A 72,089-nucleotide genomic window follows, 5' to 3' on the forward strand; every position below is an offset into this window, starting at 1 on the left:
TGCATCTTGGCTTAAGTTTTACACTGATGTTGGAAGGCTAAGAAGCACACTTCTGAGTATAAACACAAAATAAATCAAGAGTAAATCAAATTTGGCCCCTAGATCCAACCAGCCTGGAGGCAAGCTAATTGAGCCAGCACAGGGTGAACCAGTAACTACAAACAGACCTTGAAACATGGAATAAGAATCGTTAAGTGGAAATCAAAAGACAAAATGATTTAGAAATGATAGGACTGTCCCTGCAAAGCTCAAGAGAAGCAATTGAATAATTTTCAAAAGAATAATTTCTATTCATGAATAATATTGATTCTAAACATATATCTTAGTATTCCTATAGACCAGCAACAAAATAATTAGATAATAAGGGGAGAATAGTGAATATGTCAGCATTCACTAGAGCGACAAAGATAAAATGCTTGGACTTTCAATATCAGTATGTAAAATGAGTGAGGGCAAATGACCAGATGGAAAAATGTGCACACATGATTTTGAAGACTCACTGTGTGGATCCTTGCATTATCCTCTAGGTCATGTAACTGCGATGAAAGTGACAAAAACTTCTTGACAAATCTATGATACATGAACTTTTAAAATATATAAATACAGTCAGGTGCTCGTGGTTCATACCTGTAATTCTAGTTACTCAGGAGGCTGAGATCTAAGGATCACAGACCAAAACCAGCCTAAGCAGAAATACCTGTGACTCCTATCTACAGTATACTACTTAGAAAAAGCTAGAAGTGGCACTGTGATTCAAGATCACTAGCCTTGAGCACAAAGAGAACCAGGAACAGCACCCAGGCACTCAACACCAGGACTGGCAATAAATAAATAAATATGTGCATATATATGTGTGTATATACACAAGTACATATATATATATACCTACAACATATAGCACACACATAAAAGAAATCTAACACAAATAACATGTAAAGTATATATACACACACATATATACTTGTATATATACCATATCCCATGTTAGATTTCCTTCATATAGATATGTATATATATATAAAACTTTAATGAACATTCCATAATGCCATATTATTTTATATCTTATGTAACATACAGCATATTGAAACATTTATTTATGTAAGTTGAGTGGCAGGACAACAGAAAGAGGTCAGAGAGGAAAAGTAGTTGGTAGACCTTGTTTGAGCCTCAGTTTCTCATCTGGAAAGCAAAGGTAATCATAGGAGCTCCAGAAGGGGTAGTCAGGAAGATTTAATGAAAACATATTTAATGTACTCAGGACAGAGCCTAACAAACTGAAGATTTATGAAGAAAAACTCTCACCAGAAACAAGAAACAGCACCACTACTCTGACCTGTCCCTGGGAAGGAAGGAATTAGGCTCCAGAATAGATCATAGAAAGATGGCAGGAAACAGAGAGGAAGCCAAGTCTGCTAGAAACAGTTGACTTTCTCCATGGCCAATTTCTCTCATCCCCTCATGCAGTTACAGTCAAATGAGTTAAAATAAACATAAGACTAAAGTTGCAGTTTAATGAGAGGAAAGACAGTGAATGAATGTAATGGACATTGAACAGGAACATGATAAAAGGAAGAGACAGCTCACCTCTGTACGCATAACTTCAAATAGGAGATAAAACAAGAGAATAAGCAGAAAAAGTGATGAGTGAGATCACAATTATAAAAAATATCATCAAAGTAGGCAAAGAGCCAGATACCTGTGGCTTATGCCTGTAATTCTAGCTACTCGGGAGGCTGAGATTCGAGGAGCAAGGTTCAAAACCAGCCTGGGCAGAAAAGTCCATGAGACTCTTATTTCCAATTAACCCCCCAAAAGCTAGAAGTAGAGCTCTGGCTCAAGTAGTAGAGTGCCTTGAGTGCAAAAGCTCAGGGACAGTGCCTAGGTCCTGAGTTCAAACCCCAGGACAGGCACAAATGATAATAATAGTAATAAGAGTAATAAATAAGTTTTAAAAAATGATCTAGCTTCAAAGACAAACGTGTAGTTTCCAACCCTATTGACAAGAAATAATAGTTCAAGGCACCGGAAACATGGTTCAAATGGTAGCGTGCGAGCCCAGTGATCAGAGACCCTGAGTTCAAACCCCAGTACTACCAAAATAAACAAATAAATATCCAAAACTAGAAATAACAATCCAGTACAGGAGGAAACATTGGGCAGGCTTCAGTCTTTTAGCACCACAAAATTTAATGCCAGAAGGCTTGTCTCAAGCCTTCAATCTAAAATATCCTAAAAGAAAAAAAGGTATAAGTGCAATATATCTAGCAAGTTTAAAAGCAAATAAAGGACTCTACAATACGCTCATCTTAAGTCATTATGGAAGGCTAAACCTTTCTGGATGGTTTCTAAAAGCTTTTTGCCTAAATAAAACTAAGAGGAATTTATTAAGACCTAAGGTTTTATGCTGTGAAACATTAAGACCTAAGGTTTTGTGACTTCACCTTCTCTTTCTTCAGCTACATGAAAATTCATGTCTTTTATTAAAGGAGAACTTTGCCACTTAAGAGATGGTAGGATTACTAGTTGGATAGGGCTTTTTGCTTAGCAAATGAAGAAGCAAGCCATCACACACACACACACACACACACACACACACACACACACACACACACACACCATTGTTATAGCAAACCTGAGTGCTAGGAACTTACAGGACTGCACATGTTCCAGACTGCATACAATTAGATATTTTGTTTGGAAAAATAAACCAGAAAGCAATAACCCCCACTGGGTATTGTTTCAGGAGCCCCATTTGATACAAAGATCTGCAGATATCTAAGTTCTTTATATAAACACAGTACCATATTTACATATAACCTATGCTCATCCTACCATATGCTTCCAATTGTGTGTGTGTGTGTGTGTGTATACCAATCCTGGGGCTCAAATTCAAGAGTCCTGGGTCCTCTCCCCTAGCTTTATTTTAACTCAGGGTTAGCACTCTACCACTTGAGCCACAGCACTACTTCTGGCTTTTTCTGAGTAGTTTATTGGAGATAAGAGTCTCATGGACTTTCCTGATTGGGCTGGCTTTGAACCACAACCCCTCGATCTCAGCCTCCTGAGTAGTTAGGATTATAGGTGTGAGACCCTGATGCCTGCCTTCCAATCATCTCTTGATGACTGGAAATACCTAACACAATGTAAGTGCTAGGAAAATAACAATGAAAATTTTATGTAAATAATGGTTGCATTGTGTTGTTCAGGGAATAATAACAAGAGAAAATGTCTGCACATGTTAAGTACAGACAATCATTTTGATCCACGATGCATTGAATCTGCAGAGGCAAAACAGCCGAAATGGAGGTCAAACTCCAGCTCTGTCAATCTCTATCTTTCCTGTATTTTCCTATAGGTCTGTGGTTTGTGACAAAATGGTCTAATATAATAACTCAAAGAGATTTTTGTTTCATACCACAGAGGCCCCGACACACGTTTATTTCCAGTGTCTAATCACCAGGTCAGAGAAAAGTTTCCCTATGTGTCAGGTAGGATTTGAGTCTCCCTATGTCCCTCTATTACCACTACTTGTTACCAAGCTCTTGTTCCTGAATTTGAAGACACAGCACAGCACAGCACAGCAATATCCTTAAGAAGAAAGCAAGTTTGGGGAAACAAATAGGAATGGCCATGCTACATGCTCACTGAATAACCCAACCCCTGGTGACCACATTTAGCCATTCCATCTAATCTTGGGAGTGAGAGGAGGAGACTTGGGAGGACAAAGGGAAGGACTGCCTTTCTTCAGGCAGAAGGAGAGTTTTTCCAAAGGAACAGGGCTGTCAGCCATCTTTTAAAAGGCATCCATCTGGCATAGGAAAAGAAGACAGAAGCGTGTTGAATGGACCTGCAGCTGTTTGAAAAGGGACTTCCTTCTCCCTTTGGGGGCTTTCCAGTCATTTGTGCCTGAATTTGAAAGAAGAAAAATTTGTGCACCTTTCTAGACTGAAAAGCAAAAGGGTAGATGAGGTGGGGCAGTGGTTAAGATTCCGGCTGCCTAGATGAATTCACACACTACATTTGCTGTCTGTGTGCCCTTGAACAAGGTGCAAAATTCAGTGCCTCAGTCTCCCCTATGAACAAAGAGTACCATGACAATACATATCTCAGGGTTTTTGTCAGATGATTAGAGTAGTGTGCATCACATCCTAAGCATGTACAGGCTAACTGTTAATTTTCATACTAGCAAGAAAAGAACCTGGTACACATTTTAGACTATGCCTGGTGGGATCTAGAAAGTGAGTGTAAGATAAGTCATGATCAATCTTGTAGGAAGGTTTACAGCAGAGTTTCAGTCCTGCCTTTGGGCCACCAGAAGGGAAAACTCATTTCTGCCAGGTCCTCACCGGCCAGATCCAAGGTGGGTTGGAGGCAGTGGGATCCCTAATGACTGACAGCTTTGCTGCCTAATGATCAGCAGCATCAGACCTCACATGTAGCTTCATGATGCAGTTAGTACCCAGCATCCAGTCAGTCAGAAACAGCCCCAGCACCTTTACGAGGCCATGTTTCCTATATTCAAGCTATTAAGGGCTCTTATTACCAAAATAGAGATGTTAAAAGCCACAAAGAGATGACCCTCACCATTTGGATTATTATAGTAAGGGTATCTCACACAACAGGTGTTCCACACAGGGTACCAAGGCCTCTCTCTTCTGTGGTCCTGCAGCTGCTCTGATGACTGAGCTCAGTCCTCACCCTCCCACCTTCCCATCACAGCTGGACAGACCAGATGCCAGGAGCCTTTCCATGCCTTTGGTTGGTCTCTGAGGACAATCAACAGCAGTAGGTCAAATGATGTGAACAGAAAGGCTAATTATTCATTACTGACGCATGGGCATCCTCCACAGCCGGCTCCTAAATGATAAAACAACAGAAAGAACCTTCTCTCCACTGGATGAGCCCCCAGTAACCTTTGCCACTGAACTAAAAGCTTTCAAAGGATGAATAGAAGTGCCATAAATCTCAGAGGCGACGTTAAATATTTGTCACTGGAACACTTAAGTCTTGTTTCAAACCCATTCCTCTCTGAAAGTTCATAACAAATAACTGGGTGACTTAACCTTACTACAAATAGAAACAAATGGTCTATAAAGAGTGACCCCCCTTCTCCACTGATGGGCCATCTCGGCCACTGTGTGGTCTCCAGGCCCTGCCCACATGAGTGAGTAGCCCCTTTTGTTTAGATGAAATCGGCTCTTGCTTCTATGATGCGAGGGCCAAGAGGTTTTAACTAGACTTTCTTTTAAACTGCCCATTAATCTTTCTTCCCCTCACCCTGCTGAATGAAGGAGTGAAGTAAATTATTTACATTCTGGTGTTGTAAGGACTCTCCTTACATTAGGCATTGCTGGAGCCTCTAATGTATCTGTGGAGGGGTTTCCTCTTCCCTTGATTATAACTGTCTAACTTCTCCAGTCTGACCTACCTGGGTGTATCTCATCTCCTCTATCGAGAGAAGTTGATTGTCACCAAGTTTCAATGTCGTCAAGTTCTGAATATCTTGGTGCCCGGGCATCTCAGAGCTAGTTTACTGTGAAGTATTCCAGCAATCAATGTTTCATTTTCCTGGAGGAAAACCAAAGCCTATCCAACATTTTCCAAAGCCATTCATTGCTGTTTCTTGACATAGTGCTGAGGGAAGGCCTTTGAGGGGAAGAACAATGTTACTGTCGGTATCGGCCCCCTCTGGTCCAGATAAACAAGCAGCCACCTACATAGTTGGTAGCTGAGGAGGACAGATACCACATTTTAGTTCCCACTCAACCTTCAAACTCTACGGCCCACAATTTGGTTCTTTTATGGGAAAGCCAGAAATATATGCTTTTTTATCCAGTACTAAAATCAACCACAGGGCTTTACACATGCTGGACATGTACCCTACCAGGAAGCTACAACCTTAGCCTAAGAAATCTATTTCTGCAAGGCATTAAAAGTGAAGGAATCCATATAAGGCTTATTAAAATAGAGATTCCCAAAGCAACATCAAAGAAAAACAATTGCAAAGCCTTAAACATCACAGGAAAACCCTACTCCCTACAATCATAGTAACAATTTCTTAAAGTTTGAATTAACGTTCAGTTAGAGAATGAGAGAGTAATAGCTATTATGACAGAGTAAGCATCCCTTCTTCTCTCCTTTGTTTTGCAGGCTCATTAATTTCTAGGGGCCTAAATTTTTTTGGGCCATCCTTGCAAGCTCTTAGCCTCACCACACAAGCAATTGGTATTCAAATGCAATGCCTAGGTAAAGTCATAACTTGCTGGATTTTGCCCAAACTTTGCCAGTAAATGAAGACATTCAATCATCTCAACCATTAATTATTTCCATATGTTTTCAAGAATAGTGTAAATGTTGGCTTTGCATCTACATGGTGGCTGCCATGTTTTTCCTTTCAGATGTGACTAGTAATAACGACCTAAATCATCAGGGTGTCCTCTGTTAAAAGCAAAGTCAGTGGTAGCCCGTTTCCAAGACAAGACATTTGATCCTGAGTGGAAAATTACAGTGACTTGTGGGTATGATGAAATTCTTACATGGGAAAGGCCGAAAATAAGACTGGGACCAGATAGAAATGAGCTGGGCCCATTAGCAATGAAAAGAATTAACGATAATAAAATTAGAAAATGGGCAGAAATTGTGTATGTGTTAATACCCAAAAGTCTTCCTGCCACAAAAAACAAGGATGGGGGAGGTGGGTTGTGGAAACAGGCAAAAACCTCACTTCCAAAATTAAGAGGTGTAGGTATTGGAATTACCCAATTGAAAGCTATGTGACTTAGATTGTGTCTGAGAGAGAATGTGAACCCTATATTTCTAGGTCAGATGAGGAATTGAGGGGAAAAATTTCATATGCTAGGTCTGAAAATGATTCTTATAATCTCTAAGAGCCTGTCTAGCATCAGACAAACAATTGATTTGGAAGGCCAACCATTAAAATCCCACTCTTGACTCCAGGGAGAGCATGGACCAAAACAGATGGCAGTGACAGGAAGTTCAGAACCGCATGGCCGGGATCGAACGTGAGCGGCGGGGAAACCAAGCGGTGCAGAAGAGGAGAGCCAGGACCGCCACCATGACCTTTCACCACAGCCCAGCACTCCACCCACGAAGGACCAACAGCAGCGCGGGACACACACACAATCCAGGACCAGTGAGTTCCCCAATGCACCCTCACCCAATGGGAGACCAGATATCAGAGATGCAAACTCTACAAAGAAGCTAAATCTTCCTCCCTCCCCCTCCCCACCCCAAGGGAACAAAGAACCCCCGAATCAGGTGACAAGCTCCCATCAGGCTCTGGGAAGACACAGGAGTTAGCAGGGGAAGGGCTGAGCAGCACCAAGGCAGCTGAGGAGCATGAACCAACTGCACCGGCCCCGCCCCCTTCCCAACTGGGGCCCAGGGACGGAAGGCATTGCAAGCCCACCGAGGCGCCTGGGCCTCGTGGACTTTTTCAACTAAAGTCACAAGGGCTAGTGGGCAATACCAGCCCAGCAGGGACACCTGGGCCTGATCACCCACCACCCTCACAGCGAAGGTGCAGTCTGAGTGCACTAACCCGCGCCTTGTCACTTGATCCCTCTGGGGCCCACACATACTGCCCCCACAGCGGACATGCGGGAGGGCGCAAGTACACCCCAACAACCCGGGGCTCGCTCTGGTAGGCGTACCCCGCACAGGTGGGCAGGACCACAGCGGCAGCACTCACTATAGTGGACACACGTCTCACAGGTGGGAGAGACGCCCGGCGACAGTGCCTGCTCTGGTAGGCGCACCCACACAGGAGAGCACTCCAGCAGCCTTGCCCACTCAGTTTGGCACATTTTGCACAAGTGGGTGGGCCACCCCTCAACAACACCGGCCCCGGAATAGTCCACACAGGAGGACGAACCACCTGAGAGGTGAGCTCCTGTAACCAAGATACAGAGTGGAAAAAAGAACCAAAGAAGAGATAAGCCTCCACGCCACGCTGAATCAGCGACCAGCAAACCCCCATCAGGGGCATGCTAGGGTCAGCACAATACAGCAGCAGGACACTGTCCAGCAGAAAAAGACACAGAACCGACCACCAAGTGCAGTGAGGGTGACCACCTCAGCAACAACCAAGAGGGTCACGCTCACCCATTGGGCAGCAAGGTTCAACAGCCAAACCCAAACCCAGAGTCAGGACACCAGGACACAAGGCTCCCACTGACAGACCAGTGGAAACCAGCACAAAGTCAAACCAGGAAAGCCTGCCACAGATCTCCAGATGCGCAAATCACAAAGAAATATAACACAGTTCATCAAAGGGCAAGCCAACTTGCAAGCTCCAAAAAGCAGCACGACTGAAGAGGAGATGGAGAATAAAAAAACAACTGAGGCCATGTTAGCAAAAATGATGGAAAGCTTCAGAAACGAAGTCAGAAAACAATTCCAGGAGTTTAGAGTGGAAGTCTCGAAGGACATCCAGGAAGCCAAGAAAGAAATGGAAGCAAAAATGGATACAATGCAAACCTCCATTAAAGAAGACCTTAACATCCTGAGAAATGAAATACATGTAAAAATAGATTTAAAATAAAACTCTTTAAAGGAAGAAATCTCCACGATTAGAGCTGATCTAGTAACCAGAAATAGTTCCGCAACTCCGCAACTAAATCAACAGCACAAAGAATTGACCATATGGAATCCAGAATGTCTCTCTTGGATGATGATGCAGCCAATAAGAACAAGAAAATTACCACAATCCAACAAACGGTGAAGCTTCAGGGAAGACTAATCCAGGAGCTACTGGACAAAGACAAGAGATATAACCTGCACATAATTGGAATAGAAGAAGGAGCCAAATACCAGAGCAGAGGGCTTCAACATATTTTCAATAAGGTTATTGCAGAAAACTTCCCCAATCTCAAAAGGGACACCATCCAGGTAACCAAAGCCTATAGGACACCTGGCAGACCAGACCCAAGAAAAGCCATGCCAAGGCACATAATATTCAAGACTTCAGATCTCAAGAATAAAGAGCAAATTTTGAATGCAGACAAAGCAAAGAAAGAAATTTATTACAATGGGAAGAGGATCCAAATAACAGTAGACCTCTCCACACAAACGTACCACGTGCGAAAAGAATGGAAGAACACCATCCAAGTTCTACAGGCCAACAAGTGCCAACCTAGAATAAAATATCCAGTGAAGCTGGAGTTCATATTCGAGGGGAAAACCAGATCTTTCCATAGCAAAGAGGATCTAAAGGAGTATGTGAATAAAAAACCAGCCCTACAGCGAATTCGAAGAGGGGAATCCCACCCAACAGAAATCGTACAGGACACACAGACAGAAACAGAAAGAAACTACAATAGCCAGAGCCCAACAGAAAGAGCAGCTCACTAAGGACAAGAAAAAAAAAAAAGAAGAAAAACAGCCAAACAAGAAAATGGAAGGAGGGGCTGGGAATATGGCCTAGTGGCAAGAGTGCTTACCTCGTATACATGAGGCCCTGGGTTCGATTCCTCAGCACCACATATACAGAAAATGGCCAAAAGTGGCGCTGTGGCTCAAGTGGCAGAGTGCTAGCCTTGAGCAAAAAAAAAAAAAACCCAGGGACAGTGCTCAGGCCCTGAGTTCATGGCCCAGGACTGGCCAAAAAAAAAAAATGGAAGGAGAAAAAACACTCTTATCCTTGATCTCTTTGAATATAAATGGTATAACTCTCTGATGAAGAGGAGCAGACTGGCAGAATGGATCCGCAAACAAAAAGTTGCCATCTGTTGTCTACAAGAGACCCACCTTACAGCAATGGACAAAAAACAGGCTCTGAATGAAAGGATGGAGCAACATCTTGCAAGCAAATGCACCTACCAAAATGGCAGGTGTAGCCATCCTGATCTCAGACAGGCTGGACTTTTCATTAAAATCAACTCAAGAATACAAAGAAGGTCACTACATTTTACTACAAGGAAAAATCCAGAAACAAGACATCACGGTGATAATTGAATACTCACTGAAAAAAAGAGGCACTACATATGTCAAGCAAATTCTCACAGAACTACAGAACAAGCTAGACCCAAACACAATCATAGTGGGTGACTTTAATACCCCACTCTCTCCAAGAGACAGTTCCAACACCCAGAGGATTAGCATGGGAGCTGAGGACCTAAGTAACACCATATCCCAAATGGATCTGACAGATCTATACAGAATCTTCCACCCTACAGAGACCCAATACACCTTCTTCTCAGCAGCCCATGGATCATACTCCAAAATAGACCATGTCATCGCCCACACAAAGAACCTCAGCAAATACAATAGTATTGACGTCATCCCATGTATTATATCTGAACACAGTGGATTAAAGGTAACCCTCAATAACAACGGTGACCACAGATATTATACACATTCTTGGAGGCTAAACCCCACAATGTTATCTAACACTTGGGCCACAGACCAAATTAAAGATGAAATCAACGAATTCATAAGCCACAATGACAATGAAAACACATCACAAAGAAACCTATGGGACACAGCTAAGGCAGTACTGAGGGGCAAGATCATTGCCCTCAGCACTCACATTAAAAGAATGGAAATGGAAGCAGAGCAGGTGAATAACATCATGATGAAACTAAAACAACTGGAGAAACAAGAAATGATCGAACCTAAAATGACTAGGAGGAGAGAGATCACAAAGATTAAAGAAGAGATAAAACTGATTGAAAATAGAAAGACCATTCAACAAATTAGTAAGACTAAAAGCTGGTTCTTTGAGAAAATAAATAAAATTGACAGACCCCTCGCAAGACTTACAAAAAAAAGCAGAGAAGAGACTCATATACGTAAAATCAGGGACTCCGCCGAAAAAATTACAAGTACACACGATATTCAAACAATTATAAGGAACTATTTCCAGAATCTCTACTCACTAAAAAACAATAATTTTACAGAAATGGATCAATTCTTAGAGAACTATAAACTGCCCAAATTGAACCAAGAAGAAATAAATCAACTAAATAAACAATAACTTACAGTGAGATACAGGGGGTAATCAAGAACCTCCCAACAAAGAAAAGCCCAGGCCCAGATGGATTCACCAACGAATTCTGTAAAACCTTTAGTGAGGAGCTAATACCAATACTCCTCAAACTCTTCTGGGAAATAGAAACAGAGGGAGAAATCCCGAACTCATTCTATGAAGCTAATATCATATTCATTCCCAAACCAGACAAAGACCCAACAAAAATGAGAACTACCGACCAATATCACTAACGAACACAGACACAAAGCTCCTCGATAAAAAATTAGCTAACAGGATCCAGAAACTGATCAAGAAAATTGTACATCATGACCAAGTAGGCTTCATCCCACAGTCACAAGGATGGTTCAACATCCATAAATCAATCAACCACATAAACAAAACTAAAATCAAGAATCACGTTGTTATCTCAGTCGATACCCAAAAAGCCTCTGACAAAATACAACATCCATACTTATTAAAAGCTCTGGGGAGAACAGGAATAGATGGAACATTCCTCAAAACAATAAAAGCCATACACAACAGACCAACTGCTAACATCATATTAAATGGAGAGAAACTTAAATCATTCCCCCTAAACTCAGGAACAAGACAAGGATGCCCACTCTCCCCACTTCTTTTCAACATAGTGCTGGAATCCCTAGCCATAGCAATAAGGCAAGAGGAGGACATCAAAGGGATCCACATCGGCTAGGAAGAAATCAAGCTATCCCTATTCGCAGACAACATGATCTTATATCTGAAGGACCCAAAAACACAGTCCCCAAACTCCTACACCTTATAAACCATTTTGGCAAAGTAGCAGGATACAAAATCAATCCACAAAAGTCAGCAGCTTTTCTGTACACCAGCAATGTACAAACAGAAAAGGAAATTATGTAAACAATTCCATTTACAGTAGCCAGAAAAAGAATAAAGTACCTAGGGATCAACCTAACCAAGGACGTGACGGACCTATTTAATGAGAACTATAAAAATCTAATAAGGGATATCAAAGAAGACACATGGAGATGGAAAGACCTCCCATGCTCATGGGTAGGCAGAATCAATATAGTGAAAATGGCCATATTGCCCAAATTGTTATACAAATTCAATGCAATCCTTATCAAAATCCCAGTCACATTCTTCACTGAAATAGAGAAAGCAATCCATAAATTCATATGGAACAGCAAAAGACCTAGAATAGTCAAAGCATATCTAGGCCAAAAAAGCAATGTAGGAGGTATCACAATACCAGACTTCAAGCTCTACTATAGGGCCATCATAACAAAAACAGCCTGGTATTGGTATAAAAACAGACCAGAAGACCAATGGATTAGAATTGAAGATCCAGAAATAAAATTGCACTCTTACAGTCAGCTGATATTCGACAAAGGAGCTAAAGACATACAATGGAATAAACATAGCCTCTTCAACTACTGGTGCTGGGAGAACTGGGCAGCCATATGCAGAAAACTCAAAGTAGACCCAAGCCTATCACCATGCACCAAGATCAACTCAAAATGGATCATGGACCTCAATATCAGACCTGAATCCTTGAAACTACTGAAGGACAGAGTAGGAAAGACGCTAGAACTTACAGGCACAGGAAGGATCTTCCTGAATATAGTCCCAGGGGCACAACACTTACGGGAGAGACTCGACAACTGGGACTACTACAAATTAAAAAGTTTCTGCACAGATAAGGACATAGCTACCAAAACAGAAAGACAGCCAACCATATGGGAAAGGATCTTTACCAGGACAGCAACAGACAAAGGCCTAGTATCTGTCATCTACAGAGAACTCAAAACACTAAGCCCCTCCAAGCCCAATAAACCAATTAGGACATGGGCAAAGGAGCTAAAGAGAGACTTCACAAGAGAAGCGATAAAAATGGCAAAGAAACATATGAGGAAATGTTCAACATCCCTGGTAGTAAAGGAAATGCAAATAAAATCAACCCTGAGATACCACCTCACTCCAGTTAGAATGGACTATACTCTGAACTCAGGCAACAACAAATGCTGGAGGGGGTGCGGGGAAAGAGGAACCCTTCTCCATTGTCGGTGGGAGTGCAAATTAGTACAACCACTTTGGAGAACTGTATGGCAGTTTCTCAAAAAGATCAATATAGACCTACCCTATGACCCAGCCATACCACTCCTAGGCATCTATCCTGAACAGCAGGTCCCAAGATATCAAAAAGACATTTGCACTTCCATGTTTATCGCTGCACAATTCACAATAGCCAAAATATGGAAACAACACAGATGCCCCTCCACAGATGAATGAATCCAAAAAATATGGTACCTATACACAATGAAATACTACATAGCGATTAGGAATGGTGAAATATTGGTATTCGCAGGGAAATGGTCAGAACTTGAACAAATAATGTGGAGCAAGACAAGCCTAGAACACAGAAAACAACGGGGCATGATCTCCCTGATATGTAAGTGTTAAGAAGAGGTGACAGATAGACAGTAGAGACCAGGTCTGTGAAACCAAAAACTGCTTGTCAAATGGTATTTCCCACAGGATTGGGTCAGCGACCCAACATTATGTAACTAAAACCAAACAACTACTCAACATATAAAGGTCAAAAATTGACCTCTCCGTCGAGTACAATAGTTCTAAAACTATGTGTGTACGTTCATAATAAGACTACTGTCGACATATTGTCTGATATCGATATTACATTTAAAGCCCTAGGCCAATTTTCTTGGGCGTAGGCCACGTGGCTACTGTATATGTTCTTGGTACATTGTGTATTGTATGTATGTCTACCTGACCTAGGGAAGGGAAAGAAAAACACTGTGTAAGATATCACAAGAAATGTACACACTGCTCTACTATGTAACTGTACCCTTTTTGCACAACACCTTGTCAAAAAATTTGTGTTTAATTAATAAATAAATTGCAAAAAAAAACACCCATTCTTGCTGCAGTTTTTTTTTTCTCTGTGTACATCTGTCCAAGACTTAGGACAGGTGAGTGTGTTTCTCACATCCCTGAGCATCCATTGGCCTTTGCCAGGAACTGCCACCTCACAGGAGGCCCTGCACTTGATGCTCAATGCCCAGGACCGCTGTCCTCTGGTGTCCTTAGGATTGAAAAACTCCCCACCTGCTGGGCTAGATTTACCTCCCCTGGTGCGGGATGCTAAGCTTACTCCCTTATCAGTGCTCCCCTTTTCACCCTCTCCCCTGGGCACCTGACCAGCAGGCGGCCAAGGTGGAGTGAAGGGACACGGGCTAGCCTAAGGTGCACATGGCCAAACGAGATCCCCTTTTCCTCCCTCCTCACCCACTAAGGAAGCCAGGCGCAGACGGATCTCGGAGACGGTTCGGAGAGCAATCCAATTTAATCGGGAGCGACTCACAGTAATATAGTAGTGATGACGAGGATTGAGCATGAGCTGGCGATAGGCTGGCGAGCTTGTCCATCCAAGAGCAGCTCCCAAGGACCTCCCTCATGGGCTAACGTCACTTTCCATAGTACCGCCCTCTGGGCAAAGCTGGTGAAAGGGGAGAACATGTGCTCGCTGGCGCAAGGTGGGGGATGGTCTCAAAGCTACCCCTTCTGGTTCTGGACCCAGAAGGAGATAGGTGTGGCTCACTTCCACACTGCCCCAGGGCTGGGGGAAGGGCAGCATCTTGGGAGCGCTCTCCTCGCCTTTCCCCCCTTAAGGCCAAAATGAATCCCCAACACCCACCCTCACTCTGTTGGAAACAAACAGTTGTTAATATCTGACAATTACTTTTCAAACAATCTCTTTTCTCTTTACTGAAACATCTCCTCCTCACCACCTCCAGATAGCATCCAGGGTCAAGACAAAAATCCTGTGTAGAACTCACTTGTCTCTCCCTACCCTTGGCACCTGGGGCTGGTAAGAAACTAAGCTTGCCCTGTTAGTGCTTTATGCCAACCAGCTTCTAGTGGCCCCTTCTAGTGATTACACAAATGTGTGCATACTGCACCAGATTCCCCGAGGTTCAAGCTGCATCCACCCAATGTCCTCCATCCACTACCCCATCTCTAGGACCTTGATCATCTTCATGACTTCTGGGGAAATTTCTGAATCCTGACTGGTAGACCAAATGTCATCAGTGCCTCAAATGCTTGCTAGATATACAGATGTGGAGACTTAGTGCAAAAGCCTCATGAGGCCATCTCCTTGTTAAAACTGAAACAGCTTTTGCTATAAGTTCTTTCAAACAATTCCTTGAGACAACCAGGACTATATAAGGGTGCCAGTCTAATTATTTCAGGCATCTGAGTATTCCTTATGCTTCCTCATCCAATCCTGCAGCTTCTGGGATATCATTCCTGGCTTTCTCTGGCTTGATAATTGAGGCATAGTATGGCCTTTCTACACAGCTGCTGCTTCTAATTGACTCTCCCAAGCTGTGTCTGAGCCAAAGCCTCAGCTGATTGTTCAAACACTTGAGGAGCTGAGTGGCAGGGGAGCATGTGGGTAATCCAGATGTTGAGCATCTACCCAGAACCAGATTCAACATATCCAGGGCCAGACTGCCCAGAAATCTTTCTTTTTTAAAATCTTGTTTTGTAGAATGCTTCAGGAACCTCAGAAAAAAATTTATTTTTCTTTCCTTCTTTTTCTTTCTTTGTTTTTCTCCCTGCCAATCTGGAGTTTGGACATGCAACCAGGGCACTGTCCCTGAGCTACTTTACTCAAAGCTATTGCTATGCCACAGCTTGAGCCACATCCTCACTGCTGGCTTTTTGTTTGCTGTTTGGTTGGTGACTAGTTTGTAAAGAGAGTCTCTCAAATTTTGCTCTTAAACTTCCCTGTCCTGATGGGCTTTGAACTGCAATCTTCAGAGCTCAGCCTCTTGATAGCTAGGATTATAGGCATCAGTCACTGGCACCTAGTTTCCTCCTTTTTAAAAATAAGGAGTGGGTAGATGGGCCACTATGTGCTGGAAATACACATTAGCCAATCCTACTACCAAAAGATATATTTGTGATCATTCTCAAAATGCACTGCCTTTTAAATGTATTAGAAAACAAGGTAGATTAATAAATGACTAGTATGGCAGATAGAAGCTATAAAATGAAAGAAATCTACTCAAATGTTAACAGTAGGATAAGTAGTGTTCTAAGTAGTGTAATTCTTGAAATTCTTAGTACATAGGGAATTTTTAAAAATAAGATAAAGTATTCTAGGATTAAGTTATTTCTCAAAATGTCATATTATAGCACTGAAATATAATGAAACTCTCACTTAGTAATGAGTATAAAATGCTCTAAATGGTATATGTGCTGCTCTTAAAGTAACTTATTATCTCCATCCATGAACACATTTTGTTTCAATGGAAGTTTTTTTTAAAATTTAAATCTAGTCGTAGTGTTTTATTTTGATAAAGTATAAGATCTTTTTATCTTGGTGCCTTTCTATCATCTGAAAGATCATCCATGCAGTTTATTGTATGACAATTATACTTCAAGAGAAATTGTTACTTATGAAAAAGAATGCATATCGATCATCTCGATCATATAGGTTAATCTTTCATTTTTATTAAGCTAAAGAAGTCAGATTCAAAAGGCCACAATAGTCATCAGTTCCATTTATAGGCTATTCATGAAAAGATACAATTGTAGGAGTGGACAAGTGATCAGCAAGAGCCAGAATTGGAGGTTAAATGAGGCATTCATTATAAAGACAGCATAGAACATTGGAAGCAGTGTCCCCTACAGCACAGTGGTGTGTAGTGGTACATGACCCTCTGGAAGATGATTTGATTTTTTAAAATCTCCCCAAATTATAAACATTGATAACTTGTGATCTAAAGGCTCTATGTCTAAAAATTTATCTGAGATATCTCTAAATGAGAAAGAAGGACATTCATAGAGGCATTGCTTATAACAGTGAAGCATGTCAATTGGTTTGTATGTTGATCAATAGGAACCTGGGCAAATCAATGAAATCATGTTTATAAATGGATGCCATGAGCCCTTAAAAGAAAGGAATGACAGAGAGGTAAATTGAAAATACACAGAGGCTGCAGATCTGTGATCTGAGTTGATTGAGACCCAAATGTTTTGGAATCTTGAATTTTGAAAGGATTCTGTGACATTCACATGCACATTAAGAGGTAAGAGTGGGTGGGACTCATGTCTAAATACAATTTACTTGTGTTTTATATGCACTTTGTACACCTAGCCTGAAGGCCATGCTAATAGTTTTAGTGCATCTGAGTTTTTACTGTGATCTAGCATAAAAAGTCAAGTGAAGAACTTTCCACTCCCAAGTCCTGTTGACACCAAGGATCCATGTTTTCCCTTATGTATGGAAGCTAGATTTGGCTTATAAACTCAAAAATACATTGGCTGGCATGCAAGTGTACACAAATATATTAACTGAAATAGGGTAGCTTCAAAAGTGATAACAAATACTATAATTTCTTAGAAAGTCCAAATCAAAATTCAGCAAAATAAAACACTAGGAAGCAGGCATGCAAGAGGGGTGGGTTGGGGCCAAAGGGAAAAGGGCAAGAGGGACAAATGAAAAGAAGGGGGAGAAAACACAGAAAAGAATGCTATATATATATGTTACAAACTTAAGAAAAGTGAGGAAAGGGGCAGGTAGGGGAGGGGGAGGTGATAATGCTGAAAGGGGTGACATTGATCAAGATATATGGTATTCATAAACTGCTTTGTTAAATGGCAACTCATTTGTACATTTGCTTAAAGATAACCATAAAAATTTATATAAAAAATTTAAAGATGTATTGTACTGTCCAACTGAATTGGAACCCCTTTGTGCAACTACTTAAGGACAAATATAATAAAATATTTCACAGAATGTGAAAAAAAATTAAAAAGATTTTTGGTTTAGAAATTCTCAATCTGAAGATGGCGCCGCCACAGTAGGGAGGCACCCCAACTCGCTCCAACTGAATAGCGAGCAGGGAACTCCAGCAGCCAACACCCCATCAAGAACCCAGCAAAACCAGCAGCCAGAAGCAGTGGAGAAATGCAGGAAACGAAAAGGAACGAAAAAAGAAGAGCCTATAACCTGCATGGAGCTGGAGAATCTCCGGGGTACCCTCCCCCCACCCACCGACCCTGGCCCTAACAGGGCCAGGCTGGGAAAGGGGACCCAGCGACTGCCGAAAAGTCATGCCGGGAGTGCAAAGTCCAGACAGCGGGATTCCATGGACCCCAGGGGGAACGCGGACCAAGACAGACGGTGGTAACAGGAAGTTTGTGACCGCACAGCCGGGATCAGGTGTGAGCAGCAGGAGAACCGAGTGGTGCAGAAGGAGAGAGCCGGGGCCGCCACAACCAAACGACCATTCACCACACCCAAGCTCCCCACCCCCAAAGGGCCAACAGCGGCATGGGACACACACACAATCCAGGACCAGTGAGTTCCAATTGCCCCCTCCCCCAACGGGAGACCAGCTGTCAGAGACCCAAGCCCTGCAGAGAATCTGGAACTCCCTCCCTCCCCCTCACCACCGGAGGGAACAAAGAACCCCCAAATCAGGCCTCAAAAGGTCCCTTCACACTCTGAGAGGACACAGGACCTAGCAGGGGAGGGGTGGAGCAGCCCCAAGGCAGCAGAGGAGCCTGAACCAGCCTCACTGGCCATGCCTCCTTCACAACAGAGGCCCAGGGACCAGCAGTCATTAAAGGCGCCTGGGCCTCGCGGACTTTTTTAACAAAAGTCACAGGCGCGCTGGTGGGCAATACCAGCCCAGCAGAAACAACGGGGCCCGATCACACGCACCCCCTTGCAGTGGAGGTGCAGATTGTGGGCGCTAACCCGTGCCCAGACACTTGATCCCACTGGGGCCCACACATACCGCCCCCACCGCGGACTCGCGGGAAGGCACAAGCACACTCCAACAACCCGGGGCTTGCTCTGGTAGGCATGCCCCACACAGGTGGGCAGGACCCCTCAGTGGCTGTGCCCACTGTGGTAGACACACATCGCACAGGGGGCGGAGCCCCCCGGCGACAGAACCCACTCTGGTAGACGTACCCGCCAGAGCCCCCCCAGCAGTGGCGCCCACTCAGTTTGGCGCATTTTGCAAAAGTGGGTGGGCCGCCCCTCAACAACACCGGCCCTGGAGAGGTCCACACAGGAGGACAAACCGCCTGGGAGGTGAGCTCCTGTGACCAAGATACAGACTGGAAAAAAGAACCAAAGAAGAGATAAGCCTCCACACCATGCTGAAACAATGACCAGCAAACCCCCAACAGGGGCATGCTAGGGTCAGCACAGCACAGCAGCAGGACACTGTCCCGCAGAGAAAGACACAGAACCTACCCACCCCCAAGTGCAGGGAGGGTAACCACCCCGGCAACAACCGAGACAATAACGCTCACCCATTGGGCAGTAAGGATCAACAGCCAGGCTCAAACCCAGAGCCAGGACACAGACAAGTCTCCCACTGACGGACCAATGGGAACCAGCACAAAGCCAAACCAGGGAAGCCTCCCACAGATTTCCAGATAGGCAAATCACAAAGAAATATAACGAGTTTCATCAAAGGGCAAGCCAACTCGCCAGCTCCAAAGCAGCACGACTGAAGAGGAGATGGAGAATAAAAAAACAACTGAGGCCATGTTAGCAGAAATGATGGAAAGCCTCAGAAACGAAATCAGAAAACAATTCCAGGAGTTTAGAGTGGAAGTCTTGAAGGACATCCAGGAAGCCAAGAAAGAAATGGAAGCAAAAATGGATACAATGCAAACCTCCGTTAAAGAAGACCTTAACATCCTGAGAAGTGAAATGCATGTAAAAATAGATTTAAAATAAAACTCTTTAAAGGAAGAAATCTCCACGATTAGAGCTGATCTGGCAACCAGAAATAGCTTTCTGACATCCATAAACTCCACAATTGAATCCACAGCACAAAGAATTGACCATATTGAATCCAGAATGTCTCTCTTGGACGATGATGCAGCCGATAAGAACAAGAAAATTACCACAATCCAACAAACGGTGAAGCTTCAGGGCAGACTAATCCAGGAGCTACTGGACAAAGACAAGAGATATAATCTGCACATAATTGGAATAGAAGAAGGAGCCGAATACTAGAGCAGAGGGCTTCAACATATTTTCAATAAAGATATTGCAGAAAACTTCCCCAATCTCAAAAGGGACACCATCCAGGTAACCAAAGCCTATAGGACACCTGGCAGACCAGACCCAAGAAAAGCCACGCCAAGGCACATAATATTCAAGACTTCAGATCTCAAGAATAAAGAGCAAATTTTGAATGCAGACAAAGCAAAGAAAGAAATTTATTACAATGGGAAGAGGATCCAAATAACAGTAGACCTCTCCACACAAACGTACCACATGCGAACAGAATGGAAGAACACCATCCAAGTTCTACAGGCCAACAAGTGCCAACCTAGAATAAAATATCCAGTGAAGCTGGAGTTCATACTAGAGGGGAAAACCAGATAATTCCATAGCAAAGAGGATCTAAAGGAGTGTGTGAATAAAAAACCAGCCCTACAGCGAATTCGAAGAGGGGAATCCACCCAACAGAAATCGTACAGGACACACAGACAGAAACAGAAAGAAACTAGAAGAGCCAGAGCCCAACAGAAAGAGCAGCTCTCTAAAGAGAAGAAAAGAAAAGTGGGGGGGGGGGGGAACAGCCCCACAAGAAAATGGAAGGAGAAAAAATACTCTTATATTTGATCTCTTTGAATATAAATGGTATAAACTCTCCGATAAAGAGGAGCAGACTGGCAGAATGGATCTGCAAAGAAAAAGTTGCCATCTGTTGTCTACAAGAGACCCACCTTATATCAAGGAATAAAAACAGACTTGGAATGAAAGGATGGAGCAAGAACTCCCAAGCAAATGCACCTACCAAAACGACAGGAGTAGCCATCCTGTTCTTAGACAAGCTGGACTTCTCATGAAAATCAACTCAAAAATGCAAAGAAGGTCACTACATTTTAATACAAGGAACAATCCAGAATCAAGACATCATGGTGATAAATGTATACTCACCGAACAAAAGAGGCCCTACACATGTCAAGCAAATTCTCACAGAACTACAGAACAAGCTAGACCCAAACACAATCATAGTGGGTGACTTTAATACCCCACTCTCTCCAAGAGACAGTTCCAACACCCAGAGGATTAGCATGGGAGCTGAGGACCTAAGTAACACCATATCCCAAATGGATCTGACAGATCTATACAGAATCTTCCACCCTACAGAGACCCAATACACCTTCTTCTCAGCAGCCCATGGATCATACTCCAAAATAGACCATGTCATCACCCACACAAAGAACCTCAGCAAATACAATAGTATTGACGTCATCCCATGTATTATATCTGAACACAGTGGATTAAAGGTAACCCTCAATAACAACGGTGACCACAAATATTATACACATTCTTGGAGGCTAAACCCCACAATGTTATCTAACACTTGGGCCACAGACCAAATTAAAGATGAAATCAACGAATTCATAAGCCACAATGACAATGAAAACACATCACAAAGAAACCTATGGGACACAGCTAAGGCAGTACTGAGGGGCAAGATCATTGCCCTCAGCACTCACATTAAAAGAATGGAAATGGAAGCAGAGCAGGTGAATAACATCATGATGAAACTAAAACAACTGGAGAAACAAGAAATGATCGAACCTAAAATGACTAGGAGGAGAGAGATCACAAAGATTAAAGAAGAGATAAAACTGATTGAAAATAGAAAGACCATTCAACAAATTAGTAAGACTAAAAGCTGGTTCTTTGAGAAAATAAATAAAATTGACAGACCCCTCGCAAGACTTACAAAAAAAAGCAGAGAAGAGACTCATATACGTAAAATCAGGGACTCCGCCGAAAAAATTACAAGTACACACGATATTCAAACAATTATAAGGAACTATTTCCAGAATCTCTACTCACTAAAAAACAATAATTTTACAGAAATGGATCAATTCTTAGAGAACTATAAACTGCCCAAATTGAACCAAGAAGAAATAAATCAACTAAATAAACCAATAACTTACAGTGAGATACAGGGGGTAATCAAGAACCTCCCAACAAAGAAAAGCCCAGGCCCAGATGGATTCACCAACGAATTCTGTAAAACCTTTAGTGAGGAGCTAATACCAATACTCCTCAAACTCTTCCGGGAAATAGAAACAGAGGGAGAAATCCCGAACTCATTCTATGAAGCTAATATCATATTCATTCCCAAACCAGACAAAGACCCAACAAAAATGAGAACTACCGACCAATATCACTAACGAACATAGACGCAAAGCTCCTCGATAAAAAATTAGCTAACAGGATCCAGAAACTGATCAAGAAAATTGTACATCATGACCAAGTAGGCTTCATCCCACAGTCACAAGGATGGTTCAACATCCATAAATCAATCAATGTAATCCACCACATAAACAGAACTAAAATCAAGAATCACGTTGTTATCTCTGTTGATGCCCAAAAAGCCTCTGACAAAATACAACATCCATACTTATTAAAAGCTCTGGGGAGAACAGGAATAGATGGAACATTCCTCAAAACAATAAAAGCCATACACAACAGACCAACTGCTAACATCATATTAAATGGAGAGAAACTTAAATCATTCCCCCTAAACTCAGGAACAAGACAAGGATGCCCACTCTCCCCACTTCTTTTCAACACAGTGCTGGAATCCCTAGCCATAGCAATAAGGCAAGAGGAGGACATCAAAGGGATCCACATCGGCAAGGAAGAAATCAAGCTATCCCTATTCGCAGACAACATGATCTTATATCTGAAGGACCCAAAAACTCAGTCCCCAAACTCCTACACCTTATAAACCATTTTGGCAAAGTAGCAGGATACAAAATCAATCCACAAAAGTCAGCAGCTTTTCTGTACACCAGCAATGGAAACAATTCCATTTACAGTAGCCAAAAAAAGAATAAAGTACCTAGGGATCAACTTAACCAAGGACATGACAGACCTATTTAATGAGAACTATAAAAATCTAATAAGGGAAATCAAAGAAGACACAAGGAGATGGAAAGACCTCCCATGCTCATGGGTAGGCAGAATCAATATAGTGAAAATGGCCATATTGCCCAAATTGTTATACAAATTCAATGCAATCCCTATCAAAATCCCAGTCACATTCTTCACTGAAATAGAGAAAGCAATCCATAAATTCATATGGAACAGCAAAAGACCTAGAATAGACAAAGCAATTCTAGGCAAAAAAGCAATGCAGGAGGTATCACAATACCAGACTTCAAGCTCTACTATAGGGCCATCATAACAAAAACAGCCTGGTATTGGTATAAAAACAGACCAGAAGACCAATGGATTAGAATTGAAGATCCAGAAATAAAATTGCACTCTTACAGTCAGCTGATATTCGACAAAGGAGCTAAAGACATACAATGGAATAAACATAGCCTCTTCAACTACTGGTGCTGGGAGAACTGGGCAGCCATATGCAGAAAACTCAGAGTAGACCCAAGCCTATCACCATGCACCAAGATCAACTCAAAATGGATCATGGACCTCAATATCAGACCTGAATCCTTGAAACTACTGAAGGACAGAGTAGGAAAGACGCTAGAACTTATAGGTACAGGAAGGAACTTCCTGAATAGTCCCAGGGGCACAACAGTTACAGGAGAGACTCGACAACTGGGACTACTACAAATTAAAAAGTTTCTGCACAGATAAGGACATAGCCACCAAAACAGAAAGACAGCCAACCATATGGGAAAGGATCTTTACCAGGACAGCAACAGACAAAGGCCTAATATCTGTCATCTACAGAGAACTCAAAAAACTAAGCCCCTTCAAGCCCAATAAACCAATTAGGACATGGGCAAAGGAGCTAAAGAGAGACTTCACAAGAGAAGCGATAAAAATGGCAAAGAAACATATGAGGAAATGTTCAACATCCCTGGTAGTAAAGGAAATGCAAATAAAAACAACCCTGAGATACCACCTCACTCCAGTTAGAATGGACTATACTCTGAACTCAGGCAACAACAAATGCTGGAGGGGGTGCGGGGAAAGAGGAACCCTTCTCCATTGTCGGTGGGAGTGCAAATTAGTACAACCACTTTGGAGAACTGTATGGAGGTTTCTCAAAAAGATCAATATAGACCTACCCTATGACCCAGCCATACCACTCCTAGGTATCTATCCTGAACAGCACGTCCCAAGATATCAAAAAGACATTTGCACTTCCATGTTTATCGCTGCACAATTCACAATAGCCAAAATATGGAAACAACCCAGATGCCCCTCCACAGATAAATGAGTCCAAAAAATATGGTACCTATACACAATGGAATTCTACATAGCCATTAGGAATGGTGAAATATTGTTATTCGCAGGGAAATGGTCAGAACTTGAACAAATAATGTTGAGCAAGACAAGCCTAGAACACAGAAAACAAAGGGGCATGATCTCCCTGATATATGACTGTTAAGAAGGCGTGATGAAGAGACAATAGAGACCAGGTCTGTGAAACCAAAAACTGCTTGTCAAATGGGTATTTCCCACAGGATTGGGTCAGCGACCCAACATTATGTAACTAAAACCAAACAACTACTCAACATACAAAGTCAAAAATTGACCTCTCAGTCAAATACAATAGCTCAAAAACTATGTATGTACATTCATATAAGACTACTGTCGACACATTGTCTAATGTCGACATTACATTTAAAGCCCAATTTTCTTGGGCGTAGGCCACGTGGCTACTGTATATGTTCTTGGTACATTGTGTATTGTATATATGTCTATCTGACCTAGGGAAGGGAAAGAAAAACAGGGTGTAAGATATCACAAGAAATGTACACACTGCCCTACTATGTAACTGTACCCTTTTTGCACAACACCTTGTCCAAAAATTTGTGTTTAATTAATAAATAAATTACAAAAAAAAGAAATTCCCAATCTGCATACAATAGACAGCAATTTGTGATTTTTTAATCTCATTTGTTGTCAAGGTGATGTACAGAGGGCATAGAGTTACATATGTAAGTTAGTGAGTACATTCCTTGTCTTACTTGTTACCCCCTCCCTCTTTTCCTCCCACCTTCACTCTCTCCAGCCCTTGCCCTCCTGAGTTATACAGTTAATATCCAACATATTGTCTTGTGATTATCACTGCTGCATTGGCTATTTGTGTTTTTCAAAGAAAAAAATAGGCACACTGGCTCACGCCTGTAATCCTCGCTACTCCAGGGACTAAGATGTGGGAGACCATAGTTGGAGGTTAGTTCAAGCAAAAAAAAGTCCACAAGAGTCCCATCTCAATCATTAAAAAGCCAGGAATGGTACATACCCGTCATCCTCATTATGAAAAGGGCACAAATAGGCCGACCATGGTCCAGGCCCATCTTAGGCATAAAACGAGACCCCATCCAAAAAATAAAAGCAAAGGCTAAGACTAAGGACGTGGCTCAGGTGGCAGAACTTCTAGCAAGTGCAAAACCCCAAGTTCAAACCCCAGTACTGCAGAAAAGAAAAGGCCAGATGTCTGTAGTGGTCATAATTAAATGGAACATCTTTAAAATAGTTTGAAAACATGGGAGGAGAAACTGCATGGTTAATGTAAAGGAACCGGAGAGAAACTCTTTTTGTACCCCCTATTCCCACTGTACCTTTGAAAATGTACGGGCTGCATCTGTTAACTATTTAAAGAATTAAATACTTACATTCTCCTTTCCTGTTTTGCAAACACGGAAATAAGGACCTCCTCCAAGCACAGAAGTAAGAGATGCACCATGCCTGTTTGAGTGATCCGGCACAGAGCTAGGACTGACGGAGGCAAAGGTTCCCAGCACATCTTTAACATGTCCACTGGCCAGCTCCAGACTGGAGCTGTGAGGTGCATCTGTTAATAGAATTCCGGTCTCAGATGTGCCGTGCAAGCCACACGTGGAGGCTGGCTTTATTGATGGATGAGTCAGATTGAACGTGACACCGGTGTCCAGTGAACCCCCTGGCATCATTTAAGTAACACTTAGAGCAGCTGCTTTTGAAAAATTACCTTCAGGCTAGGCCCACCCTGGCAGAACAAAATCATCCCCTTAAGTACTTTCCCAGTTCCCTATACATGAAGATTCTCGCCCTGCAAGAGAGAACAGAGCCATATTTTATTTGAAGTCACATCTGTCATTCCCTTTCATTTCCTCTGCTGTCTGCCTGAGTGCACACTGCCTGGGTTACAGCGGGATCCTTCCAGTGGATAGCAGCAGCCCCATCTTTGAAGTCCCTCAACCATGACTAGCTGCCCACAGGACAGTGGGCTCAGACTCCAGAGCGCTCACAAGGACTCACAATCTGCTCCCCAAAGATAATCTGGTCAACTCCCTCTGACTCTCCCCAACTCCTGAGCACCTACACAAAACCAGAGGACTTGCCAACCACATTGCCATCTACATCTTCAAACCATTGCCCATGCTTCTCTCTTCATTTCCTTCTTAATGAGCTTCCATTTTTCATTTATCAAGAGTCAGAGCCAGGGTCCCCTCCTAATGAAGTATTCCTCAGCCCTGCCAGACCAAACTAATGAACACCTTCTCTGTGATTCTGGGTCTGTATGAGCCCCATGCAGCAGTATTTTCTGCAATGCTGGCCTATTTCCCTCACCATCACTCCTCGGTATTTGTTTCCATGAAAAGAGGAAAGTAGGAGTATGTTACCAACTATTCTTCTTTACATTCGCAGTGCCAAGGTAACACAGTAAAAGCTTCGAGATGTTTTGTTTTGTTTTGTTTTTAATGCATACATAGGTTCTGCTTCTTTTAGATGTCTGATTCCACGTTTGTGTCTTCTGATCATTCCAGTGTGTAGCCTCCTGTTTCAAAGATCATCTGATCGCACCCCTGCCTGGACTAGAGCCTCTGTGTCTTACCACACTTTGCTGCTGAAATGTGGAGTCCCACTCCTCATCAATAGAAGCATTGCATCCCAACATGACCCCCAGTATTCATCCCTACTCACAAACCTCTTTTCTTGGCCTGTATTATCCAGAGGTATACACTAAAACCACTGACAAAACACTCACCAAAGGGGTGAAAAATGAAAGGCCAGCTGTAACTAAGTGTTGACAAAGATGTGGAACCACTGGAATTCTCATTGGATGTGGCTGTGAATCTAAATCAATATAACTACCATAGAAATCTAAATGTGAATTCTAAGTATGAATTTTCTCATAACCAAAAAATTCTCCTCCTAAGTATGCCCAAATGTATACAGAGACATGCACAAGAATATTTTGAACAGTGCCTTCAACTACAAGCTACCCAAGGGCATACCAACAGAAGCTGGCAGACGCTGGCTTAAGTACACAATGAAATATAACAAAGCAGTAAACATGTACCATTGTTCTCAGGGTCAATTTCACACTACAGAGTGAAGTAAGAAAGAATTGATAGCTTACACCAGGCAAAATTAATCTATGATGAAAGAAAGAAGACCATAGAGAGTCTAGCAACTGTGAGGAACGAGGGAGCTACTAGATATTTTACCTTATGATCTGGGCTATGTTAGATGTCTGGAATTTGGAAGATTCAGCACTATGGTTTGCATTAGACTTGGATAAAACACAAAATAAAATCCCTACAGTATCTAGCTTATGCCTTTCTCTTGCCAGGCAATTACCAGATAGTACTTAACTGCCCTGAGCATGTATGGGGGGGGGGGGTGCAGAGAGCAAGCTCATTTGCTTTAAATTCTATTGAAACCATCAAATACTGAATTTGTCTTCAAGGTCCCTCCATCTGAAAGACTGGCACAAAGATACATACAAAGCAGCCAGACAGTCAGACCTGAGCCCCATGGATGGTGGAGACAGTTGAGGGGCTTCCCTGCGTTGTCCTCAGTTATTGTGGGAGCTGAATGAGGACCTACTTCCTCAACTCCATGCATTTTCCAGGATGCCAACAATGCCCTTGCCCTCCTCTGTGCAACTTCTACTTCAGAGCATTGCTACTCACTGTCCTGTCTATGTGCCAGCAGCCTTCATGTCACCTGTGTTCTGGTTAAAAATGAAAATGAATGTGCTTCACATATTTGTGTGTATACATATATGTAAATGTGCTGGACCAAACAAGTCAGTTGTTTGTGGGACTCAAGTGGCTTTTTATTTATTTATTTTTGCCAGGCTTGAACTCAGGGCTTGGGCACTGTCCCTGAACTTCTTTGTGCTCAAGGATAGTGCTCTACCACTTGAGCCATAGCACTTCTAGTTTTTTTCTGAGTAGCTTCTTGAAGATCAAGAATCTCACAAACTTTCCTGCCGAGGCTGGCTTTGAACCATGATCCCCAGATCTCAGCCTCCTGAAAAGCTGAGATTATAGGTGTGATCCACCCCTGTGCCCAGTTGCCAGGTGGCTTTTTAAAATAAGATCCCCAGGAAGGTCTTGGATTTTCTGTGTTCTAATGCTTTGACAACTGGGGCCTTGATGGTCCCAATGACTATCCATTCCAGGATTAGCAGTTCCTGAAGACAGCAGACAACTCAACTGTAAGGTATATCTCAAATACAAACCAACCCTCAACCCAGATTCAACATACCACGCACCTCCTCTCCCAGGCTCTCATACTCCCCAGCTCTGTCTATCTGCCCTGATCACCCATAGCCAGAAAGCAGACAGCAAGGGATGCCACCATGCCACAGAAATTGTTCCAGTATACCACTGGCAAGCCTAGTCATTTTGCCTGTCATGTTTGTTTTTTCTTGTAGAAGCAACAAGGCAGTAGGGGAGTTGACACTGAAAGGAGGGTGGTGGGGGAATAGAAAGAAACATGGTGGGTGAATATGTCATAATATTTGATGAACATTTGTGAAATGGAAGCAGGTAAATTCGATAAGACAAGTGAGGATAGGCTAGGTGAGGAGGGGGAGAACGATGGAAGCAATGACTCTGGTCAAGATGCATTGTACACATACATGGACAGGTGAAATTAAAATTTGTACAGATAGTTGAACATTATAATAAAATGAAGAAATCATAATGCAGGCTCTGGACCACAGCTGGCTCTTCTTCTGTCCAGTGACAGGCCTGTCCTGGCAGGATTCCTGAAATATGGCATGTCCCATCTTCTTGAGGACTGAGTTAGAAACCATCTTCTCAAGGCAATTGTCTCTTGATCTGTTGGCTTCTTAATACTTCAAAACTTTCTTTCCATGCACTATACTTTAAAACAGCAGGAGATCTGTGTACACATTAAAATTTCAGGAGGGCCTTAGAAATGTTCTCCTAGCCTTAGAAAATAGAAGTTTCCTAGAACAGAACTGAATTTATCTTGAATTTATTTTCCTCCTAGAACATGAACAACTCCTGCTCTGAATCTCTTTGGGATGCTGACCACATCACCCCTGCCACCACCACCACCACCATCTAGGGTTCCAGTTTGTTTCTCCACCAATGAAGAAACTAAAAAGAAGAAACGTATTCAAAGCAGACTGAGCAAGTTTATTTGAAAATGCAAGAAACATAAATAGACCCTTCCAAGAAAGGAATAGAAGATCTCTTTGTCCAGTCTCTTTAGATATAGATCTAGTTTATATCTATAGATTGTTTCCATTACAGGGCATATTCTTGGTTTGATTGGTTAAGAGGTGGTCATGTGCCATTGGATATCTTCTGATTAGATGAGCATGAAAGGATCTTCACCTGGGTTTGAAAGGGGAGGGGAGGAGCTGGTGCATTAGTTCTCCATACAAGACATGCATTTGAGCAACCAGAGTCTGCATGGCCCTATGGAAACCAGAGGCTTGACTTTGTGCTGTGCCATTCTTCCTGCCATGCTGGTATTGACTGGTCCCAGCCACCATTTTCTACTTCTACTTAGGCAGGGAAGTCTAGCTCTTCCTCACCCACTGCCCCATTAATGGCCCTCCCAGTGACAGGTCAGGTCTTAAGACCTTCCTGGATTCCAAGAAAGAAAAACAAGGCAAAGGATCCCTCCTCAAAGGATTCCAAAAGAACCAGCCCCAAGGCTGCTCCATGTTGCAATAGCCCACTCCAAGTTTCTTTTCACTCAATTTGTTTAGATGAGTAATGATGGGAGAACTTATTGTGAAACCCCTGAATTCGCATTCTGAACTTTTTGACTTCTTGTTCAATTTGAGAATTTCCTGTTCCTAGTCTTTCCATTTGGTTTGCGGGCCCATTCCCCCCCCTCCCAAAATTGTATGCAGTGATTCTAAAGTCATTTCTCAGAACTTTCTTCCCCTCTGAGTCACTATCCTTGCTCCAACCTGCATGTTATATGTGTATAAAATATCCTCTGTTAGGGGAGAAGTAATGTTATTATATCTAATATGTCAGGCATGATTTATATGAACTGACCAATAAAAGCAAAAGTCTTAGCTGACCATGTCCTTCTACAGCCATATATGTTCATGAACAAGACCTGTTCGTCCTCTTGAACATGGAGTGGGGCTGTTTGTTATTTGACAGTGTGGTGTGTAGGAAAGTGGAGGTGACAGTGCCTCTGGTGAGAAAGCCTTTCCCTAAGCTCCCCTAGCTCAGTGCTGGTAGTACCCACATGGCCACAGGTGTGATCCCGTCTCTAACACCCCAAAAACTATCACAAGAATTGCCATTCGTGGAATGCATTCAAAGGGCGAGGTGAAAAGCTAAGTACTCTTAATTCTAGTGTTCACATAATAGCCCTCCTAAACCACATGAGGTATTAGGAATTTGAAATATTGAGACTTTGGGTTATATACCTTTTAGGAAGTATAGTCATTACCAAAACTCAGCTCTTTCTAATTCCAAAGCCACTGCACTTAATGATTAAAGATAAACTTGAAAATAAAAGCTGCTCCCAACAGAATAGCTTGGTTAATGCAATGTGCTATTGTGGATGTTGAAATGTGATTTTCACGAATACTCCCACAACACCCAAAGTGAACACGTGTAATTTTTAAAAAGAATTATGCCAGGTGCCCATGGCTCAGGCCTGTAATCCTAGCTACTCAGGAAGTTGAGATCTAAGGATTGCAGTTTGAAGCCAGTTCAAGCAGGAAAGTCAATGAGACTCTTATCTCCAATTAACCACCCAAATGCTAGAAATGGAACTGTGACTCAAGTGGTTGAGCACTTGGCTTGAGGGGGAAAAAAACACCTCAAAGATAGTGCCCAGGCCTTGGTTTTGGTTGGAAACCCTAGAACAGGTAATCAATCAATCAATCAATAGAATTGTAAATTAAATTCAAGGCTTAATCATAGCCTTTACAAACTAAACTTGGGGTTCAATTACCAGAAATAATTGATGCTTTCTTATTTCCTTGTTATATTGGGCTTAGCCAGGTCCATGAAAATGATAAGACTCTTGGTCCTTTAGAATATTCTGGATGTCAACACTTTTAAGGGGCAATAGTTCTTTGCTATCGCCAAGACCCAGCATCCCATGTGTTATTTGACTGTTTTATTCTACTAAACCTCCAAAGCTGATCACTCCATCCTCCCAAGCCCTCCTCTGAGGTCGTTCACCTGAGGTTGCTGTGTGCTGTGAGAGCCCCTTCTGGCTGTGGGTCTAGATCTGCCAACTCCTCTAATGTCAGAGGACTCTTCCCCTTTAACCGCACAGCCTCTGGCCACTTGCTCTGTCATCATCATTTGTAAACAAAGTCTTCCTAACATCTACACCAGGGTTTCCCTCTTCCTTTGCTTCAAGGAAAATGGAAAACAAAACACAATGCCTATCCTTGTCTTAGGTCAGGTAAACCAGACACCGCAAAGACGGATAAAACTATTCCCTGTTCTCCCTCCTTCCACACCTCTTCTTCTATTTCCTCCTTCCCTCCATTAGGAGGATGAGAGAGAGAGAGAGAGAGAGAGAGAGAGAGAGAGAGAGAGAGAGAGAGAGAGAGAGAGAGAGGAGAGAAGGAGAACATCAATTTCTCAATCACTTTCTACTCAAGGGAACATCAACTTGGAGTGCAAACATCAGAGCTAGAAACAAGATATTCTTTTTTGAACTGTGGTTCTCACTTCCTATGATTCCCCAATTGAAAGTTCTGGAAGTCAGAAAGCAAATTAACATGTCACTATCTTTCAAGGCCTAACTCCAGTGTCTCCTCTCCTGTGACAACTTCCTTAATTATCATCTTGATTGGAGCCATTCTTTTCAATCTCACATCCACTCACTGGGTCTCTGCCTCATGCCATATTATTAAATGTACTGAGCATAAATTTTAGAAAATCTATGCTGATTAGGTATTTTATTTTATGTTTTGGACATTGTGAGGCTTGAATTTGGGGCCTTGGCACTGTCCCTGAGCTCTTTTGCTCAAGGCTAGCCCTCTACCACTTTGAGCCACAGCTGTACTTCCTGTTTATGAGTGGCTAATTGGATATAAGAGTCTCATGGGGACTATTCTCCCTAAGCTGGCTTCGAACCACAATCCTCAGATCTTGGCCTACTGAATAGCTAGCGTTACAGGTGTGAGCCACCAGCGTCCAGCCTGAGTAGGTATTGTAGAGTATGTCCATATGAAACAGCTTTCTCTAGTCTTCCTAGAGACTTAGGAGAAAAGTTTTGGCTTTTGGGTCATGAATTGAAAAGAGAAAATCATAAATATGCCCAAAGTTTGGCTAATACCATTCTATAAAACAAAACAAAACAAGAACTTTATTGGGCAAAGTAACTTGTGCCGGCTCCAGGGTCCTGACAGTCATCCGGGGTAATTTTATGGCAAATTATCTTACTTAAAAACTTTACTTGGACATCAACCAAGTCTGTAGAGTCACATTCTTCTATGGCCAGAATTCTTCTACTGCTCTGGGAGGAGTTTATCCTTAGGAAATTATGCAGAACAGCCCAAGTAGGAGACTGATTACCTCTCCCAGGGGTCAGAAGCAGCAAAGTGCATGCTGGGATGGGTGCCAACTTTCCATGCACCCTGGCAGAACACAGGCAGAATCAGGATCACAGGATAGAGAAAGAAAGAAGAGCCTTGGGGCTTTAGCTACCTGCTATTTGGATGTGTCAAGAGTGGGCTAACTTTCCATTTTATAATGGGTACTTTAGCTCCTGGTTCCTCATTTCTTTCCAACACTGCTCAATCCTGATCCCTGAACTGGAGGCTTAACTTGTTTTCTCTGGTCATGTAATCTGCATCGTGAAGGATTTGAGGACTACCATGTGATCTTCTCCCCAGATGCCTTGGCCCCTCCATCCTTCCATGAGCACAGCATGTGGGGTCCTGCATCACTGGACTCGATGTGAATGTGGACACTATGTGCCACCTCTCCTTGCTCTGCAACACCACCTGCCCTAGGCTGCTACCTGCCCCGGTCTTGGCCAGCCAATCATGATTCAGCTTTATTCAGGACTGGATATTTCCCTGGCCTGCTATTTTACAGGTTTTATTTGGATACCCCCAACTAGGTAGATTTCCATCCTTCTAGTGGTCTAATCAACCCACCCAGGGTTGACATTTTTTTTTCAAATAAGCTCTATTGATCTTTGATTCTGTAGAGAGTGAATAAAACATAATGTACACAATGGGTTCTAGAGTTGATTATGGTCTGAGGAGAATATGTGAGACAATTGAACAGGACTTTTCATGAGAGGGCTCCTCAGAGCCTGTACTGAGATACCATACACTGGCAACATAGAAGGAGGGCCAGAGGGTCAGGCGCTGGTGACTCATGCCTATAATCCCAACTACTCGAAAGTTGAGATCTGAGGACTTCAGCTTGAAGCAGGACAGCAAAGTGCATGCAACTCTTATTTCCTAATAAACCACTAAAAAAAAAACAAAAGCTGGAAGTGGAGGTGCACCTCAAGTGGTAGAGTGCTAGCCTTGAGACGAACAGCTCAGAGACAGCACGTAGGCCCTGAAGTCAAGTTCCAGGACCAGCACACACACACACACACACACACACACACACACACACACACACACACACACACACACAAGGACAGAGGTGTCTGGGCTCCTAAAAACTTGTTTGACCATGTTTTATTTGAAATACATTAGAAGATTTGATGCTTCATAGAACAGAAATTGGGAAATGCCAAATAAAATTCTGCAAGTGCCAAGGTTAAGATACCTTGCCCATTGCAATCATAATACCACCCAAAGCAGCATGGGTTCTGTTAGGTTTTTAAAGTAGGTAGCCGGTAAAAGAGAAAGCCACGTGGTCTTCAGGCAGGAGAGAAAAGTTTATTCTACTGACCTGCTCCCAAGTTCAAGGTGCACAAGGTAGGCAAGAGACCGAACCACCGGGGGGGGGGGGGGGGGGGGGGGGCGATGCCTTATGTAGGGCAGGGATGGGGAGGTGTGGCCAGGATGTAACTTCAGGGAAGGGGGAGGTAACTGCCTCCAGGTCTGCTGGTTACCCAGGTAACTGGGTGGAGACTTAATGGGTGGGGGGCCTCTGCACGTAGCCCTCAGGGAGAGGACCTTACATTCTAGCCTTTTAATAGTTATGAAAAAGGGCGAAGACTCTCTGGCTGCTTCCTGCTGGCAAGGGGCCTCGGCATTAGGGGTAAAAGGCAGAAATGTGTGGCCCCTCCCGAAGGCGAGCAGCAGCTGTCCCTTGGTGGTAGATCCTTAGGTAAAGTCTCCAAGAGGTTTCCTGAGGTTGGGGCTGGACAATAAAAAGAAAAATATTACTGAAATAAAAAGAGAAAAATTGGGTGCTAATGGCTTGGAGGACAAAGGGATGGGGTAGAGAGGTGTGTGGAAGGCAGCTGGCTCAGTGTTACTGTTACTCACTCAGGTCTTCAGGTATGCGAGACAGCTTTACCTTGGTAGGCCCAAGGGAGGAACAGGTGTACCTCGAAGTCAACATTGGAATAGAAGGGGCAGGAGCAGAAGCCCTTTTTATTCTTGACAGATGAATCCACTGTGGCTGTCCTTGGAGCTTGACCACAGTGGGGGTGGTTAGCAGAACCTAGTGAGGGCCTGTCCACTTAGGATGTAAACCAGATGGATTAAGGGTCTTGAGAAACACTTGATCCCCAGGCAAGATTGGGGGAATGGGAAAGGGACCTTGATGTGGCTGAGGGAGACATTGGTCAGCATGTTGGCGTAACATGTGCCTAAGGAAGGTTAGGACAGGAAGGTAGTCTATCAGTGGAGTCTTGGTACTGTCAGTAGGGAAATTACCTAGAAGAAAAGGCCTTCCATACATTAATTCAAAAGGACTGAGAAAAGTAGGGCTGCGGGGAGAGGCACGTAAGCAGGTGAGCGCCAGAGGTAACAGTTCTGGCCAGGATTGCTGGAGCTCTAAAGAAAGTTTAGAAAGCTGTGTCTTAATGAGCGCATTAGCTCTTTCCACCTTTCCAGATGACTGAGGCCTGTAGGGAATGTGAAGATTCCACTGGATATTTAAAGAGGTGGCTACCTGTTGAGTCACCTTGGAGATGAACACAGGTCCATTGTCAGATTGAAGTGACCTGGGTAGGCCAAACCTAGGAATAATTTCTTTTATTAGGACAGAGGCAACAGTGTCGGCAGTCTCTGATATTGTAGGATAGGCCTCAATCCATCCTGAAAATGTATCTACCATGGTTAGAAGGTATTTCAGCCGCTTACATCAAGGCATGTGGGTGAAGTTTATCTGCCAGTCTTCCCCTGGGGTATGTCCCCGGGCTTGGTGTGGGGGGAACGCAGCTGGTCGGAGACCACCCTGTGAGGAGGTAAGGGAACAGGTAGGGTAGGCTTGGGTAATGGCCTTCAGTCGAGCAGTTAGGCTAGAACAATGAAGTAAAGGCTTGAGAAGGTGGGAGAGAGGCTTGTATCCAATGTGTAATGCCTGATGCACCTGGGAAAGGAAATTGTCTGCTTGGGACTCAGGGAGAACAAATCGTCCTGCTAGGGACCACCATCCCTGTGCCTCCTGTGAGGCTCCCTGATGAGTGAGTTCCTCCAGCTCCTGTGGGGTGTAAGAAGGTTGAACTGGAGGCAATACTGGAAGTAAGGGTGCTAGAATTTGTCTCTGGGCTGCTTTCTTTGCCTCCTGGTCTGCTTTTGAGTTACCCACCTTAATGGCATCAGATCCCATCTGGTGTCCCCGGCAGTGAATGACAGCTACCTGTTGGGGAAGGGAAGCCACTTCTAGGAGCTTAAGAATAAGGGAAGCATTAGTAATGGGGGTCCCTTTAGTAGACAGGAAACCATGCTCCTTCCAGATGGCTGCATGTGAATGGAGAATATGATAGGCATATTTTGAGTCTGTATAAATGTTAATCCTCTGGCCCTTGGCTAGAGTTAAGGCCCTGGTTAAAGCTATAAGCTCTGCCTTTTGTGAGGTAGTGCCAGGGGGCAGAGGGCTGCTTTCAATAATGGTGCAGTCACTAACAATGGCATAACCTGCAACTCAGCTGGCTGAAGGGGTGAGTGTGGAACTGCCATCAATGTACCAGGTGTCTTCTGGGTCAGGAAGGGGGGTTTCCTAGATACCTGTAAAATGGGGTGTGACATCATCCAAGGTTTCTGTACAGGAGTGGACAAGAGGGTTAGAATTGGATGGAAGCAAAGTGGCTGGATTAAGAGGGGAGCAGCTTTCCAGTGAGAAGTCAGGGTTCTCAATAAAGGTAACATGAAGCAGCTGTAGGCAGGAAGGGGAGAGGCAAGACAGGACTTTATGAGAAAAAAGGTCCTTTAGCCTGTGGGGAGAGTGAATGGTAGTGAGCTGGCCAAAAGTGAGCTTTGTGCTCTCCTGTGCTAGGGTGGCTGCTGCTGCCAGAGCCCAAAGGCAGGCTGGCCAGCCTTTTACCGTTGGGTCTAGTTGTTTCGAGAGGTAGGCCACAGGTCTAAAAGAGGGGCCTGACATTTTCCCAAGCACCCCAAGGCCAATTCCCCACTTCTCAGTGACATAAAGTAAAAAGGGTTCTTTAAGATTGGGTAGAGCCACTGCTGGAGCCTGTAGAAGCACTTGTTTCAGTACTTTAAATGGGGTGTCAATGGGCTTTGTGGGGTCTGGTGGCTCTTTTAGGAAGCCCTTGGCTGCCTCATAAAGCGGTTTAGCCAAGGTAGCAAATCCAGGTATCCAAATGCGAAGAAAGCCTGCAAGTCCCAAGAAGGACAGAATGTCTTCATTGGTCTGTGGGACAGAGAGAGACTCAATATAAGCTTTTCTATCAAGAGTAATTCTTCTCTCTGTAGGAGTTATGGAGAGACCCAGGTACGTTACTTCTGGCTTTGTTATCTGGGCTTTAAAAGGAGAGACTCTATATCCTTTGGCCAATAGGAAGTTAAGGAGGTCAGCCGTGTGTTGGCGCGCCAACTCGAGGGAAGGGCTGCAAAGCAAGAGATCATCCACATACTGAAGAATGACACTAGGGGATACCTGGAGAGAGAGAAGGTCCTTTGCTAGAGCTTGTCCAAAAAAATGTGGGCTGTCCCAGAACCCCTGAGGAAGGACTGTCCAGGTTAGCTGTTGTGCCCTGGAGGTATCTGGGTCCATCCAGGTGAAGGCAAAGAAGTCCTGACAGTCGGGATTCAAGGGAATTGTAAAAAATGCATCCTTCAGGTCCAGCACTGAGAAGTGGGTGGTACCAAGAGGTATCTGTGAAAGGAGTGTGTATGGGTTAGGCACAACAGGGTGAATAGGAAGGACTGCAGCATTAATGATGCGCAGGTCCTGGACTAGACAATAGGTTCCATCAGGCTTAATTACTGGCAGAATAGGGGTGTTGAAGGGGGAGTTAGTAGGTCTGAGAAGTCCTTGTTTAAGAAGGCGAAGAATGATAGGCTTTAAACCTTGCCTATGTCTGAGGGAAATGGGGTATTGGGATGTGCTGGGGAAATGGGTAGGGTTTTTAAGCTTAATGAGAACAGGAGTATGGTGTCTAGCCATAGTGGGTGTAGAAGTATCCCAGATTAGAGGGTTGACAAGATCTGGAGGGAGGAGGAAAGGGCCTAACTGGGAGGTTACAGGTGGGGGTTCATCTAGAGATAAAAGTAGAATAGGAGTTGGCTGCTTGGGGATATGGAATGAGAGGGAGACTTGGAATTTGGAGAGCAAGTCTCTCCCTAGGAGGGGGGTAGGGCAGCGGGGTAAGATTAGGAAGGAGTGTGAAAACGGAAAGTTGTCTATTTTGCATGGTACTGGTCCCGTAGATGGGGGACAAGAAGGTAGGCCCTCAACACCCACCACTGAGATCTGGGAGGGAAAAGTCTTCCCTGCATATTGAGATAACACCAAAAAACTGGCTCCTGTATCCAAGAGGAAGGATACTAACTTACTGGCTACATAAGAGCACACCCTGGGCTCCTCCATTGTGATGTTCTTGGGAGCCAGTGGCCCGGGGCACCGTCATTGTGTTGCTAAGCAGAGAATCTCAGTCAGGTCGGGCTCCTTCTGCCTGTGTGGTTGGGGCCGGGGAGGGACTGGCCTACCTCGTGGAGGCGAGGAGGGACAGTCGTCTGCCCAGTGCCCCAGTTGTCCACATCTTGGGCAGGGTCCAGGCGGTGGTCGCGGTGAAGGGCAGAATTTTGCCCAGTGGCCTTCTTGCTCACACTTGTAGCATGTTCCAGATGGCTTACGTTGGGTGCTTCTCAGAGGAGGCCGGATGGCAGCAGCCAGGAACTGATAGTTCTCTCGCGCGCGAGCAGTCTTATCGGAGATCTCCTGCTCCTCTCGATTATTGAAAACTTTAAATGCCATGCTCACCAGATCTCGTTGGGGGGTTTGAGTACCGTCCTCAGCCTTTTTTAACTTTTTCCTAATATCAGGAGCAGATTGGGCTATGAAATGAGTATTGAGGATTACCTTAGCCTCTGCTGAATCTGGGTCCAGCTTAGTATAACGCTGGAGAGCTTCAGCAAGGCGGTCAAGAAATTCGGCCGGATTCTCATCCCCTCTTTGGGTAATGTGTCTTAATTTGTCATAGTTAACTGGGCGATGAGCCGCTTTTTGGAGGCCAGCCACTAAGCAAGTTATCATCCTATTTCTACTTTTCCTCCCAGGGGCATTACTTTGATAATCCCAATTGGTCTCCTCCCTGGGCACAGCTGTTGCTCCACTGGGAAGTCATTATCTACGAGGTGGGCCTCGCCCGCATGTGCCTGGGTGGCAGTCCACACCCTTTCCTTTTCCTCCGGGCTAAGAGTGGAGGATATTATTAAATATATATCATGCCAGGTAAGGTCATAGGCCTGAGCAAGGTACTTAAACTGTTTGACATAACCATTAGGGTCTGGGGAATATGATCCCAGCTTCTTCTCAATCTGAGCCATATCAAACATTGAAAATGGAGCATGCACTCTTACTATCCCTTCAGGCCCCACCACCTCCCGCAAAGGACACAAGGAGTTTGGTGGGGCGCGAGTGTCACCTGTGCGAGATCGGGTGTGTGCCACAGGAGGGGAGGGGAGAGGAGGTGAGGGAGGGGAAGAGGAAGGGGAAGAAGGTGAAGGTGCTGAAGACTCAGCAGGAAGAGGGGTGGAGTCAAAAAGGGGGTCAGACACATCAGGTCCCAGAGGGGCCTCAGAGCTCTCAGAAACTGTGTGTCCACATGCCAGCAGAATGGGGAAAGTCAGACATGTTTGACAGACAGCCGGGTTATTCCTGAGAGCAAAAAAAAGCCTGAACATGGACGACCTCTGACCATTTACCATTGCGGCGACAAAAACTGTCTAAATCTCTGAGAACGATATAATCTAGAGTCCCATCTCTAGGCCATTGGGAGTGATTGTCAAGTCAGTACTGCGGCCAGACCTCAGTGCAATAATGAGTTAGCCGTTTTCGGTCAATGCCGTCCTTAAGGGACAAGACGTCCAGCGATTGCAGAAGGCATTCCAAAAGGGTTTCCTGCTTCGGGCGTGAATTGCAGCACCCCATTAGAACCACAGAGGGAAATAAGTTTGGCAAGAATGGAAACAAGTGTCCCCACTTTGGAGGTGACCAGGCCCTGGGCCTGAGAAGTTTACTGGCATGGTACCACGTCCAGAAAAAGCAACAGAAAATCTGCGTAGCAGTTTCACTCACCGGAGTAGAGGAGTAGTATAGACGTGGATGCAGAGGCCTGCAATGGTATTGATGAAAAGTCCCACGTGGCGTCTCACAGCAGTTTGGTTCACAGAAAAAGGGCCGTCAGGACTGGGGATACTCCCAGAAAAAGGTGAAAAATAGATGGGAATTCCGCCTGTCCAGACTCTTAAGCCCTTCCCGGGTTTCGGCACCATATATGTTAGGTTTTTCAAGTAGGTAGCCGGTAAAAGAGAACGCCACGCGGTCTTCAGGCAGGAGAGAAAAGTTTATTCTACTGACCTGCTCCCAAGTTCAAGGTGCACAAGGTAGGCAAAAGAGCGAACCACCCGGGGGGATGCCTTATGTAGGGCAGGGATGGGGAGGTGTGGCCAGGATGTAACTTCAGGGAAGGGGGAGGTAACTGCCTCCAGGTCTGCTGGTTACCCAGGTAACTGGGTGGAGACTTAATGGCATCTGAATGTAGCCCTCAGGGAGAGGACCTTACAGGTTCTAGTGTAGGAGTGACATCTCAACAAAACCACTAAAAGCAAGCAATTCTTTTCCTTTGCTAATTTTGATTTTTACTGAGTAAAAGGGTTCAGAGGAGAAATTGTTCAAAGGATACAGAATTTCAGAGAAACAACTTCAAAATATCTATTATACAACATGTGGTGGCTGTATAAATTCTGCATTCTTTAAATCTTGCATCCTAAAAGCAGGATGAGGTATAGCTTAGTGGTAAAGCACTTGACTGGAATGCACAAGGCTCTGTTTGATATCCAGAACTACATATATGTATAATATATTATAGAATATATTTATATATAATGTATTATATATTATATGATATATAAATATATTATATTTTAGCAAGTTTATATATATATGTATGTATTTGCTGAAAGAGAAAATTAATAACTTGAACCCAACTGCAATGAGGCTTACTATTAACAGGCTCTTCTTGAAACAATGTGTTACTTATCCTCCTTTTGGTTGTGTCTGTCTTGGCCACAGTGCAAAGATCCAATGCTTGGTTGTTTTTGATTCCTGATCATAGGATCCAAGTCAAACAGGAGCCCCTACAGGCTCAGTTCTTCTCTGTCTCTTTCACAGCCCTATCTTTGGTATTTGGATTGATGTACAACCCTCAAGAGATGATTTTTAGACTCACAAATACTTGGCGTTCTGTAAGTCACATACCTGGTTCTAATTATCACCTCTCCTTGAACTGTCAAAGTCGAGTTGGCCAAGACACTACCAATGGAGCAAACTCAAATACTGCCCTGGCCAAAGGGGAACTCATGGTGACTTTTCTTCAACTCTCAACTCAGAATTAGAGAGTCACAACTGAGGAGAGAAATGGCTCCATGCAACTCCTCCCATCAAGTGGTACATAAGCACACATTCCAAGAATCTCCTGACTCAGAGCTGAGAAACCCAGCTCCTTGTTTTGTTTCTGTCATCACCGGCATAACTCATCCAAAAGGCATTTGTGTCCTTTCAGTTTTTTGTGCCATCTCCATAATCCTTCAGCAACCTTCAACCAAGACGCAGGGTCCTCTGTTTACTATTTTCTCTCTGCACCTCTGGAACCTGTTGAAGCATGCCCTTGGAGAACTGCATGTGGTGGCTGGCTCTCTGCTTTCTCACCTGGAACACACCTGGAACACTTCAACTCTTTGATGTATTAGCACAGAGCAAGCTCTTCTAAATGCTCCATTTTCTTTCTCTAGTTCTTGTTGTTGGCCTTTTAAATACTTTGATCATTTCAGGAACAAGAGCTACATATAGAGACTCGAGCATACATTTTATGGCCACATACAACCTGTGGCATTTACTTTTAAATAGTTCTTTTTAATACCTCAGTTTTGGGGGAACGGAGGAGTAGAAGTAGTACTAGGACTAAAGGCCTTGCCATACCTAAGCAGGTGTTCTATCACTTGAGCCATAACTCCAAGCCCTTTTTTTTTTTTTTTGGCCAGTCCTGGGGCTTGGACTCAGGGCCTGAGCACTGGTCCCTGGCTTCTTTTTGCTCAAGGCTAGCACTCTGCCACTTGAGTCACAGCGCCACTTCTGGCCATTTTCTATATATGTGGTGCTGGGGAATTGAACCCAGGGCCTCATGTATATGGGGCAAGCACTCTTGCCACTAGGCCATATCCCCAGCCCCCCTGCTCCAAGCCCTTTTTGCACTTGTGTGTGTATGTATATACCATTATTGGGCCTTGAACTCAGGGCCTAGGCACTGTCTCTTAGTTTTTTGCTCAAGGCTAGTGGTCTACAACTTGAGCCACAGCTGTTCCCTTCAGCATTTTCATGAGTATGTTCAATTGAGATAAGTTTCTCACAAACTTTTCTGCCTGGGCTAGCTTCAAATCACCATTGTCAGATCTCGGCTTCCTGAGTAGCTAGGATTACAAGCATAAGTCACTGGTGCCCAACTTTGTTTTGATTAATTTTTATATAGGGTCTCACTTTTTTGACCTAGCCAGCCTAGACCATAATCATCCTTTTTTGGCTTCCTGAATGGCTGAAATGTCAAGCATATTCCACCATGCTTGACTTTTTCTGCCAAACTCAGGGTCTTTATGTGCAAGCTGGCCTTAAACCACAATCCCCTCCCTCACTCCAGCCTGCTGAATAGCTAGGATCATAGGAGTAAGCCACTGTATTGAGCTTAATGCCTCAGTTTTTTTATATATTCATAAAGTTGATTTTCATAGGAAAGTCATGGATAATGTAGAAGAAAAGCTCAAAAGACAGAAAAGGCTATGATTCCAGAGAAAATAAAGTACTGGAGGGGAAAGGGTACAATAGTATATTGATGGTAAAGATCTGGCTTTGGGAACCTGATAGGAAAGGGGATCTGTTACTTAAATTTGGTTTACTTTGCTTCTCCATCCCAGCCCTAAGCAAATAAAATGTTACAGTGATTTTGCTCAGCTCTCTTTACAGCCACAGATGAGCTTGTCCCATGTGTACCAGGTTGTACAAAATATTTTCACAGCCTTCCAGTGCTCCAGGCGAGGCCTCGATACATTTCTGTGATGACGGTGAACTGTAAGATTCCATACTCTTGCCTTGGAACTTCATCATCTGCCAGCCTTAGGAAATTAAGCACAATTACTGCCCTTTCTTAGGAAAAGAATTGAAGCAGCTCAGAAAAATTAGCCAGTTGCCAGGACAGAGAGAGGTGCTGTAACCCCACCAGCCCCTTGGTACCTCTTCTCCCCAGTCCAACTTTCACATTGTTGAGCATAGCTTAGAATCTTCCCACCATGATGACAATACTGCCACCTTGGAAATTAGCAAATGAGACCTACTGAAGTAGGGAGGTCAGGTCTGGCTGGTGCCATATTGGCCACATGGTGAATTGTAGGGTCTGGCATCTAGTCTTCATGCTGGGGGAAAGGAAATCCCACTCCAAGGTGATGGGTGTGCCTGAATCCCTGGTGACAGGGGCAGACACTTGGTTGATAGGTTACTGAACCTGTCCGTCCAATGCCTGGACTGGGAGCTTCCTGTGACCCTGCCCCCTGCCCTGACCCTACTTACACCATTACATCATGCCATGTGTTTCTGTGTTCTTGTCCTGTGTCCTGGCTCCTGGCTATCTCCAGTCACCATGGCATCTCACTTCAGCTCTCAATTAGGACTGAATTGGTTTGTTGGTATTGTTTTTATTCTTTCTGTCCTCTCTGGCCTGTTTCCTAAGAGTGTTGAGTGTATTTTCGGGCTTCAGGCCTTTGTAACAACTGGCTACCTACACACTGCTAGCATTCTAATAAAGGCTCCAAGATTTCATCTCTCTAAATGTGGCTTCTCCGATTTATCACCTTACAACACTACTAGGCCTTCTTTTTGTTTTTGAGAGTTGGACATTTTATATGACTGAGGGTAGGAGTAGAAGTTCAGTCATGGACATAGCATTAAGTAGCTCCTTTGAGGCTGACAGGGCACTTCAAGAGGCTGAGATGCCACCTGAGAGCTCTGTCAGACAACTGGGGCTTTGCATCTCTCTCAGGTGACTTCTCCACCTTCATTGTTACTTGATAAGCATGGCACTGCTCCCAACTTCACTTGGCTTCATGTAAAGTGCACACACCACTCATTTACCCATTTAAAAGTTTCCTTTTAAATTGTCTGAATTTTTTAACAGATAAAGATGTTTTTAAAGGGAACAAATAGATACAGTAGAAGAAAAGGGATCCCCAAATCACAAGGGGTGTCTCCTTTGACCCAGAGATTGTAACAATATTTCCTTTCTGGATTAGGATGGAGGAGTGGAGGAGGAGGAGGAGGAGGAGGAGGAGGAGGAGGAGGAGGAGGAGGAGGAGGCAGAGAGCCTGGAATTGCCAGAATGTGGAGGAGGAAGTCAGTTCTGAGGGTCTTGATCTCAAGGAGGATTAAGAAAATGTCTAAAGGAAGAGAGAGGGAAGGTGCAGAAGGTGTGTACCTGGAAAGGAAGGAGGAGGACGGGTGCTGGGTGGGAGTTACTCTGGGAATGAGGAATGTGAAAATATTATGTAAATATGAAGTGATACCCTGAGTGTCAGTGCACAAGGAGGTAAGGGATAAAGCCTGGAGGTAGAGGGAAATGAGCAGCTGGAGAGGCTGAAGGAGGGGCATGGTCACCACTGAGATGAGGAAGTTTCAGGAGGACAGAGCAAAGGGGAAGGACATAGTAGGGTGAATCTGAGGAATAAGTGCTCAGAGACTTTAGAACAGACAGGCTAGAGGCAGAGAAGAACTGGAAGAAGGGGGAAAGACTACAAAGAATGCCAGTGGATAAGATGTGATATAAGAAAGACCAGAGGTAGGCAGCAGGTGGGGAAGCATGGTGAGAGGGTAACATACAAAGATGAGAGTCACACTTCTGAGACTTCAGTACCCGTCTGTTTCCAGATAGTGACACAGTAATATCCCCTAACATCATCTACACACCACCCTTGCCCCCACACCCCACACTGTGGGGACCCCACCTTCACATGAACCATCTTGATATAACTAAAAAGGCAACAAGCTACATTTTCTTCAGCCCTTTTCCCCAACCCCCCACCCCTGTCCTGGTGCTTGAACTCAGGGCCTGGGCACTGACCTTGAGCCTCTCTGTGCTCAGGACTATCACTCTCCCACTTGAGCCACTGTGTCACTTCTAGCTTTTCCTAAGTAGTTTTATTGGAGATAATAGTCTCATGGAATTTCCTGTCCAGGATGGCTTTGAACCAGAATCCCCAGATATCTGCCTACTGAGTAGCTAGGATTATAAGCATGAACCTCTGGCACCAGTTTCTGAAGCCCTTCTTAAGGAAAGCTTGGTGATGTCTTGTCATCTATGAGTTGGTTAATTTTCTACATGCTACAGATGTGTTTGGTGGTCAGAAATATCAGACAAGAAATTAGCCCAAAGGTGGGATGTCAAAACCAAGAACAAAAGAGGCACGTTGGCTTGGTGCCGGTGACTCACACCTGGAGCCTAAATACTCTGGAGGCAGAGATCTGAGGATCAGATGGAAGCCAACCTGGGTAGAAATTTTCATGAGACTAATCTCCAATTAACCAACAAAAAATAAACAAATATATAAAACAAAAGAAAATAGAAGTGGAAGTATGGCTCAAGCAATGGACCATCAGTCTTGAGTGAAAAATATAAGGGATAATGACCAGTCCCTGAGTTCATGCCCCAGGACCCAAACACATGTGCACATGCACACACACACACACACACACACACACACACACACACACACACACACACCTGCTCCTTGGAGATAAAGGAGCAGATCCAAGTAGTTTGTCTCCAACTGACTAGCATTTACAAACATTGACAGTGACAAGCATGTATGTCAATTTTGTGTCAGTTTCTCTGTGCCCTGAAAAATATATTGTATCTTCATTTGAAAGATGAGGCAACTGAAACTCAAATTGGAGGATGAGGACTTCTCTCTTAAGGAAATGGCAGGTTTGAGTTGAAGCCCACGTGTCCCACATGGTCCTTCCTATTGCCAGAAATCTACAGACTCTGCTAAATATTACCCTAAAAAATGTCATAAACATCCAGAGGATGTTTTCCAGTGACTTCATGGTTTTCTAAAAGTATGTGCTTTGGAAACTCTTCAGAAAGTGCAGGACATGTAGGACGCTTCCCAGTGCCCATTTCCCTTCTTCTGGCCACAGAGCATCCTGCTGCTTTTAGATTGCAGTCATGTGGGATGCTCCAGGGCCAGGGCAGACCAGACCGGGCTGCAAACCAAGCTGTGCTGCTTCTTAGCATCTGCTTTGTGCTTGTACATGTGGCCTGATTCACACTGGGAGACATAAGAAGCTGATCAGAGGCTTTTGGAAAACTTCTCTTTACTCTCAAAAGAGCCCCAGGAAATCACTTTACCCCCAATAGATGGAAGCAAGTAACTTGTAAATGTAATTGCTACCAGCCGCTATCCCACAGCCAGGAGAAGAGCCAGGCTTCCCATCCAGGCATGCAAAGCAGAGACATGGGAGTAAATCATGCTAGGGCCCTAATAACATCATGAGGCCACTGGACAAATGTCCGTGAGGCCATCCTGCACTGGACAGTTTCTTTATAGGCTAGTAAATGCTGTTTATTAAACATAAATCTATGGCATAGCTCCCTAAGCCAGTTGGAGCCCTTTTCTGTTGGTACAGTCCAAAACAACAATTTATTTACTATTGACAATAATACAAGCAATATGTTAGGACCATGGTAAATAGGATAAATGACAGACAGATTGACAAGAGAAACAGAAAGACATACAGAGATAGATATATGATAGATAGATAGATAGATAGATAGATAGATAGATAGATAGATAGATAGATAGATGCAGTGGCTTACTATGTAACACTAGCTATTCAGGAGTCAGGTATTAGGAGGATTATCATTCAAAGCTAGCTAAACAAAGACCATATCTCAACCAAAAATAGCTACAGTGTCATGCACTTGGTATCCCAGCTATGTAGAAGGATGAGATCAGAAGAATTACAGTTCCAGGCCAGCCTGGGGGAAAAAGTTCACAAGACTTAGTAGAAAAAGCTGGGCTTATATTGCTCCCCTGTCTGCCCAACAATGATGAAGAGGTATTATAAGAAGATCATAGTCACAAACAATCCTGACCAAAAAAAAAGGCTCAGGAGTACAGGCAGAGAACCTGACTAGGGAGCATGAAACCCTGAGCTCACACCTTAGTGTCACCAAGAATAGGAAGGAAGGGGGTGGGAGGAGTAGAAGTTGGGATAGAAATAAAGTTGGAAACCTGGCCCCTGGAGGCGAGGGGAGCCCAAGCTGCAGGAAGGAACTCCCTGGGGTAAACAACCATCTCTGTGCTTTGGCATCCACCCTGTTCATTAGGGTTAACTCAGCTTTTCAACATGTTGTTTGGAGGAACAACATCTGTAAGGCCTTGAAACTTGTTAGAGATGCAAATACTGAGGCTCCACCCCAGTTCTGGTAAATCAGAAATGTGGGGTGGAGACCAACCATCTGGATTTCCATCAGCAGCCCTTCAGGGGTTCTGATACAGATTCAAGTGTGAAAACCACTTCCTTCAGAGCACTGAGAAGAATCCATTTGCCTGAGTGGTTCTCATTATTAATGATTAGCACTTGATCTGAAGCCAGAGTTCAGAATCTGCTGTCCTTATCTCAAGACATGGAACTTGGAGTCTCCATCAGCCTGTGTTCAGAAATTAAGTCATTGAAGCCAGGCTCAAACTCCTTTTTGCTACTGTGAAGAATTCAAACTTTGAGAAATACCTGTCCACCCTTCAGAGTGAACGTGAACAATTTTATTTGGGACTAGAGGCACATAGACAAGTGTGGTATTTTCTACCTCTTTAATTTGGCAGTACTGCAGCATGTCAAATATAGGTTAAGGGTGGGTAGGGGTAGATTCTTAATTAATGTGGGGTTTTTTTCTCGCTAAGTGATTTTTAAGGTTTGATTTTTTTTTCTTTCATATGCAATTGGGAGGCTTAATGGTGCAAGCTTCATGAAGATTTGTACGCAGCAACCTGCTCTCATCTAATGCTGTTAGCTGCGCTCTGGGAAAGATGAGTATCAAGAACACAGTGGGATCCTGTTAAAGGCAAAGCATCTTGCACTCTAAGGAATCTAACGTGTGGTTAGTATCTCTATAATTAACTCACTGCCCTGGAAAAAAAAAAGCAATTAATTAGAAACAAAGGCAATTAATTCCTTTTAAGTGACTTTAGTCTCATCTCTTTTGCTGTTCCATAAAGGGGATTTCAGAAGGACAGGAAGGGAGCAAGGGAGCGCTGAAGAGGCCTCTGAACCAGAGGCCTCAGCGCTACCACACACTGTGAGGACTGTTTCCATGATGACATGCTGTCCCTTTAACACAGAAACACCAAGAGCCACAGTGTCTGGGTTTCTGGTGGGAACACAGACAGGGAACGCTAGCAGACATTTACCTCCATCCCACCCCCACCCTATCCCAGGTCTTCCCATGTCAGCATCATCCTTGAAGCCATGATAATGCCTTCCTCAGATGCTGTGCTCAGGACTAATGCAGGAATGACAAGAGTTACAATGCCAGACTCATCTAAGAGCTACTGTTCTTGGCAGTTCCCAATGTTGATGACTACTTTTCTGGAAGATTCTGTTTCTTCCACTGGGGGCTATGTAGGATGTCTCTTTGAACATCCTACACAAGTTATAACTAGTCTCAGCTTTCTACTGAAAGGGCCTGGAAAATAGATTCAGATCAAAATGAAGTGTCACTAAGCTCCTAAAAATTACAATTCCAAGTGATGCAAGAAGGAAGCTCCCAAGGGCATCAAAGCAGCCTTGTTTGTGGAAGGGACCAGGGAATAATTCCTAGAAGTGATCAAGAGTGAGGGAAATTTGAGTATTGGTTAGATTCACCAGGTAAAGTAGGGCAAGGGAAATGTACTTCAGCACAGTGAAAAACATAAGTGAAGACTGAAAAAAGCTTCCGGAAGATGATGGATGCTGCTAGGGGAGAGACAGTGCTTTTGATCAATCAGAGCTGCCGGTGAGTGGGTGGTGACCTGTGTGAGGAGCACAAAAACCCAGATAAAGTGAGGACACCAGGCAAATTATAAGGCAAGTTCCCAGAAGTCTCATAGCTTAAGCTTCCAAATGGAGAGAAAAAGCAAACAAAAACTCTTAGCTAAGTGGATGCACAGACCTATGACTCGGTGGAATCCACCAAGCTCTGCTGCTGGAGTTCTGAGTCCAGGTCTGGAGGTTTGGAAAAGGACAAAAATAGCAGCAGAAATGGGTGCTGCCATTCTCTGAGGGTGCCAAAGGAGCAGTAAATAAAGAACCTTCACTCCAGCCACAGAAGACACTCCACACCCCAGAAAATCTCCTTCAGCAGAGGAATCCAGGAAAGAGGGAGGCTGTGCTGATATTCACTCCTTCTCAAGTTCTAGGAGGGCACAGAGAAGGGGGGTGAGATTTTCTTATAACTCACAAGGCAAAAGACCACCCTGAAAGCCTGAGCTTATTACTAACAATATCTGCAGGGGTGAGAGTCTGGCTCCCAAGCTCCACAGGAAAAAGAAGAGAGGCTGTGGGATTTTTCTTTCACTTGCCCTGTGCCCAGGATGCTGAGCCGTGTTGCATCAGTGGGACTCAGAGCTGAACACTGCCAATATCCACAGCAGAGGGAATGCAACTCAACCAAGCCAGTCCACCAGGCAGGCCCACAGACTGGAGGGGCAGATCATCTTGAAGAGAGAACTTTGTGGGAAATTATCTATAACCACAAAACCTTTACAAAGAGAATACTGACTGAATTTGGGACTTTTTGTTTTCCTTACTTTTTGTGAGTGTGTGGGTATATACATGTGTGAGTATCAACATTTGGCTAGGGTTGTTTGGAGTGGTTTTATCTTGTTTTTGGCAGGGAGGGGGTCAATGGTTACATCTTGCCACATTTTTATTAGAGTTGTTTTACTTTTAAAATATATTTTTTAATTTTTCATCTTATTTCTTGTTCTCTTTCTCCTCTTTCTTTTTCTCTTTATTTTGTTTACTCTCCTTTCTTCTTCCCCATTGTTTTTTTTTTTTTTTTTTTGGAAAACTATTCCTTTTCACACTCTCCTTACCTTACTCAAAGGAAAAATTACAGCCATGAGCACCTAGAGCAACAAATTAGTGCAATCCCAAGTAAATGCTCCAATAGCACACCTCAAGCTCCTAGAAAAACAGGAACACACCAGACCCAAAATGAGTAGATGGAAATAAATGAAAAAAGATTTGGTGAGAAATAAATAAACTAGAGAATAAAAGAATTATACAGAGAATCAACAAAATGAAATTTTGGTTCTTAAAAAATTAGAAACTCTTAGCATATCTGACCAAAACAAAAAGAGAAATTGGCCAAAATTAGTTAAAATTAAGGATGAAAAGGGGGATATCACAACAAATATGAGTAAAATCCAAACCTCTAAGTCAACAAACTAAAAAAAAATTGGTAGAAATGGATGCATTCCCAGATAACATCAATATACCAAAACTGAGGTAAGTGGATATAAATCACTTAAATAGATTTATAAAAAAATAAAGTTGAAGAAATCACCCAACAAAAAAAACTTTCCAGGGTTTCATATGTGAATTATATAGGATGTTTGAAGAAGAATTAACCTCAATACTCCTCAAACTCTTCAATAAACTATAAAACTCATTTTATGAAGCCAGCATTACACACATCTCCAAACCAGACAAGAACACAAAAAGAGAGAGAGAGAGAACTATAGATCAGTCTCTTTGATGAATATCAATGCAAAACTCCTTAATAAAGTACTTGCTAACTGAACTCAGAAAACTAGTCACATGTGCATAAAACCATATACTATGATCTAATTAGATTTATCTCAGGGATGTAAAGCTGGTTCTGTATATGTAAATCAATTAATGTAACACCAAATGTTAACAAAACCAAGAACAAGAATCACACAAATCCTAGAGCACAGAGGACAAAGGTGCATGGTCTCCCTGATATGTGGTTGTTGGAGGGGGAGGGGAGAACAGTAGAGATCATGTCTGTAAAATAACAAACTTATTTTCAAATGGTATTTCTACATGTTTTGGTCAGCGACTTTACATCATGTCTCTAAAACCAAACAATTACTAAATAAACATCAAAAGGTCTAGGATAGACCTGCCAGGAGCACAATAGCTCAACAGCTACATACATATGATTATATAAGAAGAAGCTAAGCAAAATGAACTCCAAGAGATGGAAACAGGAGGATTTTACTGTTGTCATTATGTTTAATGTACTAGGCAAATTTCCTTTCACATACCCCATGTGGTCACTGTATATGATTCTGGCACACTGGATATTGTATATATGCTTATCAGAACTAGGGAAGGGGAAAAAATGAAGGAGGGTGTAACAAATATGACAAGAAATGTACTCACTATCTTATTATGTAACTATACCCTCTCTGTACATCACCTTATCAATAAATTTAATTTTAAAAAAAGAATCACACAATTATCTCAAAAGATACAGAAACAGCCACTGGTAAAATACAACATCCTTTTCTGATAAAAGCTTTGGAGAAGCTAAGAATCAAAGGAATATTCCTCAACAAAATAAAGGCTATATATGACAAACCTACAACCATTATCATACTAAGTGGTAAAAAAAAATTAGGAACCATTTCCTCTAAAATCAGGAACAAGACATGGATGTCCACTTCCACCTCCTTTTCAATATAGTACTGGAATTCTTAAACAGAGCAATAAGGCAAGAGAAAGATATACAGAAGATCCAAACACAGCAAGAAATCAAACTATCCTTATTTGCAAAGGACAGTCCTATATATAAGGACTCTAGAGCCTCTACTTCCAAGCTCCTAGAGTTTTGGCAAAGTAGCAGAATATAAAATCAACCCCCTCTCCACCACCAGTTGAGTAGTTTTTCTGTATATCAACAATAAAAAGACAGAGAGGGAACTCAGGAAAGTAACTCCATTTTCAAATCAAACAAAAAACTAGGAATCAAACTAACTCAGGACATGAAGGATCCCTACAATGAAGACTTTAAAACTTTTAAGGAAGAAATTGAAGAAGACACTAGAAAGTAGAACTCCTCCACCTCCAATGTTCCTGGATTGGCAAAATTAACCTCAGGAAAATGGCAATCCTACCAAAAGCGATCTGCAAATTCAGCCTGACACCCATCAAAATAGAGAAAACAATACAAATTTTCATATGAAATGATAAAAGGCCCTGAATTTCAAAAGTAATCCTGAAAGAAAAAAAAAAAAAAGTAGTGCTGGAGATGACAATTCCAGAGCTGTAGTAGCAAAAACAGCTTGGTACTGACACAAAAATGGGCTGCAGCCCAATGAAACAGAATAACAGACTCAGAAGTAAGCTCACATACCTACAGCCAAAAATATATAGGTTGAAATTAAGACAACTTCTTCAAATAATGTTGTTGGGGGAAATTAGATATCCATATACAGAAAACTGAAACTAAAGTTCTGTCACTTTGTGCTAATGTCAATACAACTGAATTTAAGACCCCAAACTTTGAAGCTACTACAGGAAGTCATAGAAAAAACATCAGAATTCCGTGGCACAGCCAGAATCTCCCGGAGCAGAGTTCCAGAGTCTCAATAAGTTGAAGAGAACTGACCAATGGGATTGCATCAACCTAAAAAGTTTTTACACAGCAAAAGACATAGTTAATAAGCTCAAAACTTACCCTACAAAATGGAAGCTCTTGCTTAGTCATCTGTTGTACAATTGCCTAACATCCAGACTATAAAAAGAGCTCAAGAAAATAAGCCCTCAAAGAATCAATGAAGAAGTAAAAATGGCCACTAGACTCATGAAGCAACGTTCAACCTCTCTGGGTGTTGGGGGGACTCTGGATCCCCTTCTCCCCTATCTCCCGGGGAAAATGCCTGAACCGCAAAAACTATGAGAGAGTACTCGGCCTCGTCTTCCGCCAGCAGAAGGCAAAGGCGTACTCTCGGGGAGCACGTTAGCCAAGGAGGCTGAGCTACCGAACTCTCCCCCCCCCCCCGCCCCTTCTCACGTGTTGGTGATAGGTGCAGAAAGAAGAAATTCCAGGGAGACAGTCTGAGGTTTGACCTGAACTCAATGCCCAGGGGGCGGAGGGAAGGATTTTATTACGGTGATGAAGGCGGGAAGGGAAGGACTTTGCTAATTGGCTGAGCCGGGCTGTCTCAACAAGAGTGGCACCCTGGGACTCCCCCCACAGGCTGACTTCATGCCCCAATAGGACTACCCCTGGGCACCGGCAGCACCATCTTGAAGGCATCCACGTGGACTCGAGATGGAGACAGGAGGCAGGCAGAGCCAGAAGTACTTCTTCTGGTTCTGGACCCGGAAGGTGTAGGAGTGGCTTCCGGCCATACGGTCCCAGGGCTGGAGGAGGGGAGGGTCAATCGGGGACCGCCCCTCTACCTATACAGCCAGCATCCCCACATCTCCCCCTCTTTTAATTTTTAAATGGCAGGAGGTGCCTTACTTGAGGGCGCGCCTGTCTTAGGTTGCCTCCCCCGTGGGAGATCTTACCCGTCATTGGCAAAAGAATGCACTGGCACTTCAGGCTAACCTACCTGCCGGGCAGCCAGCCCGATGAGAGAATTCGGGGAGAGCAGGATTGGCATTTGAGAGAAAGCCCTGATGTTTTGCTCCATGCCCATGGGCCCCGGCCAGTAGCAGGTTCTAATGGGCCTTACGACTAACCTTGTGGGGTTCCCAATTGGTCAAAAACAAAAGCCACTGTTGACCCGAACAGCCCTAGCCACTGCCACAAATGAAGACCTGTTTTGACTAACAGAGGGTAAGGTAAGCAGGGTGCAAATGTGAACATAAGGCACTCATAACGTAAACAATTGTAACACAGGGCGGATGCAGATATGAACAGTTGTAGCACAGAGCAATTATAACACAGGCACAATGCAATGGAGGGTCTCTTATCTGGCTCAGTCCATAAGAGCTAGAGAAGTCCTGATCCAATCTGGTGCCACCCGAGATAACACAGACAACACTCCCTCATCCGGTAGCAAGGTAGTAACAGGTCCAAGCTTTGGCTCCAGCTACTTTCGTTGGTCCACAGCAGCTAAGGCACTGGTAGCTTAAAGCAATGGTTAGTGAACATTTTAACGTAAACATTTTGGAGCAAAGTGCCAATTTCCTTGCTTATTGCAAACATTTATCATAAAACATTAAGGTGTCAAAACCCTTTAGCTCCTATTTCCCCCCAGTGGGGCCCCCAAGGTAAGCAGCAAGGGGAGGAGCAAAGGAAGGAACAACAGTGTGCAAAATTTTTCTTTAGTCCTTGTGCAACGCTGCAGACGGTGCCACAGCAAAACATTGCATCACGGGACGCCAGGCGATGTCCAGGAACCAAGCAGAGCTGGCAATGGTCCACCACCAATGTACACAGGCAGACCTTCCGTCTCCCCATTGAGGATCCACCAGGGTTTCTGGTTTTGTTTTTGTTTTTTCCTAGAGAGAGTAAAGGGAGACATCCCTGAAGGGCAGGTGCCCTTGGGTGATCATTCAGATGAACAATATTTTAAGTCTCTAGCTGGTATCCAGATTGGATTTGGTTCCTCAATTGGGAAAACACATGCGAAGCCCCTTCCCTCACTGATAAGTGGGTCTGGGCCTTGCCATGCTCCTGTGAGGGGGTCCTTCCAACGGGCTTCCACCTTTACGTAAAGGGTTTGGCTTGACCAATGTCTCTGGAAAGCCGACAGAGGTTGGTCCTTGGAAAAATTTAAAATATTTCATGTAAACATCGCTGTCCTCAACTGGTCATGGGGCCTTACCGCCCCTTTTTGTTTTAATAATTGATCCTTTAGGGTCTTATTATGCCTCTCAATTATGGCCTGACCCTGTGGGTTGTATGGTATTCCAGTGGTATGTTTAATATTCCACATTTGGAAAAAGGCCTGTAAAGGCTTGCTGGTGTCTTTACTTGTAGGGGAAGCCCTAGGATAGCAAAACATTGTAAGAAGTGGCTCTCAGCATGCTGGGCTCTTTCCTCCGCATGTGCCAATGCCCAGCAGGCCCGAGAATGGGTATTGCTGGACATAAATATATATTTTAACCTTCCAAAAGGAGCGTAGTGGGTTACATCAGTCTGCCAGATAACATTAGGCTTTAAGCCTCTGGGCTTGACTTCAGGAGATTGCAAAGGAGGGACGTGATGAAAAGGTATACATTCCTTGCAAGTCCTGATAATCTTTTTTAAATCCTTTATAGGAACTGAAGGAAATCTCTGATGTAACCCTCTTCAGTTTAAATGCGTATGCTCATGGAGTCCTTGGACCATTTGAAGGTTTCGAGGCTGTAAAACAGCCATAGCTGTAATAATCCCATTAGTGGCCAGATGATCGGCCACTTGATTACCTTGTGCCAGGTTCCCAGGCAGTCCTTGGTGTCCGTGAAGGTGCTGCAAGAATGTAAGCTCAGCTAGCTCTTTTAACAGAGACCTGACTTGGATCATCAGAGGGGTGTTTGGGTTCTCATCTAACTTAATATATGAGGACACTAGGTTTGCTAGCAAATTAACCACATACAAACTGTCAGAAAACAAATTCATCGGCTGTTTGACATGGGTCAGTGCCAGGGCGACTGCGTATAGCTCCTTGAACTGCGCAGACCCGGTAACTGCTTCAAAATAATGGGTGTTTTCTTTCCCACAGGCAGGGGAGGAGGTGGGGCATACCACCACGGCAGACCCCGCCCTTCCCCCATCTGTAAAAACATTTGCAGCCTTGACAAGAGGCCTGGTAGAAAAGAGCACAGGAGGGGTCCATTGTAGCTTGGAGAATGAGGTCACCCACCTCGAAGTTCCATAATGGCAATCTAACTTCCCCATAAAACCCTCTAAGGCACTAGACACCCAGTTATGGTTCCTTTTGACCAATTCAATATCTACCAGCCGGTAAGGGATGGTTATCACATCAGGCTCTTGCCCACAATGTCTTAGGGAAGTATCCCTGCCCTTAATTATTAAGTCAGCTAGCTGGTCCAGCTGGGAATAAACTCTGGGAGCTCCTCCCACCGATGCGTGCACCCACTGAAGAGGCTCGCCAGACTGGGTAATAGTGACTGAGAAAAGCTCTGATCCAGGGAGGACCCAAAGACAGAGTACACACTCAGGCTTATAGCGAGATAACTGTGCCACATCTAGGGCCCTTTGGATTTTCTGGAATATTGCTTGGAGTGGTGGAGTTATTGTAATAACATCAGTGTGCGCTTTGCCCCTTAAGGAGTCATTGAGTGGAAGCAGCTCCTCTATAGGCAGGTGAAGCCAAGGCCTCAGCCAATTAATTTCACCTAGCAGTTTTTGCATCTCTACCGTAGTATAAGATGGCTTGAAGGATAATTGGGGTTTAAGGGGGCACACAGAGTCTAGTTTAAGTTCTGCCCCTAAGATCTTAAAGGGGTATAATTTCTGAACCTTGTCCCTAGCTATATGCAGTCCTCCTCCTTGCAGGAGTGTTTGTAATTTCCTATAGGCCAAGTCCAATACTCGGACGTCGGCTGCCCCAATAATGATGTCATCCATATAAACATACAGAATAATATCTGGCTGGCTCCGAAGAGGTTGAAGGACTTGTGACACATAATGCTGACAAAAGTCTGGACTATTAGCCATGCCCTGGGGCAGAACCACCACTCATACCTTTGGTTTGGCCCCTGGTGGTTAACTGAGGGCACGGAAAAGGCAAACTTTTCACAGTCTTGGGGGTCAAGGAGGATGGAAAAGAAACAGTCCTTGATGTCGATTACAATCAAATGTCTATCTCGAGGAATGGAGGGAATCCATGGCAGCCTCCTTAAGGGGGTGCCTACAGGGACTATCTGCTCATTAACTTTTCTTAGGTCCTGCACCATCCTCCATTTACCTGAGGCCTTTTGTATAACAAATACCGGGCTGTTCCAAGGGCTCAGCGAGGGTCTAATATGCCCTAGGGACAGTTGTTCTGACACTATTTCCTTTAATTTCTCTAATTTGTTTGAGGGGAGAGGCCACTGTTCCAACCACACCGGGGGTCCCAGAAGCCATTGAATGGCAGGGAAGGAAGGAACAGTGGCCTTTAGGATTGGGGGTGAGGCCCTGTAGAAGAAACAGGAACCTCCTGACTTGAGGTCTCAGGTGGAGGTGCTCCCTGATGGCCATTAGGGCCACCTGACAGGTCATGGCCTGACGAGACCGCGGCCTTAGTCCCCACTAAGATGTCCTAACCCAGCAGATTGTCTTGTAAGCCTGTTATTATCAGGGGACGCACTTCTCCCTTACTACCATCCGGATCAGTCCAGGCAAGCCAGTTCCTAGTTACTTCACTGTTAACTTCGCCCCCTACTCCCGTTGTCTGGGGCCCGAAGATCAAATCCCACCAAGGAGGAATTTCCTCCTTCTTTAATACAGTCTGGTCAGCTCTGGTATCGAGTAAGCATCGGAACTTTTTCCCGGCTATAGTAACCTCCATACTTGGCCTGGCTTCTGAGACTATCAGGTTGGTCATTAGGCGGGTCCCCGGGTTGGTCACAGAGCTGGTCACTAGACTGGTCGCCTCCTTTGGGTGACAGGGCTGGAGGGTGCCCCACTACTAGTTAGTCGCTAGACTGGTCACCTCCTTTGGGTGACGGGGCTGGAGGGCGCCCCACTACTAGTTTAAAGGCTTCCCCCCAGCTTCAAACTTGGACTTGCACTCGCTCTGCCAATGATATCCCTTCTTGCATGGGGGGGCAAGGTGTCTTAGGCAGCACCTTAGTTTGGCCGGAGTTTTGTCCTGGTGAGGCGCTAGATCTTACAGAGCCTGAAGGACATTCTCTCTTGAAATGGCCACAGCCACCACACCCATAACATCGCCCTCTGCTTACCCCGTTGGCTGTGGCATGAGCTGGCTCCTCATTAAGCGAGGCAGTCAGCGCCTGTGTCCGGCGGGTCCGAGTACTGAGATCCAGACAGGCAAATATCCAACTTTCTAGAGGCTTGTGTTTCATACCTGCACAAGCTAGTTTGTGGTCTGGGGCCATTCCGTCCCACACCAGGGACCTGACAAGTTCGTCTATCTGAGACCAAGGAGCCTTCACCTGAATATTTTCCTCCACTCTCTCGATAAATGAGACGAGATCCTCTGTCGCCCCTTGAGTAACTTCTAATGTTGAGGTCTTTGAGGGCCCCTTCCCTAAGGATCTCCATGCCCACATCCCCAGGGCCCACACCCACTTCCGATAGGATGCAGGAAGAGAGACCTGTTGAAAGTTAGTAACATGTGGATTGGTGGGCCCATACAACATTTTGAAGGTGATGGGAATTGGGGGGTTGTTTGCTCAAAATTTCTCAGCCTGAGCAGAGCATGCATCCCTAAAGGATGCACACCATTTCATGTAATCTTTCTTATCAAGCACGGTCTGACCTACTCATCTCCACGTTTGTGCATTGGAAAACCGGTTGCTCAGGCCACAGAGTAGGGCGTGAGCACAAGAAGAGTTTGGTCCCCTCTCAGTGACCATTTTCCTAAGATCTCGAAACTCCTTGACTTCCTCAGGTTCCCACCCAGCTGTGGTGCTTGCTACGTCAAAGTCTACCATCTCCTCTATACCTGGTAGAAAGTCCAGCAGCGGCTGTTCGAGCTGCAGCGGAACTAGCAGTGATCGCGGCGAAAGCGTGGCAGGCCATCACGGATCCAGGGCGACCTGTCTGGTGGGGGAGGGAGGGAGCGACGGTAGAGGCTTCCGGCTTCCCCCCTCCCTGGCCGCGTGTCTCGGGAGCGTGGCATCTAGTCCAGGATTCTGGAAGCTAGGCCCATGATCGAGATCGGCCCATTGCCCATCCGCAGGCCCGTCAGGATAGGGCATCAGGCCCTCCTCCTGCAGGTCCACGGGGGGGGGGGGGGGGGTGAGGGGTTGCCTCCTTCTCCCCTGGGGCTCTCTTTTGCAGCTCCCACCCAACCCAATGGATTCTCTCCTGTAGAAAGCCAAGCTTTGAGAGAGGCGATGATTGGAAAAATTACAAGAGGGAGGTCATCTCCTATCTCCTCTTCTTTGCCATCCAGCTCCCTCCCCAGCTGGTCCCAGGTTTCCCAGGAAAGTGGGTTAGCTTTAACCAACCACGGGACAGCCTGGGTCAGCTTCTCCCAGATCCGCTTGATGGCAGAATCTGAGATGGTCTGTCCAGTATTTCTGAGCATGAACCCTAATATCCTAACCGTTGGTTCGCTCCACTTGCTATGCGCTTAGCCCATCTTAGTGGGATCCCTCTCCTCCAACCCAATCGCTAAACACAGTCTGTGTGGTTGCTTTACCCCGAAATTCCCGGCCGTGTGTTCTCGCCTGTGCCCCGCGATCGGGCGCCAGATGTTGGGGGGGGGGCTCTGGACCCCCTTCTCCCCTATCTCCCGGGGAAAATGCCTGAACCCCAAAAACAATGAGAGAGCACTCGGCCTTATCTTCCGCCAGCAGAAGGCAAAGGTGTACTCTCGGGGACCACGTTAGCCAAGGAGACTGAGCTACCGAAATCTCCCCCCCTGCCCCTTCTCACGTGTTGGTGATAGGTGCAGAAAGAAGAAATTCCAGGGAGACAGTGTGAGGTTTGACCTGAACTCAACACCCAGGGGGCAGAGGGAAGGATTTTATTACGGTGATGAAGGCGGGAAGGCGGGAAGGGAAGGACTTTGCTAATTGGCTGGGTTGTCTCAACAAGAGTGGCATCCTGGGACTCCCCCACAGGCTGACGTCACGCCCCAATAGGACCGCCCCTGGGCACTGGCAGCGCCATCTTGAAGGCATCCATGTGGACCCGAGATGGAGACGGGAGGCGGGCCAAGCCAGAACTACTTCTTCCGGTTCCGGACCCGGAAGGCGTAGGAGTGGCTTCTGGCCATACAGTCCCAGGGTGGGAGGAGGGGAGGGTCAATCGGGGACCGCCCCTCTACCTATACAGCCAGCATCCCCACATCTGGGCATAAGGGAAATACAACACTGAGAGTCCATCTTACTCCAGTTAGATTGACCATCATCAATAATACAAACAACAACAGGTTCTGTTGCAGATATAGAGTAAAAGGAACCCTTAATATACTGTTGGAGGAAATGTAAACTTGTTCAACCACTCTAGAAAACAGTTTGGAGATTCCTCAAAACAAACAAACAAACAAAAACCACACACACAAATAACTGAATATATGCTCCAGCAATACCACTCTTGGGCATTTATCCAAGAGACTACAAATCAAGATACAGTAAAGCCATTTGTGCAACCATGTTCATTACAACACTATTCACCACAGTCAAGGTATAGAAACAGCCCAAATGCCCTTCAGTGGATAAATGGATTGAGAAAATGTAGTATACATTCAGGATGAATTTCTTTTTACTCATCAGGAATAATAAAATTGCAACATTTGCAAAGAAATGGATTGACCTAAAAAAAACAAAAAACAGATTAAGGAAGGTAAGACAGGCTCAGGGAGACAAAGGACATATATTGTTCCTCATATATGTAACTTAGATTTAATTTATAAGTATATATGTAAACATGTAGGCATATGTTCACAGAGATAGTAAATAAAGTATGCTACATACAGAAGAAAATTCCAAAATGTAGCTAGCTCCTCTGAACAACTAATTTATAGTCTAATTAAATGAATATCAAGGATGTGGCTTTTGAGGTATCTGGAAGGGTGAGCTCAAGCGGGGGGGGGGGGGGGGGAAGAAGAATGAACAGTGGAAGGGTGGGAGAATGCAGCCATAATATTATAATATATATATGAAACTAGGAAAAATGCCAGGCTCACGCCTGTAATTCTAGCTAATCAGGAAGAAGGCTGAGATCTAAAGATCACGAGTTAAGGCTACCCTAGGCAGGAATCAGTAAAGAAAATTTTAAAAGCTAGAAGTGGAGCTATGGCTCAAGTGATAGAGTTCCAGCCTTAAGAAAAAAATGCTCTAGGATAGCAATCAGGCCCTGAGTTCAATCCCCAGGACTGGCACAAAAAAAAAAGAAAAAGGAAAAAACTAGGAAAATTAAGCAGATCAGTAGGATTGGGAGAAGTGGGAGAGAATGATGACAGAGGTGACAAGATCAAGTTGGATTATACTCACAAACTGACACATTGAATTTTACCTGTTTTAAGCACTACTTAAAGAAAATTAAATTATAATAAAAAATAAAATTTTACAATGACCAAAAACAAAAGAAAGTGGGGCACAAAACCTAAGGGATTCATATAGATGAATAGAGTTAAAGTAGAGAGAGTATGGGTAGTGAAACTTGGTAGAGAGTAACAGAGGTAATCTTACACAGGGAGGTATGAGCTTGCTTTGAAATAGCCTGTATTAAGGAGCTATGACATTCTTGCATACACATGTTCACACAAAACCATACAGACTAAACTCAAGCTGGAAGCAATGCCAGAAATGATCACAGCAAAATTTTGCATCATGATCTCATTTGGCTTGGCTTTCCATTAAATTGAACCTCTCTTGGATAAAACCCTTTGATGCTTGACTCAATGTGTCTGTTCATCCTGTCTACCAATTTCAGTACTCTACAAAGTCCTAATCTCTCCAACTATACTTTGGACAAATAGATAACTAGGATGAACGTGCTGTGTTAGCTCAGTGGAACTAAAAAGCCATTGAAGAGCTTAATCTTGGGTGAGTGTGTCGCATGTCTCTGTGTATTCAAAGTTGAAGGAATTTGACTCAGAGGCAGGTCTGTAGTTAGAAAACAATTTCAATCTTGCAGAGAATAACTCATGTTTCTTGCTTAGACAACTGAATAGGTATTAGTACTTGATTACTTCCTAAAACAAATATACCAACATTTTTCTATAATATACATAAGTCTGGCATCTCATAACATTCAAAATGAAATAAAAATGCATACACATAAAAGAAACAAAAACATCTCAATTGTGATTTTTTTTTTAAGAGATACATAGGTGAATACTGAGATACTACAGTTGTTGGAATGATCTACTGAAGGCTATGGACTACTGGTTGCTGTTGTAAGAAATGATCCAAGAAGTAATGGTAAAAACCTCTTGAAATGAATAGAAAGCTAGGAAATATCACAGGAAAATAATAGAAGAAATGCAAAATAACCCAATGGAAATTTTTAAGCTCTCGGGATGAGATTGATGGTCAAATAGAGAAAAAAGCAAATAGAGATAACGAAGTTGGTAATAGATGGATGGGAATCATCCAACAAGAATAACAGAGAAAGAAAAGAAGTTGAAAAATAAACAGATCCCTGAACTGCATGATATGACAGAGAGATCTTAAGAGCATCTCATCAGAGTCCCAGAAAGAAGGGGAATGACTCCATTAAAGAAAACAAATTGTGAGGAGTTATGACTGACATCTCCAAAATTTGGCAAAAGATAGTAGTCATGTAGGTTTAAATGGATCAGCAAATACCAGAGAAAATTCTTTTAATCCATTTTTAAAACTTCTGAAAAATAAAAAGAAAGCAAAATTATGGAAGCAACCAGAAAGAAAAACAGGCAATGTATTTCTTAACAATGATTCCGTGAGTAGATTCTGTATTGACACCAATGGGGGCTGCTGACCCACTAGAATTATATTTCCTGTAAAAGTATCTTTCAGGATCAGAGGAGAATGGAGACATTCTCAGATGAAGAAAAACTAAAAAAAAGGAAATGATTATCAGAAGAATACTTAGAGTATCAGAAATAAAGAAAGAGGAACAAAGTAATAAATATCCACATAAATGGAACTGATAATGGAAACTAAAAATTATGGCACTGTCCAATGGGCAGCAGTGTATAAAGACATGATATAAAGGGGGCCCTGCAAGATAAAGGGGAGAGAAAGGTGAGACTCCGTGATGGTACCATTTCTACATTACATTTCATGTGGTAAAATATATATGCCACATAGACTGGAAAATATAATCCTGTAATGTAACCAACAAATATCACACCAAGAGATGTAATAAAAGTGATACAAAGCCAAGTGCTAGTGGTTCTTGCCCATAATCTCAGCTACTTGAGGACTAAAATATGAAGGATTAAGGTTCAAAATCAGGCAGGATGGAAAATTCCACAAGATTCCATTTCCAATTAACCAGCAAAAAGTCAGGCTGGAGGTATAGCTCAAGTTGGTAGAGTGCCAGTCAAGTAAGCAAGTCAACCAAGCTGGAGGCTGTGAATTCAAAATCTGATATCAACTAAAAGAGAGAGAAAAATATAGAGATTAAAAATAGTGTCCAACTTTATGTCTAAAGGCACCCAATCTATCTGTACCAAAATACTAAGAAAAGTTACTATGGAAACATTAAACTAAAGAAAGCTGCAGCAGTCAGGCCAGATTATGTAGCTATAACAAAGAAAAATGACCAGAAATACTGCACAACAGTTTTGTAAAAAGATAATTCACCAAAATAAATATAATTACCAGTGCATATGCACTTAACAAAGGGATTCAAAACATAAGAAATAACCTTGCAAGACTTGACAGAGAAATAACAGACTAACTCACAACATAGCTGGAGACTTCAACACTTCTTTGTTATGTAATTGGTAGAGTTGGCAGAGAAAGTTTTCCAGGTTGGATAAGAGCAGGACAACACTGTCAATGAATGACATACTCCAGCCAGCCACAGCTGAATCCACATTCGCTCCATGGGCATAGAAAATTCATTTAGAAAGAAAACCTAAAAAAAAAAAAGAAAGAAAGAAAGAAAGAAAACCTTACAAATGGAACAGAATCAAATTAACCTAGAAAACAACAGCCAAAGAGTAAAAAGGAAATCTCCCAAGACTCAAAAATTTAAACAATGTATTTTTTCTTTATTCAGATCTTATTAACTATACAAACTAAAGGGTTTCATTGTGATGTTTCCTCTTCATACCCTCTATGTCTGTGTGTGTGTGTGTGTGTGTGTGTGTGTGTGTGTGTGTGTGTGTGTGTGTCCTGGTGATTCAACTCAGAGAACTATCTCTGAACTTTTTTGTTGGTGGTGGTGCTTCTTCTGAACACTACTGCCCTTCCACTTTAGCTACTGCTCCATTTCTGACATTTTGGGGGGATTGGTTAATTGAAGATTAAGAGTCTTGCAGATTTTCCTGCCCAGGCTGGCTTGGAACCTTGATCCTTAGACAGACCTCAGCCTCTTGAGTAGCTAAGGATTACAAGTATGGGCCACCAGCATTCAAATTCTATTATTCTTTATTATCCAACTCACCACCTTTTCTTCCATTTTTTATTAGCATACATTAGTTGTAAAGGTGTGTTTTATTTAGACAGGACTGTCCATACACACAACATAATCTGATCAAACTTACCCCCTCATTCACTCAGAATTCAATTAGTATTTGATTTGATTTATTGATCACTTTATTTCAAGATTTCAGTTTGGTCATTGGTTTTATTTTTTGAAATTTCTATGCCTATATTGAACTTCTCTTTCATATCCTACATCATCTGATTTATGTCATTTGGGTTTTTTTTTTAGTACTTTTGTAATATTTTCATGGTTCTAAAATTTAGAACTCAGTATCTTATGGCTGCTAATCAAGTACTCTACCACTTGAGCTATGTCCTTAGCTTTTTTTTGGGGGGGGGGGCTTTTTGTAGTTATAGTTATTTTTCAGATGAGATATTTTGCTTTTGCCTGAGCTGACCTTCTACTATTATCCTCCTACCAATATCTCTCACAAAGTTCAGATCACAGCCATGAACCACCAAGATTGGCTTGATATTTGAGGCAGAGTCCCAAGGCTGCCTTGAACTGTGATCCTACTGTCACTATCTCCATAGTGGCTAGGAATATAGGCATGAACTACACCTGGTTTCATTAAAATATTCAATGGATTTCATCATGACATTTTATACATTAATATGTTGTATTTAAGTCATGTTTTCTCCTCCTTTTCCCAATGATTCCCTTTAAATAGTCCTCCGTTTTTATACACATTCATGAACTTTTTGTGTTTTGTTACATCTAGATTATGCATATAAGACAAAACATGATATTTATCATTCCATGCTTATTCTGCGTAACATGATGATGTATATTTTCTCTATTTTCCTGCCAGTTGCATATTTATAATCTTTTTTATAGCGAGATAATATCCATTGTGAATATGTGCCACAATTTCTTTGCCCATTGATTGGTTAATTTGAAACTAGGCTGATTCCATAGCTTGGCTATTGTGATTGATACAGCAATAAATATTGATGTGCAGGTGTCTCTATTATCTGATGATTTGCGTTCTATTGGATATATGTGCAATAGTGGTATATATAGACGGATTACATGATAATTCTATTTTAAGTCTTTTGAGAAACCTCCATACTGATTTCCACAATGGTTGTACTAGTTTACATTCTCACCAAAAGTACATAAGGATTTCCTTTTTCACTGCATACTTGCCAGCATTTGTTGTTAGTTTTTTTGATGATGGTAATTCCGACTAGGGTGAGATGAAATCTTAGTGTAAATTTGATTTATATTTACTTTTGACTATGAATGTTAAACATTTCTTCATGTGTTATTTTTTTCCATTTCTATTTCTTCTTTTGATACCTATGTTCAATTTTATTTGCCCATTTCTTAATTGGATTATTTGTTCTTTTGTGTTGAATTTTTTTATTTCCTGAATATTAGTCAGATGAATAGCTAGCATAGATTTTCTTTCATCCTGTAGGCTGCCTCTTTTTTTTTTTTTTTTTGGCCAGTCCTGGGCCTTGGACTCAGGGCCTGAGCACTGTCCCTGGCTTCTTCCCGCTCAAGGATAGCACTCTGCCACTTGAGCCACAGCGCCGCTTCTGGCCGTTTTTCTGTATATGTGGTGCTGGGGAATCGAACCTAGGGCCTCGTGTATCTGAGGCAGGCACTCTTGCCACTAGGCTATATCCCCAGCCCCTGTAGGCTGCCTCTTCACTCTGACATTATTTCCTTTGCTGTGTAGAAGCTTTTGAATTTAAGTCAGTCTCATTTGTCAATTCTTCTTGTTTCCTAGGCTACTGGAGTTCTAGTCAGAGGATTGTGGCCTAAGCCTAGATCATGAAGTGATTTCAATATGTTTTCTTTAGTAGTTTCAAATTCTCAGGTATTCTATGTCGATCTTTTATTTTATTTATTTTGAATTGTTTTTTTAATATTTACTTATTTATTGTCAAAGTGATGTACAGAAGGGTTATAGTTTCATATGTAAGGCAGTGGGTACATTTCTTGTACAATTAGTTATCTCCTCCCTCACTTCCCCCTCCCCCATTTCCCGTTCCCTCTCCCTCCATGAGTTGTTCAGTTGTTCAGTTGTACACCAATGATACTGGGGAAGATAGGGTAAATGACATACTTTCAAGTAATGAATACATCATTAAGAATGTGTCAAGGAAAATTAGAAAATATTTTGAACTAAACAAAATGAAAATACACAAGAATCAAAGTCCACAGGATGCAGTTAGAGTAATGATTACAGGAAAACTTACAGAAGTGAGTCTGTGTTCTGAAAGAGGAGGAAGTCTCACAGTCATTGAAGCTTCCTCCCTAAAACATTCAGGGAAAATAGCAAAGCAGGAATAAGATTGTGAAGCAGGGAAGTGAAAACAGAATCAATAACAGAACAACCAATAAAACTAGATGCAGATTCTCTAGATACTGATAGAATCATCAGGTTCTGAACAATAAAAGACCCTGAATAGCAAAAACAATCTTAAGTAGAAAGAATAGTGCTGGAGGAATTACAATACCAAACTTCAAGCTGTATTACAAAGCTATAGTAATAAAAACAGCTTGGTATTGGCACAAGAACAGGCCTGAAGACCAACGGAATAGAACTGAAGACCCAGAAATGAACCTGCAGAACTATACCTATTTAATATTTGATAAAGGAGCAAAAAAAATAGGATGGAAGAAAAAATAGCCTCTTTAACAAATGGTGCTGGCAAAACTGGTTAAACCCCTGGAACAAATTAAAACTAGATCCTTATATATCACCCTGCACCAAAATCAATTCCAAATGGATCAAAGACCTCGATATGAAAACAGATACCCTGAAAACACTTCAAGAAGGAATAGAAGGAACACTTGGGCTCCTTGGCACAGGACAAAACTTCCTTAATAAAGGCCCAGAAATGCAACAAATCAAAGAAAGATTGGACAAATGGGACTGTATCAAACTACAGAGCTTCATCAGGGCAAAGGATATAGCTTGTAAGATAAACAGAAAGCCCACAGATTGGGAGGCGATCTTTACCTGCCCTACAACGGACAAAGGCCTCATAGCTAAAATATATGAAGAACTAAAAAAATTAAATTCCTCCAAGACAAAACCTCAAAGAACCAACAGCCCACTCAACAAGTGGGCTAAAGACTTAAAAAGAGACTTCTCTGAAGAGGAAATGAGAATGGCCAAAAGACACATGAAAAAGTGCTCTACATCACTGGCCATAAAAGAAATGCAAATCAAACAACATTGAGATTCCACCTCACCCCAGTAAGAATGTCCACTATCAAGAAAACTAACAATAACAAATGCTGGAGTGTATACAGCCCAAAGGGAACCCTACTTCATTGTTGTTGGGAATGTAAACTTGTTCAACCACTATGGAAAGCAGTATGGAGATTCCTCAGAAGGCTAAACATAGAGCTCCCCTACAACCCAGCAGCCCCACTCTTGGGCATCTACCCAAAAGATTACAAACAAGAACACACTACAGCCACTAGCACAAAAATGTTCATCGCAGCACAATTTGTCATTGCCAAAATATGGAATCAACCCAGATGCTCCTCACTAGATGAATGGATCAGGAAAATGTGGTCCATATACACAATGGAATTTTATGCCTCTATCAGAAAGAATGACATTGCCATTCATAAGGAAATTGAAGGACTTGGAAAAAATTATACTAAGTGAAGTGAGCCAGACCCAAAAAGAAACATGGACTATATGGTTTCCCTCATAGGGAATAATTAGCACAGGTTTAGGCTAGTCACAGCAGAGCATCACAAGAGCCCAATAGCTATGTCCTCATGAACATATAAGGTGATGCTAAGTGAAATGAACTCCATGTTATGGAAATGAGTATTATATCACTGTTGTAATTACTTTCAACATGCCATGTGAAACGGTAGCTTTTTATTTTATTGATGATCCTCTTGTATCCCCTTCTTGTGGTTGTCCCTGTGCTATCACTGTATCTCATCTGAGTACCCTGGATACTGTATATACTGGTATTAGAACTAGGGAAGGGAAAGAGAATATCAATATCAAGAGACAAATGATAAAAAGACAAATGATTCCAAAAGTAATACAAAAACCATTTGGTGTAAACCAACTGAACAACTCATGAGGGGAGAGGGAAAGGGGTGGGGGTGGGGGAATGAGGGAGAAGGTAACAAATTGTACAAGAAATGTACCCACTGCCTTACATATGAAACTGTAACCCCTCTGTACATCACTTTGACAATAAATAAGTAATTACTTAAAAAAAAGAATAATCAGGCTCTAGCAAGACTAAAAAGAACAAAAAACAAGATAAAGAAAGAGAATGGACATATAGGAGTGAAGCAAGGATTGTCTAAAGACCTATAGTCTGTAAGTTGAGAAAATTAAGGGTGGAATCACTTACACATTCAGTTACAGCACTGATGAAAATAATTGGATGTCATCCCTTTTCAGAGCACATACCATATTATGTAACCATTAGGTCACCTGTGAGGTACATTAACAACCTAATGCAACACTGGTTGAAGGAGGAAGGAATCAGTATGCTGGAAACGAGCAAGGTTCTCGCTTAGTGTGTCAGAATCTCTGGCTTCTTAATTCCTGCTGCTCCCCCATTAGTGACTGCCATACTTAAGAGGGTCTCCCAGAGCAAGATGGCTGCTGAAGCAAGGGGTTAAACATTCACCCTGTCCATCAGGAAGGAAGGAGCCACAAAGCAAGTAAAGGTCATAGCTTGAGAAACTCTTTCCAAAATGGTCTCTTTAACCAGGGTCCAGTGACATAGTCACATCTAACTTCAACAGAAGCTGAGAAATGTGATCTTTATACCAGGTTTTCAGGCTGCCATGTGAAATATTAAACAAAAAAGCTGATAAGAAACTAAGCTACAATCAGTGATACTTTTGCAAATATGTAATAAAAGCTATATGAGGTGTGACTTGACCAATTTATATCTCGAAAAAATTGTAGTTCCCGATGCCAAGGCAAATACAACATGTCCTAGGGAAATCATCTGGGAATATCTATCACCAATTCAAAATTCACCCCCAGTTATGTTGGTATGGATAGTCAATGTTTGTTAAACCGCACTCTTGCATTCACTCTCGACACCACAAATGAGACTTCCAGCCTCACCCAGAGTTATTACTCCTACTAGTCTTCATCGCTTCCACCCTTAGGGACACATCAGCTCACACTTAAAAAGCAAAGCAGCAGCCACCTGGATGAAGTTAAAATGGAGCAGGTCAGGGATCTCTCAAGATCCACAAATTTAAGGTGTCCCTCTCATTCCCTGGGTCCATTTCCTCACTTCTCCTGTCTCTTCTTTCCCTTAGGCCTTGTCCTTTCTTCATAAGCTTTATCCAGTCCAACAACAACCCTTTTGCATGGACTTCAAAACATATTCTAAATCCTTCCATTTCTCCCTGTCTCTATTGTATCCAGCTATCCCCCTACACTCCCAGGTTCTCTAGAATGCCCCGTGAACACTCAGACCTGCAGATAGCCAAGTCCTTCATAACCTTTCAGATCCTCCTAGATGTTTTAAATATCTAACACAATACAAATGCTAGGGAAGAATGACCAGAGGGATGACTCTGTATCTTTTTTATAAACCAAGGTATTGTCCCAGGTATTTTCATCTTGAAGTTGGGTGAATCCAGCTATGTACATACTATGGGTCCAACAAACTAACCATACTTCAGTCCAGCTGTCCTCACTCTTTGGAACACCTTTGTTTCCCATGTCTAAAGCAAGACCTAGCCCTTCCACAGGCCTACACCAGGGATCAGCATGCATTCTCTACCAGTGACCACTAGAAAGTATTTTAGACTTTAGAAGCCATACAGTCACTGTGTCCTTTACTACATTCTGCCCGTGGGATGTAAAGAAGCCATAGATGGTTGCCTATTTGTAAACAAATGGCTGTGACTGTTCCAATAAAACTTTATTTTCAAAAGCAATCCATGGGCCAGATTTTACTCGCCAATCATAGTTTGCCAGCCTGTACACTGTGTCTACATCATATTCTCATCTTTATTCAGTATAATAAAACACCTCAAAATTAATTATCCTTACTGGGAGCAGGTGGCTCATGCCTGTAATACTAAATGTGTAAATCCAGAAGCTGAGATCTAAGCATTGCACTGCAAAGCCAGAATGGGAAAAAAAAAGTCCCTGTGAGACTCTTATCTCCACCTAACCACTCAAAAACCAGAAGTGGTGCTGTGGCTCAAAATAGTAGAGTGCTTGCCTTGAGCAAAAGAGCTCAGGGACAGCACCCAGGCCCTGAGTTCAAGCCCCACAACTAACAACAACAACAAAACATCCTGCATTGTATTACATACCACTTTCAAAGATATCTTTTCTGGTGGTCCTAGACTTGAACACACACACTACAATGACTTTTTTTTTCGCCTGCTGCAGAGTAATCATCCCAAACACCTGAAATCAATATTTCTTCATGTCTGACCTTTCCAGATAATGATCTGTGTGGCAGAAATGGCTCCACTGATACTTGTTTCATTCCTATAGGAAAACTAAACACTCCAATTAATGAATTCTCTAATTAAACCTGTTCCTTCATTTGAAACTTTAGCTAAGACTCTAAAAGCAGACAAATTGAAAATTAATCAGGCTTCCACTTTGCTATCTGTTGGAGAGTACATCAGGACTCAAAATACAATTTGTTCCAGAAGTTTCCCAGGATGGGGAAACACAGAGGGCACAAAATACATAGCTATGGGAAAAAGGAGGAATACACCCAATGTAACAGGAATTGCAAACTAATAACCAGTGCCCTAAATGTAACCCACAGACACGGTTGTTCCTGCTTTGGGGTTGTTATTTTTTTTTTGTTTTATTTTGTTTCTTGGGGTTTTTGGCGGGGGGAGGGGGCTTCAAAGTACAAAATATACCACCACAAAATAGAGATATTTTATGTAAAATGTCCACATCCTAGAAAGGGATGACTCTCATCAGGATACACTGTACAAATAAATGGGCATGTTAAGTCGAAACATTTTGAAGGTCATAATAAGAACAAGAAGAAAGAGGAGTGGGGGGAGGAGGGAGAAGGAGGGGGGGACAAGGAGGAGGAAGAGGGAGGAGGAGGGGGAGGGAGAGGGGGAGGGGAGGGGGAGGGGGAGGGGAGGGGGAGGAGGAGGAGGAGGAGGAGGATTAGGTTTTTCTGGCAATCCTGAACCAAGTTCTGCCAGGGTAGTGGTGAGCCAGAGCTGATTGGCAGCCAGATCTTCTTTTCAGATGGAGAATGACCTTCAGATTTCCCAAGTACCTACTATTCCTTCCTGTTTACTCAACATTGGAGCAAGGTTTCGGCTACCAATTATTATTCTTTGTCCTTTCTTGGTAGTAATGGAATGGTTTCTGTGTTGGTTTTCCAGTCAAAAAGTTGGGGGTGGGGGGAACATGTACTCCGGGCTCAGACCTGGAATTCCAGCTACTTTAAGACTAGACTGAGATAGAGATGATGATAGTTTGAGGCCAGCACTACAGAAAAGCTGGTGATTTCTCTTCTCGACCTATAGCTGAGCACAATGTCACTTGCAAAAAGCTGAGACTGGGAGGGTAGTTTCTGGCCTATGGGGGAGGGGTATCCATGACAAGGCATCTCTATGAGAGAAAGCTGAACAAGGTGGTAAATGCCTATGATCCCAGCAACAAAGCAAAGCATAAAGTAGGTAGAGCACTTCTCAGATCACATCTTCCTGCCTGAGAAGAAAATGAGATCTTATCTCACAAGAAAAACTGTCCAAAACTGAGCTGTGGCTCAAGTGGTAGAGCACCAACTTAACAAACAACTGAGTACAAATCCTAGTATTGACAAAGAAAGAGGTGGAGGGGGGCGGAAGGGAGGGAGGGTTAAATAGATGACTGAGAATACTCTGTACATGTGACTTATGAAAAATGGGGGTGGATATCTT

This window comes from Perognathus longimembris, chromosome 17, assembly GCF_023159225.1.
Source record: "Perognathus longimembris pacificus isolate PPM17 chromosome 17, ASM2315922v1, whole genome shotgun sequence".
Taxonomy (NCBI): Eukaryota; Metazoa; Chordata; class Mammalia; order Rodentia; family Heteromyidae; genus Perognathus; species Perognathus longimembris.